The sequence below is a fragment of the Camarhynchus parvulus genome, chromosome 11 (assembly GCF_901933205.1).
Source record: "Camarhynchus parvulus chromosome 11, STF_HiC, whole genome shotgun sequence".
Taxonomy (NCBI): domain Eukaryota; kingdom Metazoa; phylum Chordata; class Aves; order Passeriformes; family Thraupidae; genus Camarhynchus; species Camarhynchus parvulus.
In genome coordinates, this window is record NC_044581.1 from 9,317,004 (window position 1) to 9,388,728 (window position 71,725).

The window sequence follows — 71,725 nt, forward strand, 5'->3', positions numbered from 1 at the left end:
GGATATATGAAAGCACAGGAGTCTTAGAAGTCTTTCCACCTGTCTGATCAATACCAGGAGGTGGAATTACCCTGACTTGCCCCAGAGGTGGTCCACCAGCAACCTTGTGCTAAGTGAACTGAGAGACCTGTACCCCCTTGGCAGCAGTCGCTCCACAGCATGGATCCTTCATGTTCATTTCAAACCCCAACTAATTAAAAGTAGACTTATTAGTCAGTTCTCATGAACAAAGCATTCTCCCTCACATTTGTCTCTCTCCTGCTCATTACAAATTTTTCTTCCTCTCAGTGACCTGGGGGGTGCTTTTTCAGAAAGGCAGGGCACATTCAGAAAGCTGGGGGTAAGGTGGGAGCACAGGAAAGGTCCAGCCTCAGCCCCTTCCTCTGATCTAAGCTTTGCATCCTCCTGCAGACTCCTGTGTGATCCAAAGACAAATCTTACAGCTGTGCTGGAATGTCTTGTCACTGTACATCCCTTCATTAGGGAATGTTTCAGTCTACAGAAATCTACAGAATTAGTTTGAATTGACATTCCCCAGTAAAACACACAAACTGTTTTCCAGAGTTTTTCCCGGATGATTACACAATGCATTAAAAAGAGATCCTTCGACTGTCAAGGCCAGCTTTCAAATGCAGACAATAAATGGCATTATCCCTATTAGTTCAAGTTTAAACTCCACGTGAAGGCCAAGATACCTGCTGGTGGTGCCAGCTTCTACAAATGTGAAGGCAATATCTAATTTTGCTCACTCGGGGGGAAGATGTTGGGTGGCTGGCGCGCCCTGAGCTGTACGGAGGGGATGTCACCGCTCTGCCTCCAGAGTGGGACCGAACAATGGTGTCCCCCGGCTCCGCAGCCCTTGTGAGCAGCAGGGCCACACTGCATCCGTCTGCTGCCTTAGCAACTGCCTGCTTTGCATCCAGCTGCCGACACCCCCGGCCCGGCCCGCATGCAAATCCCGCAGGCAGCGCCCTGCCGGGCTCCCCGCACGCCCTCAGCGCTGCCATCTTCCCCTTTCCCGTGGGCTGGCTCCGCTTGCCACGTCCCTGCCCAGGGTTTCGTGTCGCCGGAACCGGAGCGAGTACACGGGAAAGCGCGGCGGTGCCACGGCAGGCACAGGAAGCGGGGACAGCCGCACACAGCCGGTACCGGCACCCCGCACACACCCGGTACCGGAACCCTGCACATCGCCTGGTACCGGCACCCCGCAAACACCCGGTACCGGCACCCTGCACATCGCCTGGTACCAGCACCCTGCACATCGCCTGGTACCGGCACCCCGCACACAGCCGGTACCGGCACCCTGCACATCGCCTGGTACCGGCACCCCGCACACAGCCGGTACCGGCACCCTGCACATCTCCTGGTACCGGCACCCCGCACATCGCCTGGTACCGGCACCCTGCACACACCCGGTACCGGAACCCTGCACATCTCCTGGTACCGGCACCCCGCAAACACCCGGTACCGGCACCCCGCACACACCCGGCTCTCGGGGTGCCACTGTGCCTTCCTCCTGTCCGCCAGCCCCACGCCAGGCTGGAACCGGCTGCTGGGAGCCGTGATATCCCTAACTAGGGATAACTAGCCGTGATATCCCTAACTAGTACTCTCACTGCCCGGCCCGGAGGGCTCTCGGGTCCCCTGCCCGCGGCTCACTTGGTGATGCTCGCCCGCACCACCCCGTCCCTCCGGGCGCTCCTGGACCACCCGGCTCCATCCCCACCGCCGCTCTCCGCGCATCACTCCCGCCTAGCAAATGGCGGCGGCGGCAGGGGAGGGAGCCCGGGCCGCGACGGAGGGGAAATTTCCTCCCCGAGGCAGCCCGGCAGCGCCCGCAAGGGAGGGCGGCGGCGGAGGGCGCCCGCCCCGCCCCGCCCCGCTCCCACCGCCCCCGGGCCCGGCTCCCGTCACGATGAATGCAGGAGGAAGGCTCCCCCTTCCCCTCGCCGGCCTCGCCGCCTCCGGCCCCTCCTCCGCGCCCCCGCTGCCGAGCGCGGCCGCCCGGCGGAGCGACCCCCCCCCCCGCGCCCGGTGCTGGCGCGGCGGCCCCGGGGGCGGCGGGATCCGCACCGCCCCGGCGCTCGCACTGGAATGGGTGGAGTTGAGGAGCGCGGTTTCCTGAGAGGAAGTGACCGCACGGGGCAGGAATGCGCCGCCGGCTCCGCGCCGCGTCCCGCCTGCCTCGCCGCGGTGCCGCGGGGAGCCCTCTCCGCCCCGCCAGCCATGCCGCACTTCACCGTGGTGCCGGTGGAGGACAAGCCCCGCGCCGAGTACGACAGCGTAGAAGGGCTCAGCTGGGTGGACTACCGGGAGCCGGCCGCGGCGCCCGCCCCCGGCGATTCCTACGACACCGTCAGCTCCGACGGTGAGCGGGCACGGCCGGGGCGGGGGGCGGCGGTGCCCACGCTCCGGGGCTCGGGGAGCCCGGCTCCCTCCCCGCTGCCGCCGGCTGCGGCGGAGACAAAGGCGGGAGCGCTGGCGGTGCCCGCCGGGCTGCTCGGGGCGCCGCGCCCGGGGAGGAGCCCCCGGGTGCGCCGGGCGGCGGCGGCTCCGCTGTTGCCACGGCCGGGACGCGGAGCCCGGCGCGCCGGGACAGCGCTGCCGCCCGTGTCAGCCCGCGGGCCGGGCCGGGCTGGGCCGAGCGGGCGCAGCCGGGGATGCCCTGGGCGCGGGGTTCCCCGGAGCCAGCCCGGGGTTCCCTCCGCCCCCCCGGCTCTGGGTGATAGCCCGGGGTGCGGCGGGGAGCGGGGCTGGCCCGGGGTATAGCTCTTATCGGGGCTCCCACAAGCTGCCTTCTCCAGAGGTGATAAGAGTGCGTGGAGATAGGCTCAGATGTTTTCAGTGCTCCACTGCGAAAATAAACGGGTGATAGAGAATGCAGTTAAATTAGCCGAATTTAACGGTGTCTGCTTTGGTTGTTTATATCATCTTAAAAAACGCGGCTGCCCTGCAAGGTCTCTCCTGCAAACGGGGCCCTTGAATACTACAGCAAGTGCTTTGTGCCTCTGTGGCTCTCTCAACTGCTCCTGCCAGGCAGAGCTGCTGCTTTTTCTGGGGGGTTAATTTATTCCAATTTCGGAAGAAGATCACGTAAGTAGGAGGGGATTTTGGGTGGTGAGAAGTACATTCTTTAACTAGGCAGCTGATATGAGTGCTCAGCCTGTCTTGGTGTTTTGCTGTGACTTTTTGATATAAATCACTTTAAATACAGTGAGTGTTTCTAGTGGGAATGTGAAGGACACTTAGATTTGGGCAGCAGTATAGTCCTGGTACAAGGTTGTTTTAGCTCTTTGTGCAATCTGTTCCTTTTTTTTTTTTTTTTTTCCTGCCTTGGTTATGTTTAGCTTTCTGTAACCTTTAGGAAGAGGATCTTCCCATGGGTTCATCTGGTGAATCTGACTTACCCTCTGTGAATCATGAGTGACTCTAGGCAACAAAAGACAAAGCAGTAAACACCTGACCTGATCTTCCTTGCCTGTGCAGTCAAACTTCTCCGACTGCAAATGTAACTGAATGTACAGTAATCCCTGAAGGGAGCCTGCACGCCTCAGGCCTGTGCTTAAGGAAGACAACAGGGTTATTTTGCTGAGTGATACACAACTGTCATAAGAACAAAGTTCAGTTCTGCCTTGTTAACTTGCTCATTTCTCTGAGAATGTGCTTTTCAATCTCCAATACATGTGCATTGGGAGTTTCTTTCTTACTTTGTATCATTTTCAAGGAAATTTTGGATTTTGAAGACCAAGTATCTTACATAGCCCTAATGCCGGTTCTTTCCATGCCTAGTGTGGTTGTTTTAAGGTGATGAAAGGGAGGTGCTTTTCCCAAGCTGTCTGTTACTACAGACAGTTAGAGGCACTAGCCCTAAAGGCTGTGCAGGGCCCTGAATTTGTTTTGTAAAATAGGACTGTTTTACTCTCAGGCTGCTTACCATGCAGTCCCTGTGTGTATGAAAGTAACAGGTGTTTTTTACCCATCTCAGCAGGTCGAGGTGGACACCTGGAATGCTTTTTCCAGTAGCTAGCTTTGGCCATGGGTTGGTAAGTGTGGCTTGTGGAAGCTGCTGCCATGGTGGATAAAGGAAGGCCAACTCAAACCACCTTATTTAGGTGTGAGGCTGCCTGTAGGATGTGTGCAACCAACCCACTTCAGGATACGCACTCGGCTCCTGTCACAGTCCATCACTCACTGCCAGGCTGTGGCCTCTAACGTGCTGCTGTCCCAGCTGCAGTGCACAGCTGTGCTGCTGGAAGTTAGCTGAGTCTCTCTCTTAAAGCTGATAAATATCTAGTAATTTCTCTGCTAATATATGGTAGCTAGTTCTGTTTTTGTTTGAACTCTAACTGCCTTCCATTTTTAAATTTACTTTCACAGTAATTAAGTATTGTTTCATATCCTCGGGGTGTGTGTATGAAGATATGTGTCTTGCCTACCTGTCCTGACAAGCATGTTCTTCCTCACTAGCTTTTTCTGTTTTTCCCTAGGTTTCTTGGGTTTGTAGCTCTGTAGTGGGGAGTCTGAACTCAGTCTTGGGTTATTCCTTTCGGTTTTGGTGCTGGTTTCTACATCCTGTGCAGTGATGATATGGCACAGCAGAGGTGGAAGCTCCTGTTGAAGGCAGAATATCTCAGAGCTGTTCAGCACTGGCTGGAGCCTGCAGACTGGAGGCAAGAGGGTGACCCTGCAGAGCCTTCTGTGGCAGCTGATTACAGGGCTCATGGAGGGATTTGTTGGTGTTGGGGATGCCCCTGATGGGAGATAAGATAAACTGTGTGACTTGAGTGCAGAGTTCAAGTTGTAGCTTGTGGCCTTACCCAAGTGCACAGTTGTTACTGGCACATGGATGCACACAGAGCAGTGCCCATGGTCCAGCTGTCTGTGCCATCAAATACCCCCACCACAGACAGCAGAGAAACTGGTTGCAGTTGCTCCAGTGAACCTTCTGCTGGGAAGATTTTATTTTGTTAAGTTGCTATTCAGAACCTGATTTCAGGACTTGTTTGGATTGCTCAGTTTGGTTGGATTGGTTGAGGTGACTCAGTAAGGACATGGCCCTTCCAGAGTGTGGCCATGGCACTGCAGCTGTTTATAGCTGCTCTCTAACAGTCTGCAGGCTGTGCTGTGTAGTACTCCTTGTACAATATCTTAGGCTGTTGCTTATGATTCTGGTGGATTCTTTTTTTGGTTTGATCTTTTTACCACTGCCTTCATTTGTCATATCTCTGGTTTTGAAGGCTTTTTTTCCCCCTGAATTTTGCTTTTTTTAGGACATCAAGTTTCACATCTGCAGATGTGTAACTGTTCTGCAACAGAATTTCTTGTCAACCATTTCCATAAGAAGGCATTAGTCAGTGTGCAATAATTTAGCCTTGTCAGATAGTTCCAGTGCTTGCTTATGAATAAAATCAGCCTTTTATTTCTAAGTAGGTTCCACTGACTGCCACTGCTTGTAATAGACTTTGACATCTTTCATTTAGAAAAAGAAGTACAAAGAATTATCCTGTGATCCTATGATAAACACGTGAGCCCTTCTTTATGGATCGTCAGGGATGAGAAATGTGAATTTGGCATCCCCTCTGTCTTTGAAATAAAGCCAGCATATTATGTTGGGTACACAGGGCAAAAAGAGAGACAGTGGGGTCTGAATAGTGTTTAAAAAACCAAATACACTTTGCTTTAGTAGAAATCTCAGCTCCACAAGCATTGTGCACCCAGTTAACCAAAGTGTGGCAATGTCATGTGTCCTGTGGGAAGTGATTTATCTTCCCTTGACTTTTGTGTGGAAATGAGACACTAATCAGCTTGGTGTCACTAACTAGCTTTGGTCAGCTGCCACCCTTGGTTTTGCCAAGGAATTGCTCTGCTTATGTTCCAGTTATCACATGGCTTCCTCCAAGCCCAGAGTTCTCTAACTAGACTTGAGACCTTTACCTCGAGCTTGCATTCTGTGTCAGTGTGTTCAGCGTTCTTGTGCAGCAGCAGATTGTGCTGCTCATTTGCAGTGAGCTGCTTTGGAAAATGTGGGTAAAGTTCTGGTGTGATAGCAGTGTGCTTTTACTTTAAACTTCCTGGTTCACTGCTTTAATCTGTGGTAATTTACTGTAAAGATTTTCAGTCTTTTGCAAGACTTTTGCAAGCTCACATGAGATGTGTCTGAAGATACTTTTAATGGGGACACATAAATCATTCAAAAATTCTTCTTCAAAGTGCCTAATTCTTACATGTAGGTGTTTTGGCCAAGTTCAGAGATAAGATAAAATTAGTCATGTAATAAATTAGACAGTAGGGCTAAATAGGACAACAGAAACATGTCCAAATTTCATTTAAGTTAGCTTAAGAACTGCTGGCAGCAGTGTGGCTAGATGGCACTGTTATGGTGGTCATAGTGGAATATTTTTGCATAACCTCTTAGCACAGGCGTCTTCAGCATTTTTTGTGTTGCCTAAAAGCTGCAGAAAGGTCATAGAGGAGGCAGCCTGGGGTGGAGTTGAGGCAGAACCTCTGAATTGTTTCAGAGAAAAGAAAGTAACCTGAGAATAGCAATACTGATGTCAGTGAGCTGTCTTTTCTGGTGATTTGTTAACTATTCTCTTACTGAGAATGGAATGGAGACTGCATCTTTTTCAGTGTAGTTTGATGGGAATTTGATGGGAAGGGGTTTATTTTTCTGTTCTGCTGGCATCTGGTTTCCCCTCTCTGAAAAGTATGATGTGCAAATTTGGAGATATTAAAGGTGTCCTGTCAGTGCTAAATATGTCAATATTTATTTCTTTTCAGAAAGAGTACCTGTGGAATCCACAGCAATAATTACGGTTTCCGATGCAGATCCTGAAAGGGGTTTTAGCAGCAGGGTCATACTTTAGAAGTCCTGGAAGGTTTTTTGTTGTTAGGGCTTTTTTCTTTCCTTTTTTCTTTTTTTTTCAATTCTTTTGCTTTCTGTTTGAGCAATCAGCAATTAGCACAGCAATGATTGCAGTGCTAAATTCCAGAATGCTTTTCTCAGCAATACAGGTGCATAGAGAAGTGGACTCTTGCTTCAGATAAGGAAAGATAAGAGTTTGGCATGTGAAAAATGAGAGTGGAAAAGTGCTTTGTGACATAATTAGCTGTTTATAATAGCTGGGTGGGTGAAGGAGGTGGGATATACTTCCTTATACCCTGTAATCAAAGGAATTCTTCTGAGGAGCTCATTTTCCTGGAGCCCGTGGTCAATACCTCTGTTTTATTTTATTGGCTTGTAGTGTAGTAATGTTTAATTTGTTAAAATGCTTGTCTAGGAAAACAAAAAAGTTCTTGTTGCTGCATAAACTGCTACTTTTGCTGAGCATGTCTCCTGCTTCTTCTAATTTGTGCAGTGATGAGGGCTGAGCTGAGAGGCTGCAGCTGTCCAGTACCAAGGGGATGGTGGTGCCAGCTGCTGGTGAACAGGAGACCTAGCTAAATATAGGAAAACACGGGCCTTCTTGTGGGTTCTCTGGTATTTCAGTTATTTGAAAAAGCCCTGGGAAGAATCTCTGTGATATGTCTGAGTGATGTGAAAGCAGCTCCCGTACCCGTGTGTGTGTGTGGGTCTGCATGGTGCAAAAACCTAAGGAAAGGTTGTTGAAAAAACCCAAACAAGTCTCTGTTGGTCTTTTGCAGCTGCAGATTTTTGGTGTTTTGGAGAACACCTGCATTAGAAGGCCAAGCAGTTGTAGAAAAGAAAAGAAAATCGATGAAAAGACATGGATTTTCTAACTAATTCTCTGCTTGCTAAGCTGCCATTCCAAACTTGAGTTGAGTCTAGGCTTGGGAATATTTTAATAATGCTGACGTGATATCTCCTATACAATCTCTGAACTTTTCTAAAGAATTTTAAGTACATTTTTGGGTGTCTTGTGTTTGTATTACATCTCTCTCTCAGGTATAAAATTGATCTGTGTGTGTTATTCAGTTTCCCCTTAAAATTTCTTGTGTTTCACTTCTTCAAAGAAAATAGTGACGTCTACTTTCTTTTTCCTGCTGCAACAAAATTAAAACTTATTAAAAATAAGTTTTTGCGTGCTTTTCAATGTAAAATTTAATTTTGGCTTTTGCTGTAAAGTTCTGTGTGGAATGAAGACTAAGGTAGTTTGCAGTCTCATTGACTAGGAAATGTAGCCAAACCTAATAAATTTAGCCTTGTAAATGTAGCCAAACCTAAAAATGTCGCCTAATAAATGCTGTTGGCTGAGGTTGGAACAACCACCTTGGGACAGATCAGAGTTAGTGATCACTGCCTTGTTTTGAAGTGCAGGTAACAGGATGGGGGATACCCAGTGCCACAGGGAGAGGAAAGCTGCATTTGGTGACTTTCCCCTTCCAAGACCAAGTTAAGGATTTACATCTGTTTTTGTTTGTGATGCAACAAATAATGTGCAGATTGCTTTAAATTACAGAAAAATTGCTATTAGCACCAACACGTGGAGCAAGATTTCTTTGATCAAAAGGTCCATGTCTTCAACTTGTTGGTCCAAGGTTGCTCTTTAAATACTTTGTTCTGTGACCTGAATTACAGAGAAGAAAAATGCACCATTTTAAGACATGGTTTAAAGCCTATTTGAATTACAATTTAGGGGTGTTTCCTTTGTCTTCAGTAACCTCTGAATTGTAAATTTTGCATATCTTAATTGTACTAAGCTGATTTTTATTCTCAGATAATAAAGTTTCAGGGTGTTTTATTGTTTGATTTAGTAAAACCTCTTTCTTAATTATTAGTTTTCAATAGGCAACAGTTTAAATGCTGCCAAGTGATCCCTTAGCAATGAGTAGTACTGTTCTTGTTCTTTCAGTTGAGCTGCTTTGGATGACTTCTTTCAGCATACTTGGATTTTGTCATGCATGGAGGACTGAGCATCTTTCACAGTGGCTGCTGTACCAATTGCCAAGCAAACAGTATCTTTGTTTTAAGCAAGCAACATAAAATACATACACACAAAAATGAGTCTTTTCACAGACTCAAATACATGACAGTTAAAATGTCTGTCTTTAAATTTAAAAGGTCTACAAAAAATACAGCCCTTACAATGCTTGTAGGGTAAACCTCTCTGGAATTTGATATGACAATGTTTTGTATACTGTGACTGCATATATACATATATATATATGTATATGTATGTATATGTAACTGTGTCTGGAAGTTATTTTGTAGCCTGTTTACTGCCTATTTGTTCCCTATAGCTTTTATTTTAAACACTGTTTCACAAGTTTCAAACTGTCGCTTCTGAACCATAAAAAGAAGTTCCTGGAGTGAATGGAGCAGTGTTTTTTTCTTAACAGGCTTTTAATAGGGCTTTAGATTTTGTGGTGGGTTCTAGGTATGGCTTGGAAAAGAAGGTTGTTTACTTTCCAGCAGTGTTAAATCATGTCTGAGCAGCAGAGGTGCAGGTCAGAACAGATCTGGGAATACATTTTCTCAAATTTTTGTTGCTGTTAAAGGTACCAGGTGGAGTTCTTTCTTAATCATCTTTTGATCTTCTTTGTGCTCTGTAGGACAGAGAGATGGAATTTGACATGCAGAATAAAGTGCTAATTGCCCCAAAAAGTTTTTACTCAATTAGCTGATGGATGAATGGGGAAGTTTGATACCTTGGCACTTATGCTTTGCTTACTGGATGCAGCTTTAGACTTATTGGAAATGTAAATGAAATGGCATTTTGCTGAGCAGAAGATGAGAGGCCAGTGGCAGGCAGGGCTGAGCAAGGGGTGAGGGAGAAGGTGGCTGGGGGTGGTGAAAGGGTGATCATCATCCCACCTTTGTGTGATGGTCACAGTGCTGCTCCAGGAAGCTCTTCTGTGTAAGGCGTGGCCAGCATTTCCACAGGCATTCACATTTTGGGTTTGCCTCTTCTCTCCTGGGTTTTTGGCCCACAGGTCCATCCTCTTGAATGCAGAGTGCTTAATTTGCTCCTTTCTCACCACCCAAGTGACCTGCATTGTCCTAGAAGCCCAGCTCTTTCATTGATTGGCACATGGTCTGTCCTGTCATGAGGATGCAATCCATCGATTGCTTTAGAAGGAGAATCAAAGCTGTGAGCTGCTGCTGGGGGCTGGCTTGCAGGGATTGTGTAACCACATCCTAGCAGAGCTGTGTGTAGGGCAGAGGCACTCTGTGCTGTGGGTAGGTTCAAGGTAATTATGCCTTAACAAGGCTACATGGTTTTCTCCCTGCAGTCTAATTACCAGCCTTCAGTTTCATCTCCTACCAGTAGCCAGCAATTTCTTCTGTTTATCTGAGGGATTTAGAACATCATTCAATCACTGCATTTACCCTCTTATCATGAAGCAGACCATACAACCTTCTGACTTTCACTTCCATGTCAAAGGGAAAAAAGGATTTTTATGGTGTGCCATTAGAAGCTGCTCATTTGCTGGGTTAAGAAGGGCAAATTTGTTGAGACTTGCTCTTGCATACTTTACATTGCTGATTGCTGCAGTTAAACACAGTTTTTATGCCCTGCAGTATAATTGTTTTCCATAAAATTATCTATAGCAATGCTACTTTGTTTTATGACCCTGTCTCTGTTTGCAAGCTGAGTAGCCCTGAGCTTAGTTACTGTGTGCAAAGTCCAGCTCTGGTCAGATCTGAGTCAGGACTGGGAGTAATTCTAGAGGATGGCAGAGCTGCTGCTGCCTCTGATGGAGGAGAGCACATTACTGTTTCTCTTCTGCCTTCCCTTTGCATTCAGGAGCTTTGTCTTGCTGATCCCCTTCTAAATAGTATAATTGGTCTTACTTTTTCTACTACTTGCTGTAGTATATATTTGTGTCCAGAACTGACACAAAGGTACAACTTCATTAATTGTCTTGCACATCTGACTTTAGAACCTTCTGCTCCTGTATCTTTTGGGCTTTGTTCTGCTAAGGTTTTAACTGTCCAGTCTGTGATTTCTCAATGTGAAGTGTTTGGCAGTAGTGCCACTTGACCACTCCCATCCCCTCAACAGCATCCCTTCCTTTCTTTGATTCCTATTTGTGTTCTGCACCCTGTGCTGAAGCATGGCTGCTTTGAGAGCATCACAAGCCAACCCTTGCTTCAGCTCCTGCATGGAACTTTTACCTTGTCTTCTTTGTCTAGGCCAGCACAAACCACTCACTCTTTATGTGTTTCTGTATTCCCGGAAATCTGGTGACCATGTCAGGGGTTAATGTCTGACACATGGTGGCCAATCATGAAAGGAGGTGTAGTTGAGCCATGTTTGGTAGATCCCAATTCTGTGTAACCAGACAGTGGGATGATTATCTGCCTTATGTTAAGATGCCTTTTAGCAAACATGCAAGGAGCTTTAAAGCTGTGACTCAAGGCAACACAGAGAGAATTATTTAATTGCAGTATTTTGCCTTTGCCCTTTTAAGACACTGTATTGTAGACCTTTTAGTAGAAGCACATATTTAGCAGGAGCAAATTCACTATTATACATCTTGGAATGTTTTCTGACTTAGATTGTGTTCAACTGCCTAATTCCTGACTGGTGAAGCAGAAAAGTGATCTAATGTTGCTGATTGCTCTTTGAAGAGTTTCTCTAAGCTATTGTTTATACCTGCTTTGCTCTGATGCTCTTGCAAGTAGATGAACTTTCTGTAAAATGATGATAAAAGCCACTGTGGCTTCTCCAGATATCTGACATCTGTGCTGTGCTGCACTGTGGGAAATGTGTGGTGCTCTTTTGGGAGACTTGTGGGCTCTTTGTAAATGTGTGTCAAAATATTTGTATTTCAGAAGAACGGTGGTTTTCTCTTTATCATGTGCAATGTCAGAGCTCTCTCCACCCTCTGAGATGTTCAGTGGGAAGGAGTGACTCCCTTTGCTTGGAGAAGTATCATGCTGACTTGTAATTTCTCTAAGTATTATGACCAGAGTTATAGTGAGTTTTGGCTGTTTGTAGCTTTTCACACTGAAAGGTCATCCTTGGATTTGCTTAACTTTTTTTCCTTTTTTTTCCCCCTCCTTCTTGAAACACTCTCCCCCTTTCCTTTCCCTTGGCTTAAAAAAACCCAAAAAACAACAAACCTCATGAACTTTGTTTCCACATGGAACACAGTACTTCTCAAATGTAAGAAATATCTGATGTTCAGCACTTTCTGTATGAGTTAACTGACTGAAAACCAATGACATTCAGGGTTTCACCATCAGCTTGGAAGTGGTTACCAATGTCTTTCTGCTGTCTTCCAGGAATGGATAGTGGATAGATGTCTGTAAATGTACATTGTGTAGTATGCAATACACAGAATGTACATACATTGAAATGTTCAAAGTAATTAAATCTCCTTTCTTCTGTCATTTTCTGCATGTCTGGAGTATATTTAGCATCCTGGCTCTTATGGTGGTGTGTGTTTTTTTGGGCTTTTTTTTTTGTTATTTCTCTTTTGTGCTGTGAAGCCATGGCCACTTGCACATGTGTAGGGTTGAGAAGAATTTTCTGTATTTGGTCTCAGAAAGAAAAGTGAATTTGAATTGAATACTGCACGGAATCTGCATACTGGTCTCATAGATGTATGTTGCGGTCTTTCAGAGAGAGAGAGAACATTCTGTAGCAAGACAAGAGGCTTTTCCTGAGGCAGGGAAAATACCAGAATGCTGCTCCCTGTATTTTGATAGAAGATGTGCTGTATCTGAGGTGCCCTCATGCATGTGAAGGGATGGAGTTTCAGGGAGGATAATCGTGAGAAATGGTTTTGGAGTCGTTCCACATGAAAGAACCTCTGAAGTGGATTACAGTGGAATAAAGGTTGCTTTTATAGTGGGATTTTTGTTTCATCTGGCAGTGACAGGTTATATTATGAAAGCTCCCAAGTGATGTGAGTTCCTAAATCCAATTTCTCAAAAGTGACTTGGCATCTTTAATTACACAGGTATTCCTGGTGACTGCACCTACCTCATCATGTAGCTAGGTCTTAGTGAGGTGTGTGCTGGTATGCAGAGGATCTCCTTGTGCAATAGCAGAATGGTGGGGGCTCTGGTAATTATGAAGTGCTTGGAATAAGTAAGTTAGTATTTCTTGTGTATCTTATATAAACCTCCCATTTCACCCTGCTCTTTCTATTTTTTTTTTTTTTTGTGATCTCACATGTGGTTCATCCATTAATGGGTCACCCTATTCTAATGTATTGAAGATGGAAAGAAACAGATCACTGTTTTCACTTGAAAGCTGAACTGCCTGCAGGGCAAACATCACAGAGCTACACTTTTCATGGCACTAGCAGGTTTAAAACCCTCTCTGGTTCCACACTCAGCCAGCAGCAGATTTGTGGCACACTTTTCTGAGTAAGTGGGCAAACAACTGCAGTGTGCCTCTTAAATGTGGCTGGGCTTGGATTTCACAAGTAGATTTTCTCCAAGATCCTGATATTTGTGTATTTTCTCGGTGTTGAAAGGATTATAATGCCAGGATTATATCAGTGTCAGCTTAACTTTCTGTGAGGACCTCTTGCTTCTTGGAAGAGATCAGTATTGCAGCCAGCACTTTGGCAGAGCAGGTAGAAACAGTTCTTTTGGAAGTACAATATTATTAAAGTTGTCCAATCCTCAGGACTTCACAGAGGAAGCATTTACTAAAGCATGTGCTAAGAGCTGGAAGAAGAATAATGGTAAATCAAGTTACTGAAAATGTCAAAGAACTGTTGCTAAAGGGTAAGTATTTTATGTTGATGTTAGCACCTACAAAGAATTGTAAGTGTTCTGGAACTATCAGTGTATCTTAACTGCAAAATAGTCATAATGCTTTCTGAAACACAGGGTTATTAAATTGCTAAATCCTTCGAGTTATGTAGGGTTAGACAACTTGATGGATAAGGCTGTTCTCTAGTTTTGAAAATACAGTAGAAGTCTTCACACGTGCTTATCTAGGGATAAATCCAAGATCTGTGCTTAATTGTATACTTATTTTTGTGCTGTGCTTCATCTTATCTGTTGCATAGGATGTTGTCTGGGAAAGTTTTGGATGTTCCTTTCAAGCAGAGCACAAGCAAGTGCCATCTTTTGAACTCTGAACTGGTTCAGAGGAATGACCATATTATCAATAATACAGCTTTTTATTTTAGTTTTTGGGTAAAATTATGCTTTGTGTCACTTTTATAGGTGCCATCACTGTTGCTGATGATAAATGTGTACTGCAATGTAGTATGTAATAAGTTTTAAGAATCACAGCTTTACTAATTTGGTAAAATCCAGTAAACTCAAAACTATATTGACTGTCAATTAACAGTGAAGTAAATAATGTTATTACATAGCATAATAATGTTATAATAGTGAATGAACAACATATACTGTTAACATGAGCATGGATGTCAATAGTTTGGTGTTAAGGCTGCAGTTTCTGATGGAAATGTGTCTGGAGCAGGCATGTGAGTGTTCAGTGTTGCCAGTGAAACTGATTGTTTGAGCCTGTGTTTCAAGTACAGAGGATCTCAAAGCTCTCCAGGGAAAGATCTGTCCTTTCATTCTGCTGTGCTTTCCTCTCATAAGCATCATTGTTGCGTGGGTTCTTATCTAGAGTGACTTTGGCCTTTATTTTGATAAAATACTGGGTCAGCTGGGATTTTACAGCTTGTGCTTTCCTCCACCTTCAGTGGAAATGACCTGGTAGCCCAAGGTCTTGTGTGAACTGGCATGAACAGATTTCAATTGGTTATTTCATTAGCAATGCCTGGTTTGTAGTGTGAATGAGTTTTGTCTAACTAGATGCAATAGTGGTTATTTCCTGTTTCTCCTATTTCTGGTGTAAATACAATAATCCTATTAAAAAACGCCCCACATCTAAACCAGCCCAGCCTCAAAAGAACTTAGTGGACTTTTCAAAACATTTTGAGAAATATTTTTTTCTGAGCTTGGAATGTCACTTTGCTGCTTTTGTCTTTTTCTTACTGCAAAATAAAGGAATTATTGTTTTCAGTTTTTAAAAATATGAAAGTTAAATCATGACTTTCTGTTTTTTCATGAAAAAAAGTGTTTTGGGTACTACTGACTACTTTATAGCTAAAGGGAAAATAAGTATTTCTTGTTATCAGATCCTGTAATGTCAGCAGCCTGTTCTGCTGCCACAAATGAGTTTGTAATCAGAATTTTCATTTTAGAAGTTCCTTGTGTTTCTGGCTAGTTGTGTGTTGTCTATGGGGAAACAAGTATTTCTAATAGGCTGTCTTTTTTATTATCACTTAAAGTTATCTTTATTTTGGACTGCTGCTGATGTTGAGTTAGGATTTTTGCTAAATTGCTGAAAGTAATTTAAGAAAAGAAGCAATGTCTGATTTCTGTTAATGAAATGCCAAGGTAGTGATATCTGCAAAAGCATAATTGTGCATCGAATTATTTGGTATAGTCTCACAAATGAACCAAGAAAAATATTCCATAACAGTTCTGAGAATGAATGAGTTTTGTTTAGTCCAGCCACATGTGAGGAACCACATGAATAGAAGCAGACTTGGAATGTATTTGAAATCAAATTGTTGTCTGCATGTTTCTTGGGTTATCCTAGAATGAGTCTCTTGCTTTACTTCAGCAGCACTCTGGAGTGCTTGGCTGCTGAGATTGGAGATGCCAGGGTTCCTGGACAGCTTGCTGAGGATTTTCTGTTTCTCAGCAATTCCCAGACCTGCAGGTCCTGACGGCCTGTGAGTGATGAGCAGAGCGCCCTGAACATCACACAGCCTTTGGGAGGAACAGTATGGGCATGATCCTCATTGACATCTGGGAAATGGTGTCTCAAGAGCTGTTAAAAACAAACCAAACCCCCAAAGTGTGATAAAAATGGACATGGACAGCTCTTTATATAAAAACTTTATCCATAAGGCTGTGAACAAATGCCCTCAAAATAATCTGACTAATAAAACCTGATTATGCAATGATTTATGTTTGGAGCAATCCCATTGTTTCTCCATTTTTTTTTTTCTAAATAGAATACCTACCTTGGGTGTATTCATTTGCTTCTAGGTCTTGTGAGAACAATTAACTGCAGCAAACCTATTTTGATTTTGTGGTCAAAAATCAAAGTAAATTGTGTCTTAATTGCCACTTGTGTCAAAATTTGCAGAACATGAAAATCTGGGAAAGCACAAATAAATCAGAACAGAACTAACTTGCTTTCCAAAGTGAGATACATTTTGCCTGTCTTAAAATATCTACAGATCAGGGTTTTATTTAGGTTAGGCTCTCTTTAGAGGTAATTTGCAGCGTGTCAAGGTGCGTGCACAGGAGAGGCACTCCAGGGGTCAGCTAATGGAGCCATCTCCTTCTGAGAGAGAAGTGAGCCTGTGTGATTAGTTGGCTTTAACAGCCTGCTGCTAGATTGCTCATATTTAGGGAAACCTGCAGCAATTGCTTGGGTATCAACTCTGATTTTAATCTTAGATTCCAATGTTACTGGTTGATGAAATATTGTAAGTATGAATATTTTTTTTTGTTGTAATTGAAAAAAAAGTCAGATCAAGTAGTGTTCCCTGTGCGTGGCTCAGTTTGTGCCCTTAACTATCACAGCTTTTGTGGCCAGTAATACTTGTGAAATAGTGTCTGTATAACTGCAAAATGTGGTGTTAGGTGCTAGACAGGCTGTTTCATCAGTGTTTGTTACTGTGGTGGACACAAAGGAGACTGTACATGCATAGTACAATTACAAGTGAAATGCTAACTCTACCCTGCTCCAGAAATTAAATTGCATTGAGGGGAGGAGTGTTGGGCTGTCCTTTGAGCTGGTTTTCTAGGAAATACCTGCTGTTTGTAGGGGGTAAATAACCCAAGGTGTTTCTTGGTCAAGCTGAGCATTTCAGTTCCAGCTCTGACTTGAACTCTGATTTGCACTGAAATTATCTGAACCAATTTAGTCCCTCACTTAAGACTTGGTACTTGGTACTTGAGGCAGGGAGGGTTGTGGCAGCCCTGCATGCCACCCTCGCCTGTCCCAGCAGTGTCTGGAGCTCCGTGCAGCTTTCCTGCCTCTGGAGTGTGTGGGAGGCTGTGCTCCTCCTGAGCTGCTGGGAGCAGGCTGTGTGTGCCTCTGCCAGCTGCCATCAGCTCAGCTGTCCTGTGCTTGGAGAAGCAAAGTGCCAGAAGTTTCTTATCAAAGTTCAGCCCTCTTCAGAATTTGCTTTTTCTTTAATGTTTTCACCTTGCTGTAGCTTGATTGGCATTGCTCTGTTCACTTGGTTGTCTGTGTGGGTCAGACTAAAGCAGGTCAGGCTCTGTCCATCTGTGCCTTCAGCACGTCTTAACTTGCCAGGTAGATGAAGTTTCCATAAGTAGGTGAGCATCTCTGGGTTAGTCATGTCCTGATGGAAGAACCTGTAATTTTTAAAAGATGTACTAATTTCCGCTTCTTTATCTGAATGTGATGAAGTAGGGGAGTGGTGGTTTTTTGTAAGGGAGTTTAGAAACTGGCAGTAGAGGAAAAAAAAACCTTGACAGGTCAAGTCATGCAAGTGCTCTTGCCTCCTTCTCAATGATTTTTTTAGTCTGGCAGAGTAGGTCTTATCATTGTGAAGCTTCCTGGTCTTTTCTTTACAATATTGTGTAAAGTATGTATCACTGTGCCTAATCATTCTGCTTTCATTTATCTTCACTAATCTGTCTTTTAGTTACTTTCATGTATGTCTTTTGTTTGTCATTCTCTCTAAATTCTGGATTTCATCCCTCAGTTACTTAAGAAAACTCAATGGCTTGCACAAAAGGCTTGCATTCAGCATGCTCAAGCAGTGAAACTGTGTCTGTCTGGCTTAATCCTCTTCCAGAAGGAGAGCAGTAGTATGAATAGTGTCCTCCGTGTTCTTAATACTTTTAATTTTTTTTTTTTTTTGTAAAGACAACATTAACTTTTTGGGGAAGAACAAAGTAAAACCAGTCAGTAGAATATCTGCTACAGTTTAGTCACAGTGTTTTTTCTTGGCTGTGACACAGAAGTTTGGACATCCATTTCTTGCTTTTATTCTGTTTCCTGAGCTTGTGTGTTTGCTTGTGTGGAAGCAAAGGGTTGAGGGTTTTAGGTTTTGTTCCACGGATCTCTGATGTTTTAAGGAACTCAGGTGATCCAGAGGATGAGGAGCTTGTTCTCTGGACCTGTGCCCATGTCTGAGTAGGGGAGTAGAATGTTCAGGGAACTCTGCTGGAGATGTTTAGGTAAACTGTAACTGACATGGTGTTTGCAAATAGAATTATCTGGTTTGGAAGAAAACTGGTAGGATTCAGAAATAAAATGCCTTAATTATTGAAAGATAATGAAGACTGAGAAGCAATGAAGCAAGTGAAGAGGAAACATTAACCTACTTGGAATACAGCTTGAATATCTCAAATTTGAGATTAATTAGGGACTAAGGCAAATAAATTATTCTCTGTTGCAGAATATTTAGCTCCTTCTTTGAGCAATGTTCCTTGCAAATCAATCTTGCGTGATGAAAAAACTAACACCATAGCTACTGGCCAGGACCAAAGACTTGATAACTGAGGATGTGGAGCACTGTGCATGTGTCACAGGATGGTGCTTGCCCAGGAGACTTGGTGCCTCAGGATGTGAAGTGTCCCCGGGTGCAGCTGGGGCAGGAATTCCCCAGGGTAGCTTTCCGAGGTCACGTCCGCTCCCTCCCCAAGCTGATGGAGATAACGCCCTCTTCCCGTGCAAGTAAGTTTCTCTGAAGCTGCTGCTCTTGCTCACTGGCAGAGGGAATGAAATCAATACTAGATTTCCAGTCACAAGTAAGTCTTTTCTGCACTGTGCTGCAGTCTCTGGTGTGTTTTGTCAAAGTACACTTGGGATGGTTGTTGGGGAAATGGTTGTTTGCTGGAGGTTTTACTCCTGGAATGGAAACACAATATGAGAAGAGAGAAAGTGAGAGGAATGCTTTGATTTAGAACATGTCTATAAAGAAGAAATTGCATTGAACATGCAGCTGTGGTGAAGGTGATTTTTGGTTGTTATTTAATTAGCTGTGTTGAAGTTAGCAATGTAGTAGTCTTGAATTAGCACACATCTCTGCAGCACCAGTTCTGCTTATTCCATCCTCGTGGAACTAGGATGTCACTGTGAAGAACTTGCATATGAACTTACACTCCTTTACTTCCCGTGGAAAGTGTACAGTGTTTGAGAGGGACTTCAAAGTGGCACTTCAGTAGATCAGCAGGAAAGTTCACTTTTATTTTTGCATTGTCTGCAGTAATTCATAGGTATGTTATTTCAGGACAATGGAGCTGGTGCTGTGAATGTGGTAAAAAGCCTGTAGTACATCTCTATCTGAACCATCTAGAAGAAAATGTGCCCTAGCAATTGCAAAATCAATACTATATTTCCAGTCACTAGTTCTACTGAATTTTCTATTCAGTTTGGGCTTCCTGTGTGCAGGATGGTGGATAAAGCCAGCATGCCAAGGGGTCAAATTTGGAAGGACAGTCTAATGGAGAGGGTCTGAGTGATAATTGAGCATATAAATGGAGAATGAGAGAGAAGATGGAAGCTCTTCATATGTATAGACAGAGAGGTCTTCTGAACAGATCAATTGTGAAAAATTCACTGGTGGTAAAATGAAGTTGCATCTAAAAAATAATAACAATCAAGTCAAAGATGCATTTTAAGTCACTGGTCTTTGTCAGGCTCAAGGAGATGGTATGAAGTAACCTTTCTTAACTAGGGAGAGATTGTATGGATTATGGTAACAAGGGCATTTAGAAAGAGCAAAATAATTATAATCTTATTTTAAAAACTGAGATTGAATGTATGAATGTGCCTTGGCAACAGCAGGATTTTGTACATAAAATGGTTGAGAGTTTCTCCAAGTGTTGTAAGTAAAAGAACAAGCATTATGCTGTTTTGAGACAGTGATAAGGTAGGGTTCCCAATGGAAGAAGGAAAACTAAGCAAAGAATTGCTTTAAAAATCACTCAGTGATAAAACAAACAAACAAACCAGGCTGATATTTCAAACATTGTCACCAGAGCCAGTATCTAGGATTTCCTATATAGTGTACAATACAGGAATTGAGAAAACACACCAAAGTTGCTCATGACCTTGCTGTGTTTAATAAGTGTAATGGAGAAGATACTGCAGAGACCAGAGTCTTGAAGAATTGAGCAGACAATGTTTCTGTTGATGTCATAATTTGCACCATCATTTGTGTCCAACTTAATGAGTAAAAGGTGTATGGCAGATAACTCCATTTCCTCAGCAAAAATTGTAAATGTACTTTAACCCCAACAGGATGGGGGGACTGCAGCACACTGCAGCAAAATTGATCTGGTATATTCCAGTATAGGCATAACAAATACAGTAAGCAAGTAGTTTTTGCAGATTTTAACCTTTGCTAAAATTGATAAGTGTTTGATTTTGATGCTGTGTTGTTAAGCTTACTGATGTTTTTGTAGTAATGTAAAAAATTCTACAATTACAGCAAAGTGAGCATCTCTTACATGTAGGTGGGGTCAGCAAATAAGCTGAGCCCCCTTGTTCAAGGCAGCTGCTCATGAACATTTTGGGGTCAGTTGTCAGAGCTGTAAGAAGGGCGCTAGGCACATAAACACAATAGGCTGCTCTTTTCACATATTTTTGGTCAGCTAAGTATTTACTTCCAGAAGCTTAAAAATCCCTCTGTTCTTTGTGAATATTGTTTTTCCAACAGTTTTGTTCAAAGTACCTGTCAGCAATTTCCAGAAAATTGTGCTGCTTTCCATGCATGCCTTCCCCTCAGTAAGAGTAGGACTGAATGTTCTCATAATTTTTTAGCTTAAAACAATTACTTTTGTAGCAGTGTGGTTTGTGCTGATCACTATGTTTAGGGGAGGACTCTCCTCTTTGCTGTTAGGTTAATTTTGTAAATTGATTCAAATTTCAAAATGCAGAGAGATTTTCACTTGAATTGTATTACAATAATTTAGTGTAGCCTTATTGAATTGATTACTGCAATCAGTGAAAAGATGCACCCATAAATCCAGATGTTTAATCTCTTGCTTTTGGTGTATTCAGTGTAGAGTATTTTAACTTGTAGTATTTTCATTTGAGATAATAATGTCTTTTTCTTTCATTTTTAATTTCTGTAGTGGTTTCATCTTTTGTAAATAGAAAACGGTATTCCTTGGATTAATCCTTTCTTAAGGAGATGCTCTTGGAAATAATTCATTTGTATTGGCTGGGAGAGCAGGGAGTGAAGCGGTACAGACAAAAGAGAAGAATTTTTGTTTGCTGAGCAGAGGGTAATGGGAGACATAGGTCCAAGAACTTATTTTGAAGATGGAAATCAATTCAATTTTTTCCCCCTCAGAGGTTGTTTTAAACTGTAGTGCCCTTGGTTGGGTTTTTTTTTTTTTTGCTTTTTTTTTGTTACTACTTGCTACAGAAAACTCTACTGATCTTCCATGTTTTTTTTTTAACATTGTTCATTGCATATGGGAATGCTCTGATTTTAATGTATATTATATTAGGTTTTAATATGGGAGTATAAGTGGATCCTGAAGAATGCACAGCTTAAATGTTCAGAACACAGTGAGGGTGTTGAATGTCTGGGGATTGGTGGGCGTAGTGAATAACCAACAGCATTTAAGAACTAAAAAGGGGCTTTGGGAGCTGTTTTCTATTGTCATTACAGTAGTCTTTGAAGTGTTCAGTCTTACTAAATGTATCTAACTGGGTTGGGCACACAGCTCAAAGGCTGCTGTTACCATTAGCAGTCATTTCTAAATGCACAGGAGCTGTCCCAGTGCTTGCCACTGTTCTGCATAAAAACAGTTACAGAAGTGAGCACACACACGGCATATATAGCACTGTAGCTGAGACCCTACTTGTAAATTTTATTTTGAGGTGACTTTTTATTCTATTTTAATGAAACAGAGGAGTAGAAATAGAAATAACTCTACCTTGAGAGGAACACCTTTGGTATTGTTAACATTGTATGACTTGAGATAGTAAAATAAACATATTCAGTTTACCAAATGAGTTTTTCCCTACGGATTCTTCAAGGTTACAGTATCATTCTCTGCTTATCAAAACCTGCTTTTTTTTTTTCTTCACAGGTCATGGCAACCATAAAGAAAACAGTCCTTTCCTGAACAGTTCAGAAGCTGGCAAGGGAGGTGATTACTATGACAGAAATCTGGCCTTGTTTGAGGTAATTTCTAGCTGGTTTTTGTTCTTCTAATGTGGTTTGTCATCTTCCATGATGGGAGGGATTGAGCACATCTTTCTCCCCCACGTGCCTTTTTGTGGGTGTCCATCTGTTGTCAGGGGCACCAGCAGGCTTGGAGGTCCTGTGGTGACAGAGCTCAGGTGTGGGGACAGCTGGGTCTGTGAGGCACAGTTATAGCTCTGTATAAGTGTAAACATCTGGACTTAAGGAGGGGCAGACTCTCCTGCTGGAGGCCTTTTCCATAAGCACAGGACCACACCAGGTGTGCAGGCTCTCCTGTGGCACTGAGTAAAAGGAGGATCCACCAGGATCCCAAAGGCCATGCTGCTGTGCTGAACAGGAGGTACATCTTGTCTCAGCCCCTTTCTGCAAGGAATTGTAATCAGGTTTTTAAACATGTCAGCTGCAGGTCAGATCACAGGAAGGAATAAGAAAAGGGGTGCTTGGCTCATGTCATCCCTTTTGGGGTAACCCCATTTGGGGTCCATTTCTGCATCATGCACAAAGCACATAATGCTACTGATCCCACCAGAAGCTGTTCAAGGTGATACCCAAAGATATGATAAAACTGCAGACAGTGAAATCCTTCTCAATTGGTTTTTATTTCCTGTATGGAAAGTTATTTCTCTTTACCATGCAATTCCTTATTGTGCTATCAGACATGCAAGACTTTAATTTTTAAAGAGAAAGGGAAAGGGAATGATTTTGGTCTGGGGCTTTTTTCCTCCCCCCTGCCCCCAAACCAGAAACAAAATTGGATGGGATGAGTATAAAGGTGGGAGGCCTTCCATACATGTGGCTTTTGGGAATTTTGTCTAGATCCACAGGAATTAGATAACATAGTTTGGAAAATGTAATAAAATCATCAGAGTGCATACATGTCTACAATAAGCAGAGTTTAATCACTAAATCTCTGATTTGTTTGGCAGCTTGACCTTTTTAAAAGTATATCTGTTGATGTAATTTGACATTAGAGATACGTGTAAGCTACACGTTCATTTTCTCCCAGTTCTAAGGCTCAGACTTCTTAATTGCTGTAATTTTGCTTTTCAGCACCTGAGGAGAATTATTCACATGGTGCAGACATTTTGGCCTTTTCCTTTCAGAAAATTAAAACCTCTCACCAGTGGTTGAGGCACAGTGAAATACTCTGTCATTTCCTGGATGATTTTTCTGGTATATTCCCTGGTAGCCTCAGGCATGCCCAGGAAGGTGTGATCCCAGCCACTCTTCAGAAATGCTGTGAACTGCAGAAGTTGACTTGTTGTTTTCTTCCACAGGAAGAGCTTGATATACGACCAAAAGTGTCATCTCTGCTTGGCAAGTTGGTCAACTACACAAATCTTACTCAAGGTGTCAAGGAACATGAAGAAGCAGAAAGTACTGATGGATCGAAGAAGAAAGTATCAAAAGTAAGTAAAGATTCTCTCCATGGCCAAAACTGATGAATGGGATGACTCCTTGTGTGATTTTTGGGGAACTGGCCTCCCTTTTGCTTGTTCTTAACCTTTCTGAGGAGCCATGACAATGTTGCAGAGAAATGACACAGAAGCTGTAGGGTTTACAGGGAACTGGGGCAGATGTGGTGGGTAAAACTGCTCTGCAGTGCAATTCACTGTGCTTGGTGTGCATTTAGATAAGAAGGCTTTCAGTGGGCTACAAATGAAAACTCAACAACCCCACAGCTTTTTCCTAGTGCTGTTTTAGCTGCCCAGTGGTATCTGACACATGTCTACAAGGCTGGTAGGCAATGACACAGGGTTTGCAGGAGACAACACCTGTCTGGAGTGGAGGGTGGAGCTCAGATTGGACGCCCTGGGGCAGCTCAGGAGTCATTCTGGTGTCAGGCACTTAGGCAACTGAATTCTGCCCCAAAGCATCTGCATTTAGATGGTTGGCCCATGGGGCTGGCCCTGGAATGGTTGCAGCAGGTGAGGTTGGGTTGTTGGTAGTTGATTTCTATCAGGAGGGCAGTGTTTAACTGCTCCTCTCCCCTCTGGCAGAGCTGCAGGTGCTTTGGTTACTGCTGCACCTGCAAGTGGTGTGCTTGCATTTTATGGCTTGCAGGCCTGTCAGTTTGTTTACAAGTTCTGTTAAAAGAAAGGTTTCCAAAAAAGCTAAGATAGCACTTGAATTCTGCAGGTTTTCTGGCACTGCCCTACAAAGCTTCAGCCATTTCAGAAAGAGATGGCAGTGATAATGTTGCAAACCAATAGTGCTCTCAAGGAGCAAGCATGTTACCCCATGCTGAATGCCCTTACTCACACTCTAGTTCCTTACTCTGCAGTTTTACACTGGGGATAACAAAATTGTTTTGTCAACGTGAAGCTTAAAATTCAATTTTATTTGAGACCACATCCACTAAAGGTGCTGCAATATTGTGGTTAATTTTACATCATGACAGGACTGAGCTAAGGTCACCTGTGTGAAGTAGCTGAATTCTGGTCCTATAAGCTGACATTAAAAAAGTAATTTAAACATTTTAATTATTATTTTCTTTTGTGTGGTACTTGCTATTATACTAATGGCTGGGTCTTGTCCAAAGTTTTTACTTTCACAGTACTAATGAGGAATGTCAGCTGCATCTCTGTTTTAGCATGCTTTTGGTGGGAATAATGTCAGGCATCAGCTGCTAATATGTTATTATTGCATAATCTAAAATAACTTTTATCTTCTTGCTATCAGAAGCAGATTAATTATTTCCCTGACAAAAGTAGAATGGTGGAGGATACAACAGATACAGTTGTTGTGGTTTTGAGGAAGTTCTGATCACTTTTACTCATTATTTCCTTATTAATTGACTGACCAGAATACCAGGGTAAGCTGCAGAGCAATCTGGCAGTTAGTCCCTTGCTTCCCTGATGGAAAAAGGATTGGGAGAATTCGGCAATGGGACTGTAGTATACAGCTGGTTAAACCAAATGTATATAAAACTTCACAGAGTAAAAATGGGGCAAATATCAGAAAACTGAGAACTTATTTTCAGTCCCTGGTAGAGTACCATGATGTTAATATTTCTACATTTAGGTATGATTCATGATTGCATGTTTTCAAGCTGTTTACTGCCATTAAAAAGGACTATTATCTTTATTAAAGCTTTGCTTCTATGGCAAAATGGAGTTCAGGTTTAATAGCTGTGTTTTCCTGAATTATGCTTTCCCATGTCCCAAAAATGTGTGTTCACAGACTTCTCAGATGTTTTGTGGGATGGGTTTGGTGACCTTTCCAAAAGCGACAGTATCGAGCTGTATTAATATCTCAGTGTTTTCTGTGTAAACACTGCAGTTTCCTTAGGCAAACCTTTGTCTGCATGTCTGTCTCTGGGATAAATTACATCAGCTGCAATATCATAACTGCAGCTTGAATTTCTTCTCCCTCTCTTGCCATGAGCAATATAAAATTTTAAACATCATGCAGAATATAAGCCGACCAAAAACCTTGGCCAATAATTGTAATCATTAAACCCAGGAAATCTAAAAGCAGTAACTGGACAAGGGTATGGATTGAAGGTGTTCAGAAACAGTGCAAACAGGGTTCTTCTACATACTTCTTTGTAGTCATCTTTGAAGTATAAATCGCTGTGCTGCTGTTACCTTATCCTTCCCATTTGAGCATGAGAAGTCTGGCAGTCCATTCCAGCTCCAGCAGGTCTGTTTGGAGTGGCTAAACCCCTGTTAACCCTCCCTGGGTGGGTGCTGCACTGGGTGTGCTCAGCTGGTGTGACAAGGAGGGGACCTGCCTGTCACTTGCTGGAATTGGCATCTCATAGGCAAGAGCTGGAGCAAGGCAGATGAACAGGCTCTAGGTCTGATATTTAAAAATGAACTGAGGAAAGAAATCCTTTCAGTAAGTGACTGTAATTCTCTGAGCAGGTAAGACAGGTCTCTCAGTGAGGACCTTTTGGGACCTAGCACAGCCCTGCCTGCCAAATCACATCCTTTCAAATTCATTTCAGTGCAAGACATCTTGATATGAACATTTATCTTGTTTCAGCAACCCCACTAAATACTTTCGGTAGTAGCATTCTCTGTTAGGCACATATCAGGTAAAATTGACACAACCCCAATGTAATAAGGTGGAAATTGGGTTGCTTTTTCTTTTCTAAACACAGTTTTGAAATAAATCACTTAACACAGTGCTATAGAAATATCCCCTTCTCATGATGGAAAAAATTAGACAAACTGTTTTTGTTCATGTATCTTTGACAAGGCAGTTAATTTCAAGGCAGTGCTGCTGTCTGTCCTCATGCTAGAGAGCACCATGAGAGCTGTCATTGCTGATCAATGTCCCTCAGCCCTGCAGCCAAGTGCTTTAATAACCCATCACACTGGCACAATGGAAATAGTGTCCTTCAGACTCAGATCAATATTTACATAAATTATGTGTCTGCAGCTGATGAGAGTGAACAGAAACATGATCTACATCACTGAAATTGAGACTGTTTTCGAGATTTTTCTGTCCCTTCTGGGTTGTTCTAAAATGGTGTTCTTCAAAATGTCTTTCTTTTGTTTCCTTTATGCAGCGTGGGGTGTTACACTTTTTCGTGTGGTTGCTGGTGAGGCTGAACATAATAATACCCTTATTTAAGGTTGCATTCTGTTGAAACCTCAGCACTGGTTTAGTATCACTTAGTGATGAAAAAAAGGATCAAGTCACTGCAGATTACTGTTCTGTGAACAAGCTGGTTCAAGTAATATTTGTAAATCGTTCTTTCTTATGAGTAACTTTCTTCCACAGGGTAAGATAATCCAGTCTAAACTCTTAAGCCTGAGATACACTTAGTAATACTTGCTTGGGCAGACACTTGGGCATTTCCTAGGCTGCTCTGCTCTGCAGTGGTCTCACAAGTGTACAACTAATGCACAATTTCTCTTCCTCTGTGGTCGAAGTGAGCTTGTAACTTGATAGGATTGAGAGGCCATTTGGGAGGGTGAGGGAGCCGATAATGGAACAGTGGAGCAAAGCTGCAGGGACCACACAGGGCAGAAGGTAGGAAAGAGCTGAGCTGAAGTGGATTCTTCTGCAGAGGAAGCAGGTGCTGGGAGATGTGTGAAGGGCAGGCTGAAATCTCAGCTGCTTTCCTGGTGTGTGGAGGACTGTCACGTAGAAAACACAAAAACCATAGTGCATTTGCTTCTCCTGTGTAGGAACAACAGGTTGGGCTTCTTTTCCCAGATGCCAGTTTTGACAAACTCTTTAACTCCTTTATCCTGAGATACCCACATATCTGATAAATTCACTTGGTGGGCTCAGAGATGATATGAGGGAGGGACTGATGGATGAATGGTCAGATAGATGATGATAAAATTATGTGGAATGTGTCCCTGAGAGGCAAAGTGTGCATTAATGTGACAATGGGAAGCCCTGTGCTGGGCAGTGTCTATTTAGTCTTTTCTGAGTTTATGTTTATGGGGTTAAAGACACAGTGTAAATCAGATGAAAGTGTTGGAATCGTAAGTATCTACACCTTCCCTTCCTTGAGGAAACAAGTACACTGTAAATAATACTCCATGAAGATCCTCCTCAATTATAGCACTGGAATAACTCAGTAAAAAATCCTTACCTTGCCCTGATCAGGACACTTATGTAACACGTGTCATTTCTGACAACAATTCATTTTGTCCTCATACATAGTCCTGGCAAAGCTGATCAGGTTAGATATTTAGGATGGTAATTTGTAAAAAATGACAGGTGATGGTTTAGGGAATTAACTTGTTTTGGTACTGTGGCACTGGAACAGCTGAGGAACAGCTCTGGCCCTTTGCTTGCAGGTCTCAATAGAGTAACTCCCCTGCAAACCCTCAGCACATGATTCTGTCACCAACTTTCCTTCAGGAGGTTCACCTGAGCTGCGGTGTGTATGAGAAAAGTCTGGTTGATCTGTTTCAACTTTAGTCAAGGAATTCAAAGCTGACTTCAAAAAATTCAGTCAGCAGCTCCTGGCGCTTCTAATGAAGAACAGTTCAGATCATGTTCTTGGGCATGGTTTTGTTTCATGTCTGGCAGGGCAGGTTTCTAGTGCAGATGAGGAAATTCTGGATTGTAACATGTAATTGCAAGTTGAAGCACTAAATTCCTTGGTTGCTTTTGACCTGGTAATCTTAAACATGTGATTCTTTAAGGGTTTTGCTTTGTGTAATGAAATACACTCTTGAATTACCTTATGTAAAGTTTTTGGCACACATTTTATTTCTTGTCTTACATACTGTTGTTTTGGGTTCATGACTTCATTTGTCTATGAAGGTGCTATTTATTTTTGCACCTAGTTAATCCTGTGTGGAGTCAAATTTGAACAAGTTTTGTCATCTCCCTTTAATATCCTTCTCCATTTGAATGATGGTTCAACGGCTTCTTTAAATGCTGTCTATCTAATGTGTTTTGGAATTCATGTTTATTTATAGAAGGGATGAAAAGGGATGAGCCTTTCAGAAGTGACACTCTATTCCCCCTGTGTTTTAGAATTCAGTATAATTTTAAGTGCAAAAGGAAACCTTTAAAAAGCAGAAGCAATGGAATATCTTGGCAGGAAACCACAGATATTTGGGACTCTGAAATGCTGCTGGTGCCAGGTGTACCAATGCAACAAACATTTTTATATTCCTTGGAATAAAGTCCTCACTAGGGGCATTTTGATGCCATTATTTTGGATGATTATTCTGCAGGATGCTGTGTTGAAGGCCGGTCATGTGCAGTTCCTGTGAAGTCATGCAACTTGTGTTTTCTCAGTCACTGACAAAAGCAATTCAGAGTCCGATGCTGACATTGAACTTAAGAAAGGGTAGAACCATTAGTTTTGTATGAAATACATAAAATGGAAGAAAATACATTATCCATGTCTCCAGATTGCTTCCAAATCTTTTCTAGCTGTAACATGACAAAAGTGTGTTTTCCTTGAAACTGATTTGTGAACTCTGGGCAGTAGGGTAAGGATCTATCTTGGGGTCTGCAGTACTTGACATGTTTCATACTAAAAATTCTGTGGGTCTACGAAAAACAAATAAATGTATCTCCTGTTGTTACTAGTCAGTGTTAAATATTGAGGTTAATTAGTTAAGTATGTGACAGGGACAGCATTTTGTTCAGAAATTCATGATTTTGGGGTTTATGTTGTGTTTTGTCAAAGTCCTGCACAACACTATTTGAGTGTGTCTGCCTTAGGTTTCCCAGGTTTCAACCATTTAAAAAAATGAACTTCAAGGCCTTTTTGGTTACCTCTGCTTTGAATCATTTCAGTTAATGAATATAATTTTTTTTTTCCAGTCACCCAGCATGGGCACCCTGATGGGGGTGTATCTGCCATGCATGCAGAATATCTTTGGGGTCATTCTCTTCCTTCGGCTGACCTGGATGGTGGGAATGGCTGGAGTTCTTCAGTCCTTCCTGATTGTATTGCTTTGCTGCTGTTGTGTAAGTACTTAGGTACAGTAATGCATGTGACAAAACCTCTGTGAAACTACTGGGGAACTTGGGGAGGCAGCGGTGTAGGTGCTTGTGTAAAGAAAAGTCAGATTTAAGTCAGGCACTTTTGCTATGTTCATAGCTGCAGGATTTTTAATTTTTTTTTTTTTACTGTTATTTCCAAACTGGCAAACTGTAGTGTAAATACAGTCTTACAAATAGTGTTTGTTCAGCAAATAGCTGTTTTCCATGCCTGCCCCAGGTGTGGGCTGCCTGCTTTGCTGGACCAGCCTTGGTTGGAATCACAGCTCTGCAGATGGAGGAACACCTGCATTCCCTTATCTTGCTTTGTCTGCAGACACCCACTGTTGGACCTGATAAAGCAGGGGCCATCTCTCAAACAGAAGTCTCAACAGCTCAGTGATTAAATTCCTGCTGCCCTTGTTTTCTTTTAGATAGTGAGAGGCAGAATAAATAGAAATGCTGTATTGTATATGCAGAAGTGGCTTTATTTTATCAAGAAATAAGTTATGTTTTAAAAAATGTTGTTGGCACAATTGCTTCCTTTTCCCTGTTTTCTCCAGACTATGTTGACAACCATATCAATGAGTGCAATTGCCACGAATGGTGTTGTTCCAGGTAAGTCTAGTTAGCGTCTCAGTTGTGTTAAAAAGGTAAAAAAAACCACCCAAAATCTAAGTTGCTATAAGCTGTTAACATGGTTTTATTCTAGAGAAATTTGCTTAATCCAGAATACAAAGCCTGAATTAATATCTAATATTTCTTCTTGTTATCAATCAGACTATAGATCAATTGATATCATTTTTACCATGTGCTAACAAAAATGATACCTCAGTTAAACCTCAAAATAGCAGATACAATGTATATAATTCTGTTGTATTCTTTTTGTGAATATTTAAACATTTATAGCAATAAATTATAATTTTGCTCTCACTTTTCTTGTTTCACAGCTGGTGGCTCCTATTTCATGATATCTAGGTCATTGGGCCCAGAGTTTGGTGGAGCTGTAGGGCTGTGTTTTTATTTGGGAACAACATTTGCAGGAGCCATGTATATCCTTGGTGCCATTGAGATTTTATTGGTGAGTAGTACCAGAGCAATCCTGCTTTAAAGACAAATAACATACAGAAAGTGCCCCAGTACTCTGGTCCCATATTTGCATACACATTTACAGGAAGAGACTGGAAGATCTCTTCCAGTTCCTTGGTGTCCAGTTCTTTACCTCTGGTGCTTCCCTCTGGAAGCTGCACACACTGGGTGTGCAGACTGGGAGCTCTTCTGACAAGACAGATGAAAGTGTGACTGAATCCAGGACTCATGCTCATCTTTGGTAAAGGTGGCTCAGTTGTACTGCTGACATAGAAAGAGCTGTTATCTCTTGACTTTTCCTGTAAAAGATTCCCAGTGAAGAGCATGCTGCAGAATGCAAAGCGATTTACATTTCTAGTACTGTACACAATCCCAATCTACATATGCATTGTTAAATACCTTAAAATACCCTAAAAAGTGTCAGTGACTGTAGCTGGCCACTACTAAAAAAGCAGATGGCTGTATTGCCTTTGATTTTAGCTGTCACTTCTGTAATCTTCCAACTGTGGAGCTTAAATACTGAAGTTATTTAAATAGTTAATAACTAGTTAATAGTTAGTTGTTATAACAATCCCAGTTTTAACATAGAGTTCTGTGCTGGTGTTCCTCCAGTTCACTTTTGCTTTCTCTTTGTTCCAGACATATATTGTGCCACAAGCAGCAATTTTTCATCCCTCTGATGCCCACGATGCATCCAGTGCCATGCTGAACAACATGAGGGTCTATGGCACCGTGTTCCTCATCCTGATGGCAGTGGTGGTGTTTGTAGGTGTGAAATATGTCAACAAATTCGCTTCCCTCTTCTTGGCCTGTGTAGTAATATCCATCCTGTCCATTTATGCTGGAGCTATCAAGTCCATCTTTGATCCACCTGAATTTCCGTGAGTAATATTTCTGAACGGGGGCTGTAGCTTTGCCTGTGGGTCTGGAAGTTGGTTACTTTCATGTAGGTTACTTAAAGCTTGTGCCTGATACATTGTTGAAGCTCCATTTTTTTGTGAATTACTTCCAATATTTTTAGCTGTGTATAATGACAGCGTGCAGAGCTCATGGAACTGAAGTTTCTTAGGCTAAAATGAACGTATTATTACACTTTAATTTAAACTGTTTTGGTAGAAGGAAGTCTTGTGGTGAGGCTGATGGAGGCTGACACTGCTCTGCTTCCTGCAAACCAATCCAGTCTCTTGGCCTGCAGCTGTTGGGATTGGAGTGATGGTGTTGCTGGGTTATTTGTGAGTTTTTAGGGAGCAGTTTGGCAGGTCCCTTTCCCCCAGCCAGTCAGACACCACATGCTGCCCTCATGGTTGGAAATTCATGGTGTGGTCAGCTCCTTGCTGAGAAACTGGGCATCTCTTGGGAGTGTGATGTGGGGCTGTGTGAGGCTCCACAAAAGCTTTCCCTGTCTGTGAGGAGCCTGCCCTGCACCCAGCAGGGGCTCCTTGGCATGTTGGCAGCTCAACATGGAATCAGCTTCTTCAACTCAACTGGGGCAGCAGGAATGTGGATGTATTTTTTGTATATTCCTGTGTTTTACCAGGAATGCAAACTGTGTTTTCTGATGCTGCTGACAAGAGATGAATGGAATGGAAATAGAGGAGTTGGATCTGCATAACTATTCACATCTTGAAATGCTTTGACCATAACTCAGTGCTTGCATCCCTCAAGTGTTCCCTTTGGATATTTAAGGCCCAATGATTATAGTGTTTTACAACAGTGGAGGTTTACAGCAGTAAAAGTACAACAATGTCTCTACATCCCCTTCATTATCTCTTAGATTGCTCTTGAATGTTTTCCCTATCTTTCTTCTTGGAGTGTAATCCTTTTTTTTTTCTCCCTGAAGTAACAAGATAGTGTATTTATTTTTAATTTTGTAGGGGAAGGCTTCTTGGAAGTTACAGTTCACAGGCCTGCAAACTGTGCAAGAACAGCCCTGTGTTTTCCGTTTTCCTGTCTTCAGTGATAAATAGGACCTGTGAAACAATTAAAATGGAATTAAAATTAATTAAAATTAAAGAAGCTTTATTTTCCTGTGGGTGTTTTCTGACAGTGGGAAGAAAAGCTAAATGAGCTTTTAGGAGCTGGAAGCTGTTACATTACATCACTGTCTTGTGGAATTGTCTTTAGACAAATAGATTAAAATTTTTTCAGTGCTGAAACAAATGATGTTTGTGGTTAAATGAAACAATAGCCAGTGGAGGATTTTAACAATTAAGGACAGTATCTGCTGACAAGAAGAACCTGTGCTTATTGGGATTTTAATACATGTTCCTAATTTTAAATCCAAAATGTCTATATTGCAATTCAAGTGTTACAATGTAGAAACTGGGCTAATGAGATTCCAAATATCTTTAGATATTCTAAATATCTAGTAATTTGAATTCTAGTACTCTTCACATTTCTTCCACTCCAGTAGTTCTGTTTTAATAAAAAAAAAGAAACGAATGCCAAGCAACAAAAAAATCAAAAGTTGTCTTAATTGTTCCCTTCTATTGTTTAACATAAATACATCAAATTCCATAAATCAAAAAAGCAACTTTGTGTTTCTGGCCCTTAAAGGGACAGATACAGTCTTTTCTGTGCTACAGCCATCCTTTTGGAGGTGAGACATGCTGTAGCACAGTAGAGCCACTGGAAGTTTCCACATGATATACAAGAGTAAGTATGGGTAAGTGTGGATTTCATTTTCCCATTTACATTCAATAACTCTGGTGTTCATGTTTCCCTTCCAGGATTTGCATGTTGGGCAACAGGACTCTGTCAAGAGATCAATTTGATGTTTGTGCCAAAACTGTAGTTAAGGATAACATGACTGTGGCCTCCAAGCTCTGGGAACTCTTCTGCCACAGCACAAACTTAACCACGGAGCACTGTGATGAATATTTCCTAATGAACAATGTCTCGGAGATAGCAGGAATTCCAGGAGCTGCTAGTGGCATTTTAATAGGTATGGTAGAAGCTTTTTTTCCCCTTAAAGAGGAGGCATGCTGAGCAGCTGAAATGGGTCAAACTCTTCCCTGCTGGTTAAGAAAAAAGGAATGAAGAAATGTAATTACAGTGAAGAAAATGATCGTCAATAAAGAAAATCTTATAACATTTAAAAAAGAGGAGATGGAACTTGTGTGCTGATACAGTACTTGTCTCCTGTAAAATTGATTAAATTTCCCTTGTTCATCTCATAATTTCAGCATGAAGTCAGCTGTAATTTTAATTTATACTAACATGAATAAGTTATTAAAATTTTTCAGAACTCTGTAGTGACAGCTCTCTTCTTTAGACAGGTTAACATTATGCCCTGAAAGATAAGAGTATTTGTATAGGAATAATGTGTCTCCTTCTTTGCCCACTCCTGAATAAAGTGTAATTGAAAAGTGTTCATTATTGAAATGAACACCAGAGAGCAGGTGCTGAGTGCAGGCTCTGAGTGCCAAAGGTTCCCATTTCCACAGAAACCAGCAGTCTAGTTTCTAAGATTACAAGAAGACACAGCATTTGTTAGTGAAATTTCAAATGCCAGACATATAATTCTGTAATTCTTCCACTGACTGAAGAACAAACCCATTTCTGTCTAGAAAACTGGTTGATATTGCTTTGCATTCTCTGAGCTACTGTGTTGTGTGCTGGCTCATAAAAATATTCAGTGTATTTCCTTGGGTTGAAGTAGGTATGAGGTTAAAAGAATGTTACATTTAGTAATAATAAAGTTTAAGTTGCTTAGACTTCTCTAGACTATTGATACATGTTTGTGGTTTTCCTGTGTTGATCACTGAATTGTAAATACAGTTGTAAACCCCTTATAATGAGAACAGGTTTGAACTGAAACATGCTTTTCTTTTCTGTGGTCTGATAATAACCTTGAAGACAACTTATGGAGCAATTATTTGGAGAAAGGAGAGATACTGGAGAGAGCACATCAGCCCTCTGTGGATGTGGCAGGCCAGAAGAACAACCTGCACCTGTATGTGCTCTCAGATATCACCACGTCCTTCATGGTGCTGGTTGGCATCTTCTTCCCTTCAGTGACTGGTGAGAATGCTGGCAGGAGGGGCCTGCTGGGGCTCTGAGCTTCCTCCTGCCCTGTCATCTTACCAAAATGTGCTTTCAGGGATCATGGCTGGTTCAAACAGATCAGGGGACCTCAAAGATGCACAGAAGTCCATCCCTGTTGGAACAATTCTTGCCATTGTCACCACATCACTAGTCTGTATCCTTTTCAAATTACTGGACTGCTGGGACATTGTGTCTGATTTCTGGAACTGCTTTCAGCTCACCACATTGTCAGTGCAAGTATGACTGGCCAGTGGGGGAAAAAACCCAAAACAACAGAACATTAATCCTAGAGCTGAAAGAATTGTAATTATTATCCCATTACTTTCCATCCCCTTTTTTGTGGTGGGTCCTTTTCTTTTGCATTCCCATTGCTGTTCTTTGCCACACAGTGATCTCTAGCTTTTCATGCTGGTGGTGTACTTGGAGAGGTTTTTTTTAAGGTTGCAGTGAAACATTAAGATGAGGGGAGGCTTTAATGGGAGAGTTCATAAATTTCAGTTCCTTTTTCTAAAAAAAAAAGCCTTTTCTTTGGAGTGACATTAAGGAGTATAGGTTTTCTTGAACATTTTAGAACAAGATAAACTGGAGTCGGAAATTAGACAATGTTCCCAAGTGTTTTTGCAGCTCTTCAGGGCTTAGGACAACAGGAGCTTTGCTTAGGAAAGACTGTCTTCATCTCTGCTCTCCTGCTCAGGAAGAGATGAGCCAAGATCTTTCAGCTTTATCTAGCTCTTGTTGTCCTAAAAGACAATTTATCAACGTAGAAAACTAAAAAAAATAAGTCAAAAGAGCTTTCTGAATCAGTTTCACCAAAGGGCAGCTGGCTGAGATGGTGACTCTCCTGGAAATTCTGCTGTTTCATTCCTGTTTTTTTGCCAAGCTGTAAATCAGGATGCAGCTTGCTTGTCTCAGTTCTTAAGGAATGCAGCATTTCCCTGCTGTCACTTTGGGAACTGACCCTGTACCAAGAAGTCAGCATTTTCTGTGGATGTAATAAATATTAAAAGAGGTCAGAGCTTCAACCCCCAGCTCTGCTGGCAGCTCTGGCCTCACCCAGTGGGTGATTGGATCTGGATGTGTCCCTGTTCATGCCACACCAGGGTGACACTGTCACTTTCAGGGGCAATGTTTCTCCTGGGATTGCAGTTTGTAACTTACAGTTGCATTTGGGGGTAGAATTCAAGGTTTAACCATTTGTGTGACCTTAATTCACAAGGTCAAAAACTTTACTGGAGCGCCAGATCCAAAAAGCCTGAGGTATTTTGTACTCCCCATTGCAGAAGCAGTGCAGCTAATAACAAGCAAACCTGATAGCCAAAGACTTATTGGTGATGTGAATGCCAGCAGAGATACAAAAACAGAATGTGGAAGGTAATGGTTTGCTGTATGTTCAAAATATCAGACATGGGAGAAGGAGAGAGAAAAGAAAGATTTTTATATCAGCTTCTCTATTAGCAGAAGATTAAATCAACATTTTAGTATAAAAATGCTTCATTCGATTTCTTCTCCTTTATCATAACACTTAAACCTGTCCTTTTTAAAAACTGAAACTTAGAAGAAGCTTTCTCTGTAACATTAGGAGGTGCATGTGAGCAGTGGGACATTAATTTTCTTGCCAGCTTTGCCATGTACTTGTGGAGAAGCTGGAGTGCAAGTGCCACAGGATGGAGGCACATGCTGTCCTTTCCACAATACTTTCATCTGCCATGTCTAAATAAATTCTGCTTCCTTAGCACACTCTGTCCTCCAGACTTCAGTTGTGTGTTATTATTTGGAGCCTGCATAGAAGGTGTTGTCCTGAGAGATAAGTAAGTGTTACTGCTTTAATGCTTTCCTTTGTTTTACTTTTTTTTACAATGTAGGTGTGTTCTTGCCTGTTTTCTCTGCATGCCCCACTCCTCTCCTTGTTGTTTTTTTCTTTTTAATTAATGGTGGTGTACCTTGAGATTTTTTGTTTTTTGGTTGCAGTGAAACATTAAGATGAAGAGAGACTTTAATGGGAGAGTTCATAACTTTCAGTTCCTTTTTCTAAAAAAAAAAAAGCCTTTTCTTTGAAGTGAATTTAAGGTGTATTTTTAATTTTTTAAAAAAAGTATTTACTTCTGGGTGTCTTTTAAATCATATTTGTTTGTAAATTGTAAGCACAGTTTTTGGAATCTTCTTGTATTCCATTTGATATTTTCTGGCATGGCACCCTCAGATTTTCCATCCTGTGTCTTAGTTCTTGGATTTTTTTGGTTATAGTAGAAAAAGAAATAATGTTGTGATGATAATGCAAGAATTTTGAAATATGTGTAATGAAAAGAAATGTTGAAATCAAGCTGCAGACACTTCCAATCTGTCTATCAGAGATATTTGATTATTTGCTTAGATATGAGATATTTGATTATTTGATTAGATATGAGATTATTTGCTACTTTCTGTGTTCTCTAGTTAAGAAAACAATATAGTGTTATTAATAATACACGATAGCATACTAAAAATATGGTATCATTAATAATAGTATTTAAATGACCTGCTAAAAGTGCCCTGAAAACCCCAAAGCTGAGTCCCAAAGCAGTCTCGGAGTCTGAGAGTGGCTGTGTTGCTGCTGCAGGTTCGGTGATGCGGTGAACAGGAACCTGGTGGTGGGGACGCTGTCCTGGCCCTCGCCCTGGGTCATCGTCATCGGCTCCTTCTTCTCCACCTGCGGGGCAGGGCTGCAGAGCCTGACCGGGGCCCCCCGGCTGCTGCAGGCCATCGCCAAGGACAACATCATCCCCTTCCTCTGGGTGGGTACCTGCACGGGCTGCCCGCTCCTGCTGCCTCGCCAGCTGCCTGCCTGACTGACCTTGTGCCCTTCAAATCACATTTATTCTCCCCAGTTTGCCCAGCGCTGAAGGGAGGGGCAGCATTTTTTATTTTGATGGGTTTTTTTGCTTTTGTTGGAAACAAAGAATACTTTGAAGGATTTTTAACTAGACTTACAGGGAAATTTTATCTAGAAGTTTAGCGTCTAATTTTGTAAAGCATGGCAAGCCATTAGAATAATTTGACTCCTTCCTCTAGAGAAGGAAGTATGTAGGAGAATTACTGTTGATTGAAAAAAGTATAATTTTCTTTTTTCCCATGACAACCTTATGAAATAGCAGGAGGATGTGCTTAATGTTTCTGTTTCTTCAGATCTTTGGTCATGGAAAAGCGAATGGTGAACCAACGTGGGCTCTTCTGTTAACAGCATTAATTGCTGAGCTGGGAATCCTTATTGCTTCACTTGACATGGTGGCTCCAATTCTCTCAATGTAAGAAACAGCCTGGTTGCTGTCTCAGGGGGAGAATAGAAATACTCTTGAGTTTTGCTAGTTTGATTGCCTTTCAGAACTATATCTTAAACCAGTAAAGCAAATTCCCAGAGCCTGAGGTCCACTTCTGTAATTTCTATGAATCCTCTGACTTCAGGCTCTACATATAAATCTGTTTGTTTCTGCTCTGGAGTATTCTGTGGATAAGCAAGTTTTTATTATGTTTTTATTTGGTTTGAAAAAACATTTTAATCACAGAACAATGACAGCATCATGTTGTAAACAGATCTAACTTCATCCAATTAAAAAATTGTTCCAGCTACTTTATGCTAATAGTTCAGGCTAATAAAAATCAGAGGGGTTGGGGTACAGGGCATAGGAGAGGGCAGTGAGGTTTTGACTTGAAATCAATCATGCAATCATAATATATGCCAGGATCTATAAATGTGCATACTAAAAGGTTTTGCACTTTGTTTTGCAGGTTTTTCTTGATGTGTTACCTCTTTGTTAATCTTGCATGTGCAGTCCAGACACTTCTGCGAACCCCGAACTGGCGGCCGCGCTTTAAATACTACCACTGGTGAGTGGAGGGCTGGCACCTCTCTGAGCCTGCAATCTGCACGTGGGAACCTTCTCCAGGAGGGCAGGGAGCATCTTTTATTGCTCTGGGTTGTACACAAGAGCCAGACTCAGATATGTCATGGCACAAGAGTTTCATTTCAACAACAGGACACTAAAACTGGTGGGACTGGGGACAGCCAGTGGAGGCTTTGCTTTCACTGCCAGTTCAGCAGAGACAGTTTAAAGAAAAAAGAGCAAGAATGTAATTGACTTGTTTTTAAAGCTTTTCTGCCCCACTACTTATTAATACCATTGCTTTTCATTTTAGGGCCCTCTCATTTTTAGGCATGAGCATTTGCCTGGCGCTGATGTTCATTTCATCCTGGTATTATGCTTTGGTAGCTATGCTCATTGCAGGCATGATTTACAAGTACATTGAGTACCAAGGGTAAGTATTACCTGGATAAGAAAGGGTAAGAGGGAGGCTGGATCTCTTTAATAAATTATCCCTGGAGTCTTCACATTTGGAAAAAGAACTGTCCAGAGATGACTTTGGAGGGCTTTCCTTATTAGTTAATTTTTGTTCTCATTGTTTCACTGTGACACTGCTAAGCAAAAGCCCCTGAAGTACTTTGTTGAGTCTCTAAAGGTGTTAGAGGAAACATGAATCACAGGAAGTAGAAAGCTGGTTGGGATCTATCTGCTGTGTACTGCACATGATTACTTTAGGCCGAGAACAGCTGATGCCAACCATTATATTCCAATTTATCTGGTGCAAAGGTCTGTCTAGAACAGTCCTTGAAAAGTTGAATTGGCTGCTTGGGTTGCTGGAGATCAGCATTGGATGGAGTCAGGCTTTCTAACTTAATTTGGCCTATTAACTAAATTGGATGTTGAAATGCCAGATGTCTGTATATGCTTGGGAAGCCTTCTCTGTAGTGTTGATTACAAATTAAGCCCAGAATGGTGGTTCATCATATATATTTTACTGAAACATCTTCACTTTTCTTATGTGATCTGTGATATCGCAGACATTCATGCACAAATTATAAATGTCGATGCCATACATGTCGTGTTATTAAACTCACTGTAAGGTGCTCAGGTCTCTATAGCCTGATGTAAGTGTGCAGCTGAGTGCTCCTGGAGACATGTGTTGGCTGAAGTGTTTGTTCTTCACAGGGCAGAGAAGGAGTGGGGTGATGGCATCCGGGGCCTGTCGCTCAGCGCTGCCAGATACGCCCTGCTCAGACTGGAGGAGGGCCCTCCGCACACCAAGAACTGGAGGTACTCACCCTGGACTGGTGAAATGGCTGGCATGGTTATCTGCTTACACTCAAGGAATTAAACTGGACTCTAAACAAGATGTGTGAATGAATTTAAATGCCCAGGATATTAAAAAAAGTGTTGAGTTTGCAGTAAGCTGTCCTGTCACTCTTTGGATCCTGTATGGGCAGACCTTTAGTGCCCTTTGGATCTTTAACTGGACTCCAAATTGGTGAATTCAGAAGTTGAACCTGGGGAAACTGGAGGTCTGTGAGTACAGGGGTGTAGAGGCCAGGAAATGAGCAGTGGCCAACATTATTCCTTCTGATGTCATCCCCTCTTGGTGTTGAAAACAGAGTGGGCAAGAACCCTCTTCTTGGTTGGGCATTGCACAACCCTTGGGCTCTGAACAAGAGCAATAGGAATCTATCAAGGACAGAGTTTTATAAATCTTTTTATACTTGTTCAGACAGAAAGTGACTCGATTGATTGTATAGCAATACCTTAAGGAACAGCTGGCTGGTGGGATCTGTGTTTGGATGAAAATATTTGTGTTTTCCACGTGCCAGGTTTCTGGAGACAGAACACAGATATTTTCTTGGCACAAGTATCCAGATAGATCTGGGAGAACAACCTTACAGTACGAGCACTATGTGTGCTCCAGTAGTACTTAAAAGAGCCTTGAAAAACATGCCTGTAAATAAAACACTAGTGCAAGCCTCTCAAGCTGGGTATATCAGCAGGTTTTATTACTGGCAGCACAATGCAGCAGCAGAATTCCCACAGTTTCACATCGACTTTTAACCAAGAGAAACAAAATAGTAAGTAAAATCCCTCGAATGTGTGAGAGACAGAAAGAATGTTTCAGAGTTAAAATTTAAGCACAATAGAAGAGATGAGAGGCAGTTTTTTTACATGTGTTATTGTTCAAACTTAAGTTAAAAAATACATTGTCTTTTTTATTTTCTCCAGGCCTCAGTTGCTGGTGCTTCTGAAACTTGATGAAGATTTGCATGTAAAATACCCTAGACTGTTAACATTTGCATCCCAGCTGAAAGCTGGTAAAGGTTTGACTATCATAGGATCAGTCATCCAAGGGAATTTCTTGGAAACTTATGGAGAAGCCCAGGCTGCTGAGCAGGTCAGTGTCCTAAATCCTGAAGTAGAAAGGGGTGAGTGGGCAGGTAATGCAAAATTTTGTTTTGTAATCAAATGTGGAAAAAAGCATCTTGATAAGGCTTCCATGAAACACAGAACAGGTTCAGCAGTGCTACAGCTGTTCAGTAAGGGACTTGCATAAATGTTTCAACTGCCAGTTGTGCCTTTGGGAATGCAGATCAATGCTCACCATTGTAAACAGCCTTACTGCATAAAACTGCCTTCATTTATAGGAAATAATGACTGTAGAAGTTTCTGTGTGCTGCTTAATGGAGGGAAGGGGACTGTTTAGTTCTGAATATTCCAAGTAAAAAGTTTTTTATGGAAAGAGTGATAAGGTAGTGGAATGGTCTGCCTGGGGAGGTGGTGGAGTCACCATCCCTGGATGTGGCACTCAGTGCCATGGTTTGGTTGAGGTGTTAGGGCATGGGTTGGACTTGATCTTAAATGTCTCTTCCAACCTAGTGATTCTGTGATTTCAGTAACTGTTAAACTTAGCAAATGTGTTCTTTTTCAGTGTGTTGATAAATTTATTACAAAAAACATTGAAGGATGGTCCTGAAAGTTTTTTAATAAATTACTTAATTTTCCTCATTGTGTAAACATGACATCATAGCCCTATTTACATCTGTATAGATTCAGTGTATTTGCTTTCTTCCCCAGAGGCTTTTTCTGTAGGAAAATTGTTACAAAAGGAAAGCTAATTAATGGGCTATGTGTTGATTAAGTTTGTTTAGTTTTTAAACCAATAAAAGGTATACTTGCTCGTGTGGGGGATTTGGTGCTTATATTTGTAAATTTAATATAACACAGCATGTTACATGGGAATCTGAAGCTGGAAATCCAGCTTGGGTTTAAAAAGGTGAATGTTACAGAATTAGAAAATGGAAAGTAAAATAGTAACACAGATATCATTATCTACTACTATGAATAAGAGATGATACCACAAACCAAAAAATCTTTTAATCTGTTAGAAATGCTGATGTTTGAAAAGAGACTGTGTTTTAAACAAGTGGATGTTTTCTCTTTTATTTTATGAAGGAAATCTGATGAGCAGAACTTTGCATTGTAATATGCTTTACCTATGGACATGTGAACCAGGAATTTACATTACAATCTCATGACAAAGAAATATCCTGTCTATAAAGGAGTTCCTTTTGGAAAGGAAAACTGAGATTTTTTTCCTTGTCTGTCTTTCAGACTATTAAGAATATGATGGAAATTGAGAAGGTTAAAGGATTTTGTCAAGTAGTTGTAGCCAATAAAGTTCGAGAAGGAATTGCTCACTTGATCCAGTCCTGTGGACTCGGTGGCATGAAGCACAACACTGTGGTTTTGGGGTGGCCCTATGGCTGGAGACAGAGTGAAGATCCAAGGTCATGGAAGACATTTATAGGTGAGGCTTTAAAGGTTTTGTATGATCAGACGTTGTGAACAGAGATGTTTATTACAGACATGAGATTTTAACAGAATCGTTGTAAGATTGGTTTTGAGTTTGTCTTTTTTTCTAGTATTGATGGAGAAGTAGGTATTTTCTCACAATACTGCTCTGTTTGAAATACCAGTTCCTTTAGGTGAAAGACCTAAGAAAGACCTTAAAAGATTAATCTGGCAGCTAAAACTCATGTGTCTAATGAATGGGTAAAAAATTATGGGCTTGAGACATGCTGGTTTTGTGGCAAACTATAATATGTTTCCTAGATAATCTCTGTTTTGTCAGTGGTTCTAACCTATCCTTCTCCAGTGGATAACACTCTTCTTGCCTCTATCTCTCTCCTTCTACTGTGGTCCAGTTACTTAATCAAATTAGAACAGAGCAGATGCTGTCTCCTCATGCTTAGCTTTGAAGGTTACTGCTTTACTGTCCAGTGTGAAATAAGGCTTGTGTTCCTGTGAGTCTGCTTTATCCTGGCTTTGTCACTGGGACTGACCTGTCTGTGCAAGCCTTGCTGTGCATACTTTTCTTTATTTAAGTGAAGACTTTTATGGTTTGCTCAGTGAGTATTGTTTTTCTAGCCATAAATGACTCTTGCAGAATTGGAAGTGACTGTGTTCTCCCCTTCCTGGGCAGGTACTGTTCGCTGCACAACTGCAGCTCATCTGGCTCTGCTGGTTCCCAAAAATGTCTCTTTCTACCCCAGCAACCACGAGCGTTACAACGAAGGCAACATTGATGTATGGTGGATTGTGCATGATGGAGGCATGCTGATGTTGCTTCCTTTTCTTCTCAAACAGCACAAAGTAAGCAGCTACACAGAGAATGTCCCCCACCTATTTCTGCATTCTTTAGATTAAAGAGACATGGTCCAGTTGTAGAGCCTGTATTGATAAATGAGAGTGGACATGTTGCTAAGTTTCTGTTTTGTAGAGCAAAGTATTATTGGTACAAATAACTGAGAGTTGGTGTTCCCTCACCAGGTTTGGAGAAAATGCAAAATGAGAATTTTTACTGTTGCTCAGATGGATGATAACAGCATCCAGATGAAGAAAGATTTGGCTACTTTCCTCTATCAGCTCCGAATAGAGGCAGAGGTAGAAGTGGTAGAAATGGTAAGGGAATTGAGCCCATTTTTCACTTTATTATGCTTATGATGATGTTTGGTTATGACTTGAATACAAACACAATATTTTTCCTTATTTCTGCAGCACAATAGTGATATCTCAGCATATACTTATGAGAGAACTCTTATGATGGAGCAGAGATCTCAGATGCTGAGGCAGATGAGGCTGACAAAAACTGAGAGGGAAAGGGAGGTATGTCATTTGTGGTTGTTCTCTATGGGCTGCTGAGGGAGATGACACAAAATGCCTTCCTAGCAGTGTGTTATGTAGCTGCTGCTTAAATTTAACTCCTGTCCTCTAAAGATATAAGGAAATACATCTAGTGTAGCTTTTTTTGTTTCCCAAAATTGCATGTAGTTCTTGGGTTTTTTTTCTTTATATCCGGTATTTGTGTCAATTTATAGCATATCCTGTTTTCCTACTGAAGATGTCTTTCCAGTTTGGACTTACAGAACATGTGACTATGATGTCTATGACATGTATCTATGAAAGATGATCCATCTTTTCTGCATGGGTTTGTTAAGCTTTTTTTTTTCGTTGTCAAAACCAAAAACCTTTTTTTTGGGCTGGTCTTGTCTGTTGTTCCTGACCATTTCATGATGTGAGCTGGACTGACATTTTTTTCTTGTACAGATACAGGCTTCTGTCAGTCCAAATTCTGCTTGGCTTACACCCATCAAAACTGTTAAAAGTCAGTTTGGTATGTAAGACTTTTGGCTAGGGCAGATGCCTGGTATCAGAACTCTCCTGAAGGCTAAATTGAGTGAGCAAAATAAAAGATACAGTGGAAGAAAACATCTATAATTATTTAAAGAGCACTAGAGAACATAAAATAAAGTCTCTGAGTTCACCTGGTCACTCGTGTGCCCTCCAGGCTCAGCTTGTCAAGGACAGACATTCAATAGCACGTCTGGAGAGCCTCTACTCAGATGAGGAAGATGAGGCAGACCCTGTTCCTGAGAATATCCAGATGACCTGGACAAAGGAGAAATGTGATGCTGAGAAGCGGAACCGAGGCAGTGCTGTGGGGAGCTTCAGAGATCTCATCACCATTAAGCCGTGAGTCTTGTCTAAGTCTACACTTTGCACCTCTTGAAGCTCTACATGTGCTGTGCTTTTAATTATCTTTTGTTTCCTAATCCTTGGTGTGGACTTGTGCTATAAACATTGAGACCTGGCTATGAAAAGACAGCAGTAGCATCCCCAGAAACCTCTAACCAGTCAAATGTGCACACATCCCTCAATGTTTCACTTGGTATAGCCAAATGCTAAATTGGAACTCTTAAATCCTGTGACAGCTTCCCTACTGTCTCCCAAATCCCTCAATGAAACACACTGATAATTTCACTGATCTAATCAGAATTTAAAAGAAAAGATGGTAATTTCACTGTCTAGCGTGTAGAGTGGATGTTTAACCCATAAAGGAAAAGCTGTGGAGATGGTGATGAATGACTTGGAGAAGCGTCTGTGTGTGATAAACCCTCTGAGAGTTGCTGCTGCAGGAGCACTGGCATATAAAAACAGCTACCACTGAAGAGTGAGAAGTAAAGGTCTATTTTGTCTTTGTGTAAAACTGTGTGAATCTCCTGTGACTTCTTTGATTTCCTGCATCTCACATGAAGAGCTCAGTTTTGCATACTTGGCAAAGTTCCAGATTTTTTTTTCCTCATAAATCAGAATTCAAATCTGTTTTAGGCTGAATCCTACTGTAGAACTTCTGCTGAATTTGGTGTTAACTACCTGTACTTTTTCCTCTTCCATGCTTTCAGAGGGTGGGAAATCGTGTAAGTTTGTTATTTAAATTAGAAGTACATTAAGATGATTGAGAGGAAAGACTTAATTTTCTCAGATAAAAGCAGGAAAACTGTGTGTACTGATGGAAGAAAAGGCACTAGAGTTGAGCAGTCTTAGCAATGTTTTAAAGGGAGCAGGATTAGCTACTTAAGCTAAGTATCATTATAAGTAGGATGTAACAAACTACAAGAGTTGTCCTGACGAGAACTAAGGATAGAAAACAATTCCAGTCTGAACCTATTTTCTTAAGCAGAGTATGACACAAGCAGGAGGAAACATTACTCATTTAGAGAAGCTCTCATTGCACAACACTGCTGGGATGTTAGTTCTGGCAGTTTCTGGGCACTAAACAAGCCCTTTCTTGTAGCCTACACCTTCAGATCACTGTAGAGATGCCAGTTTGAAATATCACCTTAGAGAAAACCACATGTTTAGTTTTCAGTTTCCTTTCCAAAACTATACATAGCTAACAACTGCTATGTTCCTGCTGCTGGTTTTTTCCTCACTTCCTGTAAACACAATCTGACCTCAGTGTTGTCCCTGGCTTTCTGAAGAAGATGAGGTGAAGACAGATCCTTGATCCAAATTGAATAAGAACATGAAGTAACAGAGAGGTAATTCACAGTGGGTAAATTACTCTGTTAGCATAATAAACATGGTTCTTCCCACCACATCTTCTTTCTGTGCATATAAATTATTTCTTTGCAAATCTGAATATTCAGAAGAGCAGCAAGGTTACTAAAGAGTTTCACTCATCATGCAAAGCTGAATCAATGAAAGCAGAGATTCATATTTCATTTGTTGCTACTAATACTTGTTTTTATTACATTAAAATGAAGACAAAAACTCAAGTGGAAAAGCCTTAAAAGTATAAATATATTCTAATATATAAACTTTGACAAGTTTATTTATTTCTGTATTCCTTTATGTTACCAAAATAATAAGAAGGCTTGAAATCCCCAAAGGTTACTTTTGAGTTTTGTTCCTGCATGAATTGATGTTATTTTGTGTTAGTATATTCCAAATAATTAATGCTTTTACTTCTCTTAGCCTGGATTTTTAGGGAGCGGAGGTGTGTGAGATTATGCTGCACCTATTTCCCTTTTCTCCCCTAACTTTGAACTAAATGGCTACTCAAGTTTGAAAGTGTGATAGAGGTTTTAGAAACACCTGGGTAAAAGTGTTTCCTGTAAACAGCCGGGCAGAGAGCTTGATTAGTGTCCTGAAGGAGAGCTTGACATCCTTATAACCCTCCAGAAAAGCCCCTTCCATCCAGCCTGCTCTGGGCTGCCATCCTGTGTTTCCCCATTCTGTCACTGCAGTCTGTAGGGGCCCAGCCTTTCTCTGCAGATGCCAACTGCTGTTAACACCAGGAGGGAAGTGTGCTCCTGGCAAGTGTGGCTGAGCACGGTGGTGCCAGGCTCCTGAGAGAGTTTGGTGTTGCCTGGTTCCCAGGCCCATGAGAGAGTTTGGTGCTGGTTCCCAGGCCACTGAGAGAGTTTGGTGCTGGTTCCCAGGCCCATTAGAGAGTTTGGTGCTGGTTCCCAGGCCCCTGAGAGAGTTTGGTGTTGCCTGGTTCCCAGGCCCATGAGAGAGTTTGGTGCTGGTTCCCAGGCCACTGAGAGAGTTTGGTGCTGGTTCCCAGGCCCATTAGAGAGTTTGGTGCTGGTTCCCAGGCCCATTAGAGAGTTTGGTGTTGCTGGGTCTGGAGAGGTGCCTGTGCTGCCCGGGGTGAGGGCTCCTGGCAGGGCTGCCTTCATGGATGACCCTGCAGTCATGACTGTGCCTGGCTGAAGAGCACATCTCCTCGTGCAACTGGGTTCTAATTTCTTATGCAACACTAAATCATCTTTATCAAGATTGCTTTTTGAAGAGCAGTGTAACTTTCTAAACTGGACTTGACTCCAGAGATCTTAAAACCAGCGGACTCGCTGTACCTGAGTAACTCTGGGAATTGTCTTATGTATCTTCATCATAAAGCTTGAAGGAAATCACTGTGTAGAGTTGACATTTAATAGGGCATTTAGGAGATTTGAGTGTGCTTTTGGAGAACCTTTTTAATAATTCAGTGCTCAGAGGTGTGTTTCTAACAGTGAGTCTGGGTGTGCTTCTCCTACAGGAACCAGTCCAATGTCCGAAGGATGCACACAGCGGTGAAGCTCAATGAAGTCATTGTAAATAGATCCCATGATGCCAGACTTGTGCTCCTCAACATGCCTGGTCCTCCAAAGAATACTGATGGAGATGAAAACTGTATCCTTTCAGGCAAGGCCTGGGCCACACAGAAGGTTTTTCTTTAATCTGTTCTCTTGATTGAATTCATTTGGCCACTAGTGCTGTTGAGCTGGGATATGTGACAAAGTTTTCCCTGAGTGGAGGGTAGTGGCTTGTGGCTGTAAGGTGGTAATTGCTTATAGGAAAAAGTGCCACAAACTAGAAGTATTTTGGTCCTTAGAGGGGTACCTGCACTAAGTGAGGCCAGAGCTGAGGGCTATGAGCTGGCCCTGGTCTAACGCCTGTGTATTTTTCTTTTGATGCTTTTTGTCCTTGACTTTACTGAAACAGACATGGAGTTTCTCGAAGTCTTGACTGAGGGTCTGGAAAGGGTACTGCTTGTGAGAGGTGGTGGCCGAGAAGTCATCACCATTTACTCCTGATGTAGAAGCTTCTAACCCTGGGCTACATTTTCGTTCTTGGCCATTACGGACATTCCAGTTTTAAACAGAGAAGAAAAAAAAGGTTTTTTGCCTTTCTCGTCATCCAGTCCTGTTCACTGTTTTTCCATTTGCAACATACATATCTTTTGGGATTGCAGTATTTGTTACACCATCCAATTAGCAACATAAATTGTGAAGCTGCCACATTATTCAGTTTCTGCTTTGGTACCCCAGCATTTGTGCATGTAGTTTTAACACTAAACCTATTTTTAGTCAGCACTGCTATGTGCAGTATTTTTAGTAACTGTATGTAAAGTTAGGACATGAAAGCCAGTTACTGTAAAAAGATTTAAAAAGCTTTTTTTATTAGGTTTGGGGGATAGAAGTGCATTATATAGCAGCTAGTTTCTGCTGAAGTTCAGCTATAAAGCATTTTCTAAGAGCACACTGAAATAAGAGAGGACTGAAAAAGCTTTCCTTTTCTGGGTTTATTTCCAGAACTAAACTCTCAGTATTGGGTAAGAATTTATACTTTTAATACATTTATTGATAGAGATTTAAATAAATTATGTTGACATAGTTGAAATTATGTATGTAGCTTGCTAAAAGTTTTGTTGCTTCTGAGACTTCAGGTTCTGTGAGGCCAGATCCCTATTTATTTTTGTATTTATTTGTCAGAAATATTGGATATGCAGATGCAGACTGTTTAGGAGAACAGAGATCTCACAATAAATTCTGAATGACCAGTGGATTGAAGGACCAGTCCTGTGCAGTTCTTCCATGCTTTGAATTCCTTGCAGACCATCCATCAAAAGTACTTTGGGCATGTTGGAGTCCCGTGTAGAGCCAGGTGCTGAGCTGCACGCACAGCCATGGGAATGCACTTGCACAAGTACAGGGACCTGCTGCTTCATTGTATGCTTTATGCCCTTAGAGGGAAAAGAAGAAAAGAAGACCTATATTAACCAATAAGTCTCTGGAGATTTTATCAAGCCCATTAAGTTGTACTTTATGTACAGAACATTCGTATTTTTTCAATAAAATGTTGCATACACTTTGAAGCTGCTCTCTGTTCTGTGTGTGGGGCGGGTTGGGTTGTGCAGGAGGAGCCTCTGCCCTGCCCTGGTCCAACATTGGCGCTGCTGGACCCAGCAGGTGAGGGCCAAGGGGCTGGGTGCTCGCCCAGATGGCACAAATCCTGCATGGGGGAGCTGCCAGCTCGGACTTCAGAGCAGCTGGGTGTGTGTGAGGAGTGCAGCCTCTGGGGCACTGCCAGAACCCCCAGCCACACCGAGCTCTGCTCCTGTAGCCTACTGAGCACACACAAACTGGTGCCCCCTCAAGATTTCTGTGTCTGGGAGAGTGGTGATCCAAACCAGGGGCAGGAGTGAATGGACAGCCCAGGGACCTGGAAGAAAGGAAGGGATTGAGCCATTTCTGTCCCATGGGCTCTGGCTAGGTGGTGTGCTACTCTGCTGCAGTGGTACTCCTGGGTGTTTCACTGATCACAGCATGGCCATTTGTCTGAGAGATGCAAATCTGAGAAACCATCCAGGCTTTTATCTTGAATAATTTCATAAAGATGCTGTTCATAGGGGTTTAATAGTTAAAGGCTGTTTGTTCTCTCTGTAAAGCCTGTTGTTCTCTTTGTAAATATACCTGATGGGATCAGGATGGTATTCATCTGTGCCAGGATCCCTTTGAGACAACAGCCAGGAAATACCTCTGGGGTGTGCTCTCTGTTGGGTTCTTTATTTTAACAGATTTTTGCTTTTTGATTTTGAAAGCCAAAATTAATATCATGCTTTCAAACCAATGAAAAGAATAAAGCTTTCTTATTTGCAACTACTGTGCTATTTGTACAGATTATTTTTACATCTTTGGGGCACTGAGTAATGGAGGGCAAGTGTACAGCAATTTTGATAGTTAATACCTATTTGCAAACATTCTTTTATAGGAGTAATAATAGAAAATCTTTTGTCCCTCAGACTTTTACCAAATGTGATCTCATTCAAGCACTCTGAGAAATACATACACCTTTTCCTTGTGAAATTTTATGCAATTGGATGATGATTCCACCTCACAAAAGGATTTCAGTGCCATCTGTTACCTGACCCAAGTAATCTGTTAGTGGCTCATTGTGTTTTAACATCAAAGCAACCAAGTGAATCTCCTTACAAATACAGTAGATTGGGTTTTCAGAGGTGATTAGTCCCTGTTGGGGACTAAAAACCTCCACACTAATTCAGCAGTGTGGGGAACCCTAAGGATTTTATAGGTTCCAGTTATGGAAGCCTTCATTACATCCAGCCGGTTCATAATAAGCTCCTCTGAGACTTTGTTCACAGCACTGGAAACAAAGTAGCATGGAAAAGTTTGTGTAAGAAGGGATCACTGGAAAAAAAGGTAATTTCTATCTGAGTCACGGTCTGTGAGGATACCTGAATGGCCATCTTCCATTTTTGTTCCTATGCTAGGACCTTTTTTGTTAAGGACATGACAACATAGCAACTAAAATACAGCGTGACAGAGCTGATTGAAACTCTTCACCCGTTGGTATAGGGAATTGCACTTAAAACACAAAGGGTGCAGCTTTAATAGTGAGTCATTACAGACATTCCTGTGGAAGCACGGAGATCACTACAGTGTGAGAGATCGCTGTGCAGTGTGAGAGATCCTTTTTCAGTGTCAGAGATCCCTCTGCAGTGTGAGAGATCCCTTTGCAGAGTGTCAGAGATGCCATTGCAGTGTCAGGATCCCTTTGCAGTGTGACAGATCCCATTGCAGTGTCAGGATCCCTTTGCAGTGTGACAGATCGCTGTGCAGTGTGACGGATCCCACTGCAGTGTGACAGATCCCATTGCAGTGTCCGGGATCCCTTTGCAGTGTGACAGATCCCATTGCAGTGTCAGGATCCCTTTGCAGTGTGACGGATCCCATTGCAGTGTCCGGGATCCCTTTGCAGTGTGACGGATCCCATTGCAGTGTCAGGATCCCTTTGCAGTGTGACAGATCCCATTGCAGTGTCAGGATCCCTTTGCAGTGTGACAGATCCCATTGCAGTGTCCGGGATCCCTTTGCAGTGTGACAGATCCCATTGCAGTGTCAGATCCCTTTGCAGTGTGACAGATCCCGCGGTGCCCGGGTCCCTTTCCGCGCGCCCTCCCCGCGCTCTCCCGGAGCGGCTCCGGCCGTGCCCGCCGTGCCGCTAGGCACGCGCTGGCCGCCGCCCTTGGCGCTCCCGGAGCGGCTCCGGCCGGGACCACCCGTGTGCGGATAAACCCGCGTGTGCGGATAACCCCGTGTGCGGATATAGCCCCGTGTGCGGATAACCCCGTGTGCGGATATAGCTCCCCGCGTGTGCGGATAGCCCCGTGTGCGGATCCCCCCTGTGTGCGGATAAACCCCCGCGTGCGGATAAACCCGCGTGTGCGGATAAAACCCGCGTGTGCGGATATAGCCCCGCGTGTGCGGTTATAGCCCCGCGCCGCTCCGGGAGCGCTCCCTGCGCTCTCGTGCGCTGATAGCCAACGAAACTCGCGAGGTTAAAAAGTTCCACTTCCACTCTCCTCCTCCCCCGTCCCCGTTTCCCATTTTCTCATCTGCGTCATCCGTAACGTTTGCTTCTTCAGTAGCTCCCCTGGGAAGGGGAAAGTGCCTCATGCTGTGCTCGGGAGGTCGCAGGTTCTCATTCCAGCCTGGAGTAATGATCCCCCTGCAGAGCCGCTGGCTCGGGTCACATACGGCATCTATGGGCAGATGCTGCCGATACCAAGTGCTGCCTTTCCCTGGGGAGTGCTTCCCCCTTGCTCTGGATTTCCCGTGTCAGACAGCGCAGGCAGCCCCACAGCAGGTGGTGGGTCTTGGGAGAAAATTCCCCATTGGAGTCACAGTCTGTACTCCAAGCTCTCCGAACAGAATACACCCTGCTAGTGGACAGCTGACTGAAATGGAGTCTGCAACATCTGTCCAAAATTCTCTCTCCACTCTTGAAACAGTGCAGGTAGGGCTCTTGCTGCTGGGAGCAGCATCATTAGGGGCACATCTCTTCCTCTAAACCCCTGCCTGCTTTGTGCTGGCACAAACAGCTCTCCAGCCATGTAGCAATGGATGAGGCCATGCTTCTTAGCTGCAGGGTCAAGTTTTGCCCATTTAAACTGCAGCGCTGGATGTGAGATAGAGCTTAAATGTCTGGCAAAGTCAATCCTCATAAACTGATGCTTTTTTAAGAACCAAAGAGACAATCCAGCACATGTTTTGCCTGCCAGCTCCAAGCTGGGGCATGTCCTTTTAATGTAACTACTTCTCTTGCCAATAAAATACTGCTGCTAGGAGAAGCCAATATTGTCCAATACCTCCAGACATAAAGAACTCGCCATGGTTCAAACACAGCCAAGTATTGGAGGGATTTGAACCACAGATGTCATAGTGCAGGGGATGGATCACACTCAGAGGGAGGATTCGAAGGAAACACCAGCTTTGTATTTTGTAAGATGGGATTGCCCCGTCCTTGGTATGTCTGGAGGTCAGGACAGTGAATCTGACTCAAAGTCTGACACAACCCAGACATCTGAGTTTCAAAAAGCAGTACCTTTGAAAAGCTCTTCTCTTCAGCAAACTTTTATTATTTAATAGTTGAGGTGAGCCTCCCTCAACAAGTGCTGATTTCCATGTGCCTTCATACAAGAATGTCGATATTGTACAGACTGTGATTTATATCACACATGCTTATGATGTATTCGATGTTGTCAGTGCTAAAGATGAGCAGCTCCTCTCTGACAGTTCAGTCCTCTGCACTGTATGTAAACAAGAGGAAAACCCAGTAGCCAGCAAAGCACGTGAATATAAAATAGTTTGTAGAAATAAAAAAAGAAAGAATCCAAAGTCAAGAAGATTATGGACAACTCTGTTATTGCTCCTCACTTTCTTGTAATTGGTTTTTGAGAGTTCACTTTTCTTGGGTCAGGCAGTTACTTCTACAGAAGACCCACTTTCAATCTGCAATCAACAAGGATTATAAAAAAATCACAGCTTAAAATTATAAATTTGAGACTTTTTACAGGTAACAAGGTAGCAAGTCCTATAAAAGCAGTATTCATCAAACTTGCCTCCTCTACTTATCCAAAGACATAGGATTTTCCTGTTACATGTCTGAAATTATTTGCTAAATGTAGCAATTAATTTGAGCCTGCTTTTAAATTTACAGTTATGCTTAAAATTTTGATTTGCTTTCCCTTAAACAAACAGCTCCCTCTCCCCAAACTGGTTAATAAGAAATCAATAGCTGAGGCTTAAAAAAAAAAGAAATTCACTACAGGAAAATTGTAGATCTAAGTGGAATATGTAAATAGTTCCCATCAAAATAAGCAGGCTGCAATCAGGACTGAATATATTTTTATTTGGCTGCTTTCATGTCCTTCACCAGGATCCACACAAGCTGTCCCCACAATATAACTCTTTGTGGCTTATCTGTTCTTTTCTCTTTCAAGGACAAGTACAATCAGCCTCCTCAGAGGCCAGCTGTGCTGGGGTGAAGTGTGGCCCTGCTTATTGTTTATGGACTTTAAACTAGCACAACTCTTGTCAGAGTGGCTTCAGATCTGTTTTTCATAACAGTGTGTTTAGTTGGGCTCTACTCGTTACCATTTTCAACAAATTGCTTGCATTTATGGAGATATTTCTCACCTCAAAAGAGCCTGTTGAAGTGGTCAGTGAACTAAAATGTGGTCAGTGAACTAAATGAACAAACTGAAAATAAAAAGCAGAGAGAGAGAAACTGGCTTTTCTCTAGCCTGTCTCTTAGGTGATTCTGTTTATCTCTCATGCCCAGTTTTTAACACATCAAAGTTAAAGCTGTGTAAGACTCTGCTGTGAGCAAATCTTAGCAGGTATGTTAGTATTGAGTAGTGCATAATTTCTATAATGCTGGGGTTTTTTTATTATTCTCAGATTTTAAAATCAGCTACTTCAAACAGGCCTGATTTACTTTTTGTCTTTGGAGACAGAACCCACCTTTCATCTAGTTTATTCTTTCTGCCACCTGTTGTGTCAGTAATTAATGAAAACTGGCATAAGCCCCACATCATTGGACAAAACAGAAGTATTTTACTTCAGTGTCTGTACAGTCAGGCCATACGTCCTAAGAAAGCACACTGAGAGTGGATAACGTTGTCTTGGAACTCAGTACAGCTTTAAGTGGTGAAATCCAATTCTGATTTTTGCATCTTCTGCTGTCTCATGCACAAAACATTCTGACTTTCACATCTACTTACTTGAAATATGTCTGCAAAGATGAGTATTTTGGAGAGGAAGTGGAAGAAGGATAGGTATGTGAGATAAGTGATATGAGAATACCAAGTCCTAATTCAAGACCATGTGCACTCTAAAGCATTGCATTTATGTCTCCCCATTTTCCCCTCCCCTTTAGCTTTCCTCTAATCATAAGAATGGCCTTTATTTTCCTGAAACACCAATTTTGCACCAAGTCGGAACAAAAATGACAGTGGAAGTGACAGAGTTGCTCTTTACTATTATTTCTCACCTACACAGAAGGAACAAGTTACAGAAAACTTGTTGGGAGACTGAAGTTAGAGGTAGTCTTGTTTCTGTGTTAATTCAGCTCTGTCAGTGAAGGCTGCAGAGAGAACAAATCCTGTTAGAATTCACAGTAGTTGTTCAGCTGGACGTCTGTGATTATGCCAAGTTTATTTCAGCAGGACTATGTGTGGGGTGTCTTTTCATATTGAATTCAGTGTTGTGGGGTTATGAAATTACTAAATTTGCCTGTATGATTTTTTAACTAATACAGCAAAGTGTCAATGTTTTATCAAGTTACATTTTGTGTTGCAATCCAGTTACAGAGAGGCAGCTTTTAGTGCAGAGTCTGTAAGGAGGGAAAAATCACTCATAATCTCTTCAAAGTCTAACATGATTAAGAGACTGACCCTCCTCACACCAGGCTTAAGTATCAAAATCTAATTAGAATGTCATTACTAACCATATGCCCACAATCAAATCCTGGGTACTCCAACTTGCCTGTCAGTAGTTTTAGGGAAACTCAATAATGTCTTTAAATTGGCCAAACAGTGACAAATCTTAGAGAAGGCGACTTAGAAAACAAAAAATTTAGAAGTCAATAGTCCTACAGATGAGATGCACAAAGGAAAAAGTTCTCATATTTTAGCAAGGTTGACCTTCTGTTGATGCTGACATTTCTTTTGCTTTAAGGTACTAAAATTAGCCAGGAAATTGATCTCACCTTTGTAACTAAAGAGTTAGACACACTTCAACCCCAGATGACCAAGCCATTTTGTATACTGGCATCATCAAAGCCATGTCAAACACTTACAAAGAGACTCCAACTGCAAACCTACTGCATTCAGGTACCTGCTCTGGGAATCTATACATTCCTTGGAGATTGTTCACAGAAATTGTTGAACTCCTCAGGATACAAAACTCAGGTGTCCTCATCCTGGTCTGGGCCAGCTTTTCAGTTAAGTGTTGGGTTTTAAAATGAACACTTGATCAGCTTAAAATCAGAAATTATGCCAAATGCAATACTATGAGTGATTTACTGGACTAAAATGGAACTTGGATGAATATTGGGGTACTCTTCATAGGTTATTTGTACTACAAATAAAACAAACAAACAAAAAGAAACCCTAGCAGTGCACAGCTACAACTGTTGAATCAAAGGAACACACTGGAGTTTTTCTTTGAACTCCTCACCATGATTAGGAACTTCACTTGGCAGCACAAATACATGATCTTGCTTGTTACTTGATACTGCTTGTTTTACACCTGAAAACAAAGCAGACAGTTACAATCTATGAATCCATCCTGTATTTCAAATTACTACAGCAAAGGGGCAGGTGCCAGAAGCCAAGGGAAGGCTGTTACTGAGTTTCTGGTTCTGTTTGTTGCTTGTTTGCCTTGTTATACATACATACATGCATACATACATACATACATATACATATATATATACAAGGAAAAACTGTTATTCTTTTTCCCATATCTTTTCCTGAAAGCCCTGTAATTTTGAAGTTATAATAATTCAGAGGGAAAGGGGGGTCATATTTCCTTTTGCAAGGGAAGTTTCTGCCTTCCTTGGCAGACACCTGTCTTTCAAACAAAACCACCTGTGGATGCTGCTAACAGCACCTTCAGCTGACAGCTGCTGCTTAGAGATGTGCTATCCCAGTTATTCAGCTAACTTTTGTGACTTCTTGAGCAGCCAGGATCACAAGAAGTTAAAGATGATTTAACTCACACAGCAAGTCTACAAGGAAATAAATCTAGAACAGGAAATTGCTGCTTTCAATTCCTACAACAGGCCCTATCATTTGATAATGTAGTAACCAGCAGTCCTTTGCTTGAGCGACTTCCAAACAGTTATTGCATAATCTGTTCCCTTGTTAGACCGTGTGCAACACTTAGGAAGTAAAAGGCAGCAACTTCTGGTTAAATATTCAAGTTCTAGTTTGTCTTAAAAAACAAAAACTACAAACAACAAACTAAAAAACAAACAACCCCCCCACTACAACAACAAACAAGCTTCAATTGCTTTTCCAACAGTGAGTAAACTGTATAAACAGTCTTGTTTGTCCTTTGTGCATGTGATTAAAAGAAAATGGAGCTCAATTCCCTCAGCTGAAGCAGAGCAGATGAAAAGCACAGGGAAGGATCTCTTCAGAAGTAGAGGACTCAACTTCTTCAATGTGCCTGCAAGAAAAGGGGAAACTGCAGAATGTATCGGTTATAATTTGGTATTGCTTCCTCTTACAATGTCATATTCTCTATTCAGGGTGAGCTAAAGGGACTTTAATCTCCATTCTAAACACTTCTATGGAGTAGATCTCATTAATTGAATGTAAATTCTAGAAGAACCCAACAAAACTACATTTCCTCTATGAAATTTCCCAGCAATACGAAAGCTAATCTCACAGTTAATAAAAGTGGTCAGCCATGAACTCTTGAATGTGGTGCATGTCTACAGGCCATGTCCAGAGTGCTCACCTTGTTTCTGCTGCTTATTGGACAGACAAAGTATTTCCTTCTGTGATATGTGAAAGCAAAACTGTTCCATAGTTTCAGAAGAGAGGAAGGAGTTGTCAGCATGTCAGGAAGCAACGTTTGAGTTTGGGTGTAGCTTGCTTGAGCAAGTCGGTGCAAATATCCCTGTGACACTGTAAAAAGGATTGTCCATGTGTAGGTGCTCCATGGTGCCCTTTGAGCACAGAGCTTTAATCACTCTGACAGCTTGTATGTAGCTGTGGCTCTGCTGGCTGCAGACTTTCCTAAAAAGCCTTTCCAAAGAACAACCAAATTAAAAGATATCTGTGTAGGAATAAATTCAACTTCAATTTTTCTTGTGGTGTTCATTCTTTGAGAACACTTGTCGTATTTTATCACAAAAATATGTTTTGAGACTAAACACAAAAGCCCCCAGCAAATGCAGACTTTTGCCAGTTTTAGTTGTTCACATGTGCAGGTACACAGTTTGTGGTAATTGGGAATGGGCTACAGCTTTGAAAACGGGTGAACAGGTGAATTAAAAGGGATAGCTGTTGACAGTCCCAGCTCTTATTTTCTTGACTGTTTAAGTTGCTTTTAACTCTGGATCTAAAAACTTTTAAGTATGGCATTGTGACAATATTATGGTTTACAGAAAAACTTCTTGTAGTGGCTTTGCTTAACCATAAAGCCTTTGAAGAGGGGATAAAATTCTAAAATGGAACAAAACAATTATGTTTTCTCAGGAAGGGAGATGGAAGGACTCAAGGCCTGCTACCAAAGCAGCTCCTTTGAGGAGAACATTTTGTGTCACATTGAACATGGGTGCCCCCATGTGTTCTGTGTGCTGACAACGCACAGGCTTGTGTCAGTAGGCCTTTATTTAGCTAATACTAGCGTCTGGAAGTTTCACCACATTTGAATAATTGAGCTCAAAACCTTTATCTACACTGTTATGGCAGAAGAATTCCAGATAATCTCATTTCAAATATTTTGAAAATATTCTGTGGCTTCAAACACAAGCTGTGAAAAACTTATATGAAATAGTTTACATTACAATGTGTGTTGTTGGTGCTTTAAAGTCATTTCTGGAGTGACCAGATGTAGGTGGTAATTGGGAGTGGTAATTGGTAAAGGGCTGCAGCTGTGAGCAGCAGGTGAGCAGCACTGACAGCAATGAGCCAGGGTGTGCCCAGGGGCACTGAGCAACCACCAAAGGGAGCAGAGGGCACACAGGGGCAGGGCATGAACCATGAGGGGATAAAAGGTTGGGCTAAAGAACAAGAATAGTCGCTATTTACAGCCTTTTGAAGCGATCTGTTGTTTCTCTGTGTGGGCCGATGCCTGAAGCCTTCTGATGAGGTAAGGTGTTGCTCTTTTTGGGGAATGCTTAAAGCTTTCTGAAATTTTGTGGTGATATTCTGTGTATTGTGGCCATCTCACATGTGATATTTGCTGTAGCAGCCGGATTGGTCAGAAGTATTGTGAAAACTTCTTTTAGTGGCTTGGATTAATTTTTCCTAAATTCCTTGTGTTGATGTGGTAACTTCAATCATTCAGAGTGGATTGTGAAATGCTGCTATGGTTCCACCCCCTCACGGGCTGCAGTTTCCCACCCCTCCATGTGCCCGCTGCTGTAGTTTTCCACTGAGGCTTGTTTTCTGGAAACACCCTTGAAGCCAGATTACTGAAGTCATCAGAGTTAAAAACCCCTGAAATTGTTGGGTAGCTGCATCTGTGGAGGATGTGTGAGACAATGAGCTGCAAGCTGCCTCTGCAGCAATAACAAACGCTGGAACGTGGCCTGGGTTCCCTGCTGGGCGCTGACGGAAACGCTCACAGGGCAGTTTTTCATTTGTTCTAAGGCACTGAATAAGGTTATCCTTGTTGTGACTGCAGCTATAGCAAGAAAGCACAGCAAAGCCTCCAAAGGGTGGCACTTGTGTTCTCAATCCAAACAGGCAAATACTTTAACTCCCTGTGGAAGTGGAGTTAAACTCTTTCCTGTCTGTGGAACTCAATGCAGAAGGGTGCAGAAGTCTGGTTTAGAGGAAAGCCCTCTTCTGAACTGCAGTGTGGTCAGGAATGTGTGAATTACATGGTTACAAGAAAACAGAAATCCTATTACAGAAAAAAAAAAAAAAAAAAAGGTTAATGGGAAGAAACAAATCCCCTGACTGTCTGTGTGATGTCTGTGGCAGCTTTTGCCACAGCTCAGGCTGCTGGGATATCTTGATTTAGGGGAAGTGTGGGTATCTTCTGCTGCAGTGTTTTTTCAAGTAGTGTTAGCTCTCTTTGTGTATTCCCATTGTAGACTCCTATGCTCTGGTCCATGGCACTATTTGCTGCGCTGACTTTACAGTCAACATTTCATCTGGAAAACAGTTTGTCTATTGGAATAAATGAATCTCTTGCATTCTCTGCTCTCTCTCAAGTGGTGTCAAAAGTCTTTGTTGCAGCAATAGATTTTCTAGTACTCATTGTGATCCAGCTAAGGACTTGGTTGTTCTTTAAATATCGAACTTCTATATTTTCTGAGGTTTTGTTTTAAATGCTTGTTTTAAATTCATATCTGGTCACCTAGAAATAATGTTTACTTAGAAATAACATTGCTAAAAACAATAAATTGGGTAATTAGTTACTCTTACTAGGAATATGTTTTACTTCCAAAAAAATTTAAGCTTTTTTTCAAATTGCTGGTATACTTGAGCTGCTGACTGAATTGCAGCTGCTATGGAAAATTCCAGGAAAAGGTGTAAAATGATGAGTGAAAAATGTCAAGGGTAATATTTGTTTAATGTGATTTCATTCATATGTTTCTATCCAAAAATGTCTCTTTAGACCATCTGGGAGTTCTGCTGTTGAGTCATGCTAGCCCTTTCTTTTTCACATTTAGTCCATTTTATTTGTACTTCCTAAATCTATTTTATTTTTCTCATTTTCTTTTACCCTGCTGGTTTGCTCTTTCTTGGCTTTATTTTTAATTAGTTAAACATAAGTGGCCTTTGACATAGCAAAGATTATGAAAACAGTGGGACACTGGTTACTGCTTTGAAAGAGTAAGGCAAATATTTTTGTGTTTGTTCTCCTTGGTCTGTTACCTCTCTCCTGGGGTTGTATTGTCAGTGAGTGAAGTAAGAGAACCACTTGAAGGGGGAAAGGGAGTTTATTTGGAATCTTTCTGTGTATTATAGCCAGAAGCCCTAATAAATCTTAGTTCCACTGTGCTATGCAAAGCTCCAAATGCAAAATGAGAAGATCTAAAGTTTACAGCATGGAAGCATTCTGACAAACCAGACCTGGCAGGGAGATCGTATTTTAACAGGGAGATGATATTTAATTTTATGCATGCAGATGAACCACCAGAGATTTTGAGCCAGCCTCTAATCATGTTTATCATCTCTTGAAAAGCTGTCCTCTTACAATGGGAGCTCCTACATGGAGCCTGGCCTACTGGAAAGCTCTCCTTGTATAGTCATGTGAAGGTCAGAAGGGGATGGTGATGGAGAGATCTGAAAGTGTTTCCTGGCTTTGGTGCCAGTCCAGCACTGTAAGCTGGAGAATTTACCCTTTCACTCACTTCAGACCTTGTCAGATCCAGTTCCAAATGTGGTCAGGCTGTGCGTGTTTGGTCTCCATTTGAGGTTTGTGTTGTATTTAATTTGGAACTCCAGATTTGCATGACAACCGGGGTGGTGGCAACAGGGATGGTTTTTGTTGCAAATAATGAAGGTGTGCCTATTGGTCCCTTGCTTGATGTATAACAGAAGATATTAATGAGGTTCTTCTAGTTAAGTAAAGTTCAAGTTTTGTCTAAAGGATCATGAAAAATAGTTACAGGATCCTCTGTGTGTCTCTACATTTCTCTGAAATGGGAAACAGCCCCAAAGAGATTAAATGATAATTCCTTGGAGATTTTTCAGAAGATGCAAAACTGACAGCAAAATCTACAAAATCTTTCTAGAGAAGGCTCTGTGGGAATTAACCATTGCTGCATGTCACAGGAGAGAAATATGGATGCCTGCTGACCTGCATAAAGGGGTCTCTACAGATTAAGAGAAGCTGTAGTTGGGAAAATTGAAAATCAGGTTGCATGGGGTTCTGAGGAGACTGATCTAGCTGAAGATATTCCTGCTTATTGCAGGGGGTTTGGAACCAGATGAGCTTCAAAGGTCCAACCCAAAGCATTCTGTGATCTTTTGAATTCAGGCTGCTGAAACACAGCAGGTCTGTTTCTGGTGACCACAAAAAGGTGAGTTTTCCTTCTTCCAGCTGCTGATCTCTCAGCTCTGAGAGGTGAAACATTTGAAGCATAACTTATGGCCTTCCACACCTTGAATACAATCCAGCACCACTTAGAAAAGACTGGAAATGAGCACATGCTTCAGAAAACAACAGGATTCACAGATTGTGTATGCGAAAATGTACAGGATGGGTAGGGTGGATTGCTAAAATTGGAGGTTTCATTCATTAGCAGTACATGCTGATCTGTTTGGGACTCTGCTCACCGGGCATTAAAAACAAGGGTGGGATTGAAGTTCTGCTTCTGGGAGGGCCTTGAAATATCAATGAACTGATAAATTCTCAGTTTCCTGCTGCTAGTCAGCATCTTGAGTTTTAAAAGTTTCAAACAGTCAGCTGTCCTCCTGCTGTGGGTAAAACAAGGTGGTGAACATAAGCACTTCATGTCTGGCTCCATGGAAATGTTCATCTTCTGATGAAGTATTCTCCATGAAGGCAGGCTGTTAACAGCAACATTGATTCAGCTGTAACAAAGCCACTACAAAATTTTCCCTGTTGCAGAAGCAAAATTCTTAAAACATCCAACTTTTAAGCTGTTTAAATAATTTTAGTATTTAAGCTCCACACTTGGAAGATTACAGAAGTGACAGCTAAAATCAAAGGCGATACAGCCAATAGGAAAATACCTGTTTTTTTAGTAGTGACCAACTACAGTCACTGCCACTTCTTAGGGTATTTTAAGGTATTTAACAATGTGGGCTATGAAGACTGAGCAAGGATGTAGAGATAACAAGCTTCTTTACTAGCCCTGGTCATTCCATCCCAGCATAGTCAGCATTGTCCTCTGTTCCTCATTAAAACAATCTGAAGGAAAACAGAGGCTGAGTTTGGAATGAATCCTTTGGAAATATCACTGCACCGGGAATTGGTGTGATTATTAGCATCCTGGTATTAGTCATGCACAGTTGGAATGCTGCACATTAGCAATGTGTTCTACATAGAAGGAAGGCAGGCAGTGACAATGTAAGAAAAGGTACCAAAAAGGCTTTGCAGTGTTTTGTTCTGGCTACCATAAAAGGTGAAATGAAATAATCTATGTTTGGGACATAGATGCCTGAATTAAGTAGGACATAATGTTGTCCTGAATGAACTGATGAAAATTAAAAAGAAATTCCAGCAATAAATTTAAAAAAAAATAACAATACCTTTGAAATTATAAAGGCCTTTGCTTATAGGGTTGAAAATACAAAATAGTTGACATTTAAAATGTCAATGGCTTTGGTGTTTACTGAAGAAGTTCTGACATTTTAATAGTGACCATTTGAGCTTTTATTTGTTGTAAATGCCTCATTTAAATTCTTTTAGCAAATTATTGGTAATCTGGTCATCTCTGAGGAGTGGCATCCTCTTTTAGGACTAGAGCTATTGGGGAAATTGAGCTCTTAATTTTTGGTTATACTCAGTGAAATGAGGTCAGCCAATGATGGGCACTTATTTCCTTCTGCTTGCATTTGCATTTTGCACTGGGCAGGTAGGAGACCTGAGTAAGAGGTAATATTTTAATTTTTTTTTCCTCTCTGAAAATGTGATGGGGATGAAAACATTTCTTTATTAATCATTAAAATGCATCTTGGCATCAGTAATAGGGAGAAGTTAATGATGTTAATTGAGACTGTAGAGTCCTCTCAAACTGTTTTAATGGATGACAGTTGTGGTTTCCCTATTGAGAACTTAATCTATACTCAGATATTCAGTGTTTTATGAGCACCAATGAAGGGCTCATATTGAAAGTTTATCTGTATTATGATCTTGTATTATAACTTAGCTTACCCTTCTGTTAGGGAGACACAAAAATCTTTAATTTGGTACCAGTCTCACTTCCAATGCATATGCTGGTTTTGCATATACTTCTAATACAGTTTCTGCAGTATTTCCTGTGTGCTTGTTTTAGCTGAACTAAATAAAATATCTGGGAGGAGGAGGAGGATCCATTCACAAAGTTTCACATCGATGCCGTGTGCACAGTAAAAGGAATCCCCATCCCCAGTTTCATAGGGTGAAGTGAAACATGTACGTGTGAATGCCTTTTGGCTGAAGAAAACTGCATAGCATGGCTTGCCAAAATATACTTATTCTCCATTAAATTCTGCTGGCTTGCAGCTTTTTCTGTAGAATGAGGAATTTCTGTGAATGCATGGTATATTTTGGTTGTAGCTATTCTTGGCTTTCTTCGTAAAAGAAACAACATAAGCTATTACTGCTATTTATAAGAGAGTTTTGTGACCCTATGCTATAGTGTTGAAGAGTTCTTAATCCAAAAATTTATCATTGCAGCAGGACAAAAGCTGATAATGGCAAATCTGTCTTTAATTTAAAAGTTCCTATTACAGTTCATTGATGTAGAACTAGTATAAAAACCAATTAGATTCCACTCATAACTTCCAAAATGCTAAATTTAAGTTTAAGCATTTGTGGTTTTTCTTAATTGTGATTTTAAAAAAATGTTTTCTGGAGATTTTATCACTTTTGTTATAATTTAGAGCTTTATTCAGAGCTTGCTAAGGCACTGGGAGTCCTTACTGGGACCCTGCCAAATGACCTTATTTGCTTCACTTAAGTGGAATGGGTGGTGGGGGTTTTCTGGCTTCTGTACCTGCAGAGATGAGTAAGGTTCTTCAGTTGTGCTCAACAAATAGGTTTATATTGGGTCTTCCAGTATTTCAGTCTTTAGAAGGAAATGCCTCATGAAATTTAAGGTGATGCTTTTTACCCTATGAGGTAAAAACTATTCAATGAGGGGCCTGTGCCAAATCTGTCTCTATTTCCATGGACAGAAGGATTTGTTCTGGTTTCTATTCTCTGGGTATCCTTTTACTACATATCTTAAACATTGCACAAATGACTTGAAATAAAAGGTGTGTGAACGATGAAATAAACATTTCAATTTTACTATTGGATGCTGAAGCAAATGGGAGGAAACACTGAAGAGCAGCAGCTGTGTCTGTTTTCCTACTCAGACCCAAGAGAAGCTCTTGTGACCCAAAATGTTGAACCAGTTCCTTGATTCTGTTCAGTGCCGTGGAAGATTGGTTCAGTCTCCTCCCTTCTGCCACTGCCAGGTAGAGGAGCTCTAAGGAAAATGGGAGCAATGTGCTTCTGAAGGCTGGGCTGGTCTGAGCAGCACCACCCATTGGTTTTGAGATCTTTATTTCTTGCCTATCATCAGGGCCAAACATTCTACTGAACCCAAATGCGTTGGCTTTGGCAGAATGGTAATAAAATTAATAATTACTGATGATTTTGCCCCTGCAAAATACCAGGTGTAATATGAGAGGATTATGTATGAAAAGGGCAAGAAATAGTTTGCCTTACTTTACTGTGGTCTTATCCTGATGTAGAGAGCTGTTATGTACAATGAAAGACCTTGCCAAAACCCAGTTTGGAGTTTCATTTCTATCTTTCCTGTTCTGCCAAATTAAATGCATTAAGATTCTATAAAAATTGATCTTCTAAATGATATGACTTGTAATTTTGATTCAAGGTTAAGGAGTCAAAGATCTGTATTACACAAGTATAATTTCAGTTGGCATTAATAAGATATATGTGCACATTTATGGGCATAGTTCTTCAAATAATCTTTTGTGAGTTAAGACACCACATGAAAGGCTATTATCTCTGACTCAGCTGTGATGATGACTTTAAAGCAGCATTTACCCAACTTTGATGCATAGATGAATATCTGTGTCTTGAAGACTTCTTGGTTTTGTCTGGTAAGTTACAAGATAAGAGTTTAAAGTCCTTTGTCTTGGCATAGTTTCTTTGCTGTTGTTGGGATAGGAAGTACTATTACAAATGAGCATGTAGCTGGTTTCCAGTACTAATTATATAAAAGAATCTACAACACTCTGATATAAATAGCTCAGTATGAAACATCTTCCTTTGGTGACCAAAACCCCAAAATGTTTAGAGATGTGAACATTTATGTAACATTCCCATTTACATAACTGGGATCAAAGCGAGGTATTTCCTATAGGTCCTGCTGAATGATCTCATTGGAGAAGTGTTCTGTTGCTTGAATTGTCCAGAGACAGAGGTAGTAGAAGCTGCACCTGTGGAAGCTGAATGTTTCAGGACTTTGCATCGCAAGGGTGCTAAAAGTGATTGGCAAAACAGAAGGGTTTGTGTGTGGTGGATGAGAAGAGAAATGTAATGGAGAGATCTGAATGGGAAAGCAAAATTAGTATTGCAGTAGACAAATAGCTGGTATTTACACACAATTTTGAAAGGGCTGAGGGAAGTGAGGTGAGAACTGAAGTGGGGCACCAATGTCTCATCTTCAGAGGAGACATTGTTGGGAAGATCTGTGACTGAGCATTAGATGAGTGTCAGTGAGTGATGTGGCCAGCTGGATTTGCAGGGGAGAATCACACTGAAGGGGAGTCACCTCCCCAGGTGAAATCAGTGTAAGGCATCAGAAACAAATCTTGGCATCCATCCTTTAATTTCTTCAGAAGAAAAGGGAAGCAGGGTTTGTACCTTCCCTACCCTTCCATGCAACTGTAAACATGGTGGCCTCTGGCTCTAGAATAATCTTAGTCCATAGATGCATTCTTGTGCCATGTCATGATTGCAGTTCTGTTTGAAGCAGTATGTAACTGACCATAAGATCCCTGAAGTGAAAGCTGTGTAACTTGTGTGTGTCTTTCTGACAAGCTCAATTAGCCTGTCTCTTTCTTAAAGCAAAATAAGAGCTTGTGGCATGGCCCCTGCACACAGCTCAGGGGAAGAGGAGCTGGCAGAGACACTCAGGGATGAGCAAGGGGCTGTCTCTGTGTGTGCAATGTCAGGAGAGGAAGGTCATTCACAACCATCTCCCCAGGAAAAAGCTGCAACTGAACCTATTCATTCTGTTCCCCCTTGCTGATGCTATCCCTCACCTTTCCAAACTGCTGGGAAGCTGTGCTGCACTGTAGGTGTGAGTATATGCTTATAAAGGGAACAGATATAAATGGACTTAAATTATTCTGTGGAGCTTTTGCACACACTGAGTAAATTGAGCTGTGTGATTGGCCTTGAAATGCTGCTGGAGACGCTGTGGTGCCTGCAGGTTTTCCCAGCAGCTCCAGTCTGTGTCATGGAGAGATTAATGCTGAGAGACTCATGACATAAGAGTATAAGCTGGCCTCACATGCCCCATGATGATTTTTGGAATTGGTAGATAAGCTTGCTCTCCAGCTTTCTTGTTTTTAATGAGCAATTATCTTCCTGCAGGATGCTGCAAATAGTGCAGTGACTTCTCAGCAATGCAGAGGGGCTCAAATGGTGTCCTTTTATGGCCATGTCTTCAGTGTGAGGCAGTTTTCAGTAGGGACTTGGTGTTGGAAGATTATTGCTACTGCTAGGGTGGATCCTTTTTGTCTTTGCTTATAAAATCCAGAAGGAGAGCAGAAAGACCCTCTTGAAGCAAAGTTCCTGGTGGCATTAACACCAGGTCCAGGTGGCATTAACATAACCTACTGATGACAGGGAAAAGGGAGAGCCAGCCTAATCCCCCAGCCAGAAAGTGAATACAGCAGCTGTAATGGACTCCTCTTACATTTTCAAAAAGCCTGAATCAGACCAAACCCTCTAGAGCCAAAGTTCTGCTTATAAAGACTTGTAGAACTCGGGGGATTTTGGTATGAAGGGACTGAGTGTTGAAAAGGTGTTTTCATTTTCAGCACACTTCTGTCTTCTTTAAAGCCATATCTTTTTGCATTATGAATTTTTTTACTTCAGTTTGAATATAATCAGTCTGAAGTAGGAAGGTTTTTCCTTAGTTTTATGTGCATTTTTATAGCCATCTAATTTGTTTGGTGCAGAGTGCTTATCTCCACATTAAAATTAGCCTTATTTGTTTTAAAATCCTTTCTTCATTCAAAAAATATTATAAAACATTTGAAGGATACAGACTGTTTCCATTTAAAAACATCACGTGTCTGCAAATCTTGTAATATCACTTGATTAGATTTTGTTTGCCTTTATGGATATATTGTTAAAGTTCTTTTCAAAATTAAATATTGTATTTTTGTGACTGGTGCTATAGTTTCTTTTCTTGATAACTGTAACATATGAGAATTTGTCTGTTGTATGAAATACATATTTAATTGTGAAGACCCCAAAATCTTGGGAGATGGGAGGAAATTCCTGTAGCAAGAGGTCAGAAATCTAAAAAGATTTCCTTGCTTGCTGATGTCCTCTCACCACAATCTTCTGCTGACTACACTGCTGAGTGTCTGGTATTGGTCTAAACACTCTTTGCCCTGGTAGTGGGCAGCAGTTGAGTGAACAGGCAGCCCAGTTGTGATTTGTTTGGTAAGAAGTACAACTCTGTTCTGAAGTCACATTTGTTTGGGGAATCATTTCACCTGGAGCCAGCAGAAATACTTATGGTTTTTGCTTTTAGAAAATATACCTTTTGCTCTAATAGTTTTAAAATAGACTGAAGTGGAAGCTTTCCTACCTGAATGAGCTCTTGTCTTGGAAGTCAGTGCATCCCTTCCTCCCTTCCTTAAATATGAGGAACTTAAGTGGTCTAAACCCAACCATATTAAACTTCTGAGATGATGGTTAAATGTCTTCCTGGTGCTTTGGGTTTTACATTTTGCATTATTAGAAGTGTCAAGTTTAACCTTGGATAGAATGATCCTGGTCTATTTTCCTGAAGATGCACTGTTCCCAGCCTGTTAAGGGTATCAGCAATGCTGGGCACAGGAGGATTTTTGAGTAATCCACCAAGAGAAAGGCACTGGTAAAATATAAGAATAATCTTGAGCAAACAGATATATAGGTGACCATCAGAGCTGGTAGAAAAGGCATAGTGAAGAACTGGAAGGTAGAAGTTGAAGCTTGTAAAAAACTTTTTATGTTTGGACACAAAATTAACTGCTGAATTGCAAGGGGCATTTAAAATGTCAGAACTCATGGGAGCTCTGACACCCACTAACTTTTCAGCAGCTCTGACAATGAGGACAGAACTGTGGGGACATGTTCTGAGGCCCTGTTAAGGCCAGGAGAGTTGTTCCTATAGTTTAAGTTGGAAGATATCTTCTTACTGACCCAGTCCTCCTGGTCAGCTCCACACTGGCAGATAAGCTTTATCAGGGATTGAGAAGCTCAGTGTGACTGAGAGGCAAACTCATCCATGCAGTGACTTCATTGAGTTACAACAGTCCACAGGAACATTCAGCACAAAATTAATTTCTGCGGAACTAATGAGTTTTATTAAAGAAGTAGATTAACATGACTTTAGTTTTTAAATCTAATGGTCCATTATCTTCTTGTCTTCTCAGCTCTGTTTGCTTCCACAGCAGCTGTCATTCTGGTCAACAGTAAGCTGTGTGTCTCTATGGCAACTTTCAAAAAAGAATTATTTATTTGTACACACACTTTTTGTACATCATTGATATCTTAAGTGAGACCTCTGAATCACTGGGAAAAATGATTTATAGTGGTATATTTTAAATAAATTAAACTCTCCCCTGTTTCAGGCCCACCAAGGGACCATACCAAGCACTTGAGGCTTGTGCACACAAGGGGAAGCTGTGCTGTAGGAATGTTACATCTGGGTGGGCTGATGTACACTGATGCTTTACTAAACACCTCTAAGTTCAGAGACATCAAGTGTGTACATCCTTTTCCTTTTTAATATTTGGAATTTGAATGAGCTTAAAAGACTTACTATAGTTTAATAATGTTTTCCATATATTTGCAAATCTAAGTTTATGACCTTCAATTGTATGTGAGAGAAGAGCAGTGTTACCCAAGTAGAAGGCTGCAACTGAAATGAATCAAGAATAGCAGCTGTGTACAGCATATTTATCAGAAAAGATAAGAAGTTGTATTAAATTCACTGTTTTTTTTCTTTGGAGATTTCATAGAACTTCTACGATTATGCTGATTTCTGTTAGGGAATTAAATATCACAGCTTTTGCTTTATAGGTGAAGAACAAGACATGGCAGGATTGCCTGAAGCTATACCATGAAGCTATACCAGCCTGAATGTTCCTTTTAGTAACCTTTTGAACAGTGGTGATGTGGACTAAAAATTGCATAACACTTAAACCATGTTAAAAAAAATAAATCTTTTTACTGTTAGGTATTTGAGTTTTATTTACCACCTGATTTTGGTATGGCTTGGATATGTTAGAAAGGAGTGGATTAAGGGTGAAAGTACTTAATCTTTATTGCTCAAAACCTCTTTGCCTCTAGATATTGTTGTCTAAATAGTTTCTGTAATAAAAAGCCCCAGTAGGTCATGTCAGGCTTGTTTATTATCATTACTCCTAAAATTTCTTGGTTGTTATTTTCATGAAAGCCAGCCAGTGTCACAAAAAGCTGTGGAACCCTATGGTGCTTAGGAACCTTGAAAATGAGTCAGCCTTAAATAATTTGTAACAGACAACCAATGCTCTATTTTCCAAATATGTGAAAACTATTAGCAGCTGCTGCACAAGTTAATTTGACATTTAATTGCATGGTATTTGTCTGTGAGCCAGAAAATATATAGAGCAGGCTTTGTTTATGGTCATGTTATGCACCAAAAGCATGTGCCTAACAGCTTACCCCTAGCATAAACACCAACATTTCAGAAATTATTTTTCTTTTGGCAATCCTACTCTGTGGTGCAGCTGCGACTTTTTAAAATATTTTGCTGTGTAAGAAATAACGTATGGCCTGGCAAAACATGGAGAAAAAGATGTATGAGCTCAAGGAGAGCTGTGTGTGGTGTTATTTTTTGCCGTGTGGATGTTTCTTACACAGCTGGGATGCTGTGTCACAATGTCTGTGCACCTTGCACATCAACATCAAGTGATAGAGGTGTTGTGAGCTGGGTTTAGCAGCAGCCCTAAGTTATTGCTTTTCTGGGTTCTTGCCATGCCAGCTGTGCCCCACAAGAGCTTGTGGCCGCATCTGATTTCAAAGACAGGATTACTGCCAGTGCTCCTTTTTTGGGGCAGTAAAACCATTCTGCAGCTCAGGGCAGCCCTTAGGGGTTCAGTTGTCTTCATGTCTGCATACAAGTTTTGTTTATCCAGAGGAGATTGGTCACTTTTACAGGTTTTAGTTGTTCTTGGGCTTCAGATTTGCTTGCCAGGTCAGAGGCTTGAAATTCTTTGCCCATGTATAGCAGGAGTACATTTTCTTTCTGTTTCTAAACCTTTAAACATTTTAATCGGTTGACTTGGGAACAATTAATAATGTTTTGGTAATAAATTTTGATACATATGTGACAAGAAAAGCACTATTTTTAGAAAATATATTGCATTGTCCATTGTAAACCTTATTTGTAAATGGTTGAGGCTTTCTTCATAAAGAATGCAGTCTAATATTCCTAAGATGGTGAAAGGAAAGCTTTATTTTAGAATTCTAATAGTGTTGTTCCAGATTAAATGAAAAAGGGAAAAAACCCACTAAAAGAAATTACTCTATCAAAAACTAATAAAATTTCATCTGCTTGTTACCACGTTTTTTGTCAATAACCTGGTTCTTACATAGACCAGAAGACATTTTCTGGGAGTTGATATGTGCTTTTTCTTTGGTGGTCCTAAATTATTCTGTAGGACTGTAACATATGCCGTTGGTGGAAGGGAAATTCTCCCCTCAGTGCCTTTTTCCAGTCTTTGAGCCAGAAACTCCCAACTTTCATGTGTGCAGAGGTTTGTAAGTCCAAAATTGCATGTTGAATTCCAATGGATATTCATGCTAGATGTTTTCCTGCATTTCCTCTGCCCTTATTTTATTTGTCTGTGTGACACATTCAGGGGAGATTGGCTGTTTGGGGAATGGCCAAACTGAGAATTTTCTGCAGATCCTCTGAATGCCTTCACCAGACCAATCCAGGTATACTCACACAGCTGAATCTGGGCATTTTCCTGGGCTGATAGTAAATGAAATTTTTGCTGCTGTGGAAACTGCTGGAAATGATGGAAGTGCCCTCTTTGGGATTATACAAACTATGATTGATGGATTTGAGTTTGTAGTTTATTACAACCAGGTTTAATGCAAGAGTTTTCTCTTGGCAGAAACATGCATCAATCTAGCTGGCACTACTTGGGCACAGAAAATAAATAAACAAGAACTGAGGGGCATGTTTTACTCTACACACTTGAATCACAATAGAGATAGAATTGGAATAAAGTGTCTTCCAAGAGCTGGAGATAGCTGGAGCAGCAGCTGAGGTTTATTTACAAAGTTATTTTTAATGGAAGTCCTCTCATAAAGAAATTTCCTATAGATCACAGCATTGCATTGCTTGACATCAGGCTACTCTTGGTTTTTTGGTATATTGTATGCCAAACAACATATATAGGCTCTTTAATAATTATATTGGATATAATGTATTATATAATATATGTTTTATTAATAGTTATATATAGGAAAAACACAGTAGGAACTTTAGCATCAGGAATAAATTTTCTTGCTTGAATATTTAACTGCCTGAAATTTGGTGTGGTATTTAATGTTTAATATTCATAAATCATAAAA

The 71,725-nt window shown here is 41.4% G+C and overlaps 1 protein-coding gene across 1 annotated transcript; it reads left to right on the top strand.

The window, feature by feature from the left end:
- The first annotated feature begins 2,044 nt into the window (after window positions 1-2,044).
- SLC12A4 (solute carrier family 12 member 4) lies at window positions 2,045-49,002 on the top strand. Its single transcript, XM_030955767.1, has 24 exons — window positions 2,045-2,368; window positions 21,998-22,092; window positions 23,391-23,522; window positions 29,371-29,517; window positions 30,093-30,147; window positions 30,480-30,610; window positions 31,258-31,499; window positions 33,348-33,562; window positions 34,477-34,641; window positions 34,721-34,819; window positions 36,416-36,473; window positions 37,262-37,436; window positions 37,828-37,946; window positions 38,428-38,526; window positions 38,836-38,955; window positions 39,687-39,791; window positions 40,743-40,911; window positions 42,129-42,324; window positions 43,000-43,169; window positions 43,347-43,478; window positions 43,575-43,682; window positions 44,365-44,549; window positions 47,404-47,537; window positions 47,850-49,002. Exons 1-24 carry the CDS (start codon window positions 2,095-2,097, stop codon window positions 47,939-47,941), a joined length of 3,417 nt encoding a protein of 1,138 aa, XP_030811627.1. The 5' UTR covers window positions 2,045-2,094; the 3' UTR covers window positions 47,942-49,002.
- Window positions 49,003-71,725: the final 22,723 nt, after the last annotated feature.

Coding starts and splice junctions, on each gene's coding strand:
- SLC12A4 (XM_030955767.1), top strand. CDS start 2,095: ATGGGTGGAGTTGAGGAGCGCGGTTTCCTGAGAGGAAGTGACCGCACG. Junction 31,500..33,347: donor TTTGATCCACCTGAATTTCC/GTGAGTAATATT, acceptor TTTCCCTTCCAG/GATTTGCATGTTGGGCAACA. Junction 43,170..43,346: donor TTCTTCTCAAACAGCACAAA/GTAAGCAGCTAC, acceptor TTCCCTCACCAG/GTTTGGAGAAAATGCAAAAT.